Here is a 69,241-nt window from a genome sequence, read left to right as displayed (position 1 = left end):
ATCGGGACTACCAGCGTGATTTTTCATTATGTTCCTTTCAATGTTACAATACATATATATACATGTCGAACCATCCAATACCATGGACCGAAAACCATCGCACCCAAAACCATGTGTGAAAATCATGCACAAAACCATAGGTAGGTCCACCCACCTAATATAGGGTCCAAAAAAAATTTCCCCAAGCAGCTGCCCTAACCTCATAGAGGGGGCCTAACTCAACACCCCTATGACCCCCCCGCTGTGCAGTCGATGCAACGAAGGGGGCGCTCTGCCCCCCCCCCCCCCCCCTCTAACCCCTCGGTTAACTAGGATAGCTAGTTGTGGAAAGAATATAGCCCCCCCCCCCCCCGGACCCCCCTGCAGTGAATATTTTACAGGCAGCGTTGCCACCCCATTACGAACTGGGGTCTAATGCGGTGATACCTTTGAATACAGAAGATAATCAGGCTCCACACCCAACAATTCTAATTGGAGAATCCCTATATTTTTAAACTCAAATTTTATATCTTCAAAACTCAGTTTAGCTATAGTTTTTTTATACCTTCTAAATCAGGAAACTTGGATCATGGTTGAGGTATATATATTTTGATAATAAATTCATGGCATAGAATTGTTTCCACTATAGGTTTTAATCCCGTACACAAATTATGTGCATACGAATTCTAAGAACAGAAAATAAACAATGTGAGAGCATAACACATAAAACAAATATACACTGAGATTTCCCCTTGGATCCCAAAACTGGGACTACCAACTTGATTTTTCATTATGTTCCTATCAATGTTACAATACATATATATACATGCTGAAGCATCCAATACCATGGACCGAAAACCATCGCACCCAAAACCATGTGCGAAAACCATGCACAAAACCATAGGTAGGTCCGCCCACCTAATATAGGGTCCAAAAGTTTTTTCCTTGGGGAGCTGCCCCGGACCCCATAGAGGAGGGCTAACTGCCCCCCTCAAACACCCGTGTGACCCCCTCGCTGCGTAGCCGGCGCAACGAAGGGGGCACTCCACACCCCCCCCCTCTAACCCCTTGGTTAACTAGGATAGCTGGTCGTGGAAAGAATATAACACAACCCAACAACCACATTCATCCATACAAAGGAGTTCCCTCCTTCCAACATCAAAATGTTGATGTGGACTAATGTTTAGTGTCAAACTAAGAGAGGTTTCCAAAATCTAAAGACTAATTAGCCTTTACTTGATTCGAGATAAAAATATTCTCTAGTATGTTTGCTTAGTGGCCACTAAATAAATGATCTTTATGTTCCAAATATCTAAATTCTAAATGCAATTTGAAAAGATAACAATATAATGTAGCCATATACTATGTGTCGAGATAATATTTAAGAAAAAGAGAAGAATATGTGAAGTTAGTAATTATTTTCAACCACTAAAACATGAAATGGTTCACACAATATTAATGATGAAATCTTGTAAATACAACTATTGAAATTGGGAGACCCTAAATTACAATAAAAGTTTTAATTTCACATCTACAAGTTAACAATCATTTGAAACTACAACATCAATAAATAATTGCCTTTGCATGGGAATAATATTTATGAAAGAAAAGTATTCTTACACTCAATCCAACATAAGCAAGTGCAGAATAGTTTCACACCAAAACATACGCTAGAGTAAGTCTCCAACAATAGCCAACTTGGCTTCTTAATTAAAATTGAAATTAGTTTTTCCAATTAAAAACCCTTTTCTGTGGTATCCATGTTTTTTTTTACAAAATGAGAAGAGAAAACTAGTTAGTTTGATTCCCCTTCTTACATATTTGGATCTCCTCCTTGGTTGTTCATTTCATTAACTTGGGAGGTAGATGTTTCTCATTTTTCTTTTATATAATTCACAAAAATAAAAAAATCGATGCTTCAAAAAAATTATAATGGCATGAATTTGGGTAAAATTATGGTACTTAAAACAAGCCTTGTATGTTGCAACTCTTCTTCTTTAAACTTCTCAAGCTTGGGTAACAGAGCTATAATTAATGTATTATCTTTGGTGGGGCCCTCAAAAAACCTAAAAAGGCTAGCTTCATCAACATCGAGGAGAGAATGGATGTTTCTTTTTTTCCATATATGATCTTCCAACTCTTTCAATACTTTATCTTGTAGAAATAAATTGTATTTAGGACCTTTATTGATTTACATTCTTGCATATTAAACCTATACAATATTCCCTCAACATATTTCCTCTTATTTAACCAAAGTTTCGTGTTTTCCTAATCTCTTTTAATTTCCATCCCGAAAATGAAATTTCTAACATCAAGATCCTTCAAGTCAAATATGAGAGGACAACTAAATTTTCTCTTCCTTGATGATTTCCACATTGTTTCCAATCAAGAACATATCATCCACATATAAGGCCACATAAATAAAGTGATCACCTACTAATTTGAAATACACATAGTCATAAGATTTACTCCTTGTAAAACTAAGTCCCAATTTATAAATATCAATTTTTTTATGCCACATCCTTGGAGAACGCTTTAACCCATACATGGATTTTTTTCATCTTGCAAATTGACCCTTTCTTACCTTCCACTATGAAACACTTTGGGTATTTCATGTCGATTTCTTCATTTATATCCCCATGTAGGAATGTTGTAAATTCACATCCATCTATTCTACTTCAATATCAAAAGCGACAACACCAGATAAAAGAAATCTAATAAAATTTAACTTAGCAATAAGAGAAAAAATTTCACCAAAGTCAATTCCTTCTGCCTAGCAATGAATTTTTGTTTCTAACTGAACTTTGTATTTCTCCATTTTACCTTCTACATTCAAATTAATATTAAACACCCATTTGCTTCCAATGGAATTTCTTCCATATGGAAAATCAATAAATTGATACAAATATCTTCATTAAAAATCTTAAAATTAAAAGAAATCAACTGGATTACCACAATATTGAAGGAATCTAGATACTCCATCACCAAATCTCCAATATTCATCCTTAAGTTATACAAATTCTTCCATAGGAACAATTTTATACTAGATACTTAAATGGATACAAAGCCCCAAATTGTTCCATAATGCCTTCATTGTAGCTTCTCCTGAAATTTTAGTAATACTAATATGAGAGACACAATTGTATTATGATCTTTCCCTTTTGATCCAAATTGGATCAATCTTTTGTCAACATCGTCGTTAATGCAATACATGGATCCAAAACAATCCACTGATATTTTCGACCAAAAGATCTTCCATTTTGAGATTCCACAACTCAAAATATTTTCCATTAAATTTATCAATCTCTATTTTCAATTTGTTGACCATTCTTTTCCAAAACAAGAATCACCATATCAAATATCCCAATACAGCTAGATTTATCATAGACCCAAGATAATTGAACCCCTTGGCCATAAAGGCATCCCCTTGAAGCCAATAACCTGGATGTGATACAAAATGTAAGTTTTAAACCTTTTACAATACTAGAATGCATACACATATTCTTAATTACCATAAAATTAAAATAATGTCAATCGCATTTTACACAAAGATTTACCTAGGAATCCTAGAGGGAAAAACAAACAAATTGTTTAGAGTTGCACCTCTAATTTTCATCATTAATCAATGTCATAATTTACAATACAATATATATAATATCTTTGCATCCAAAACACCTAATCCATTAACATGAATTAAATTAAAACCATAATTACTTGACCAAAGTTATAAAAGCATGGCCTAAACCACTAGGTTCCACAAACCACTGAAATAAAAAATCATGTGCCAAAAAAAATGAAAAAGAATACCCTTTTTTTTCCTAGAGATTCACCCCCTGCGACACAACCCTCCTCCCCCTCTGCTGTGCTTGATGTCTACAAATCACTCTTTGGGCTAGTTGTATAAAGAATATAACTCATACGCAAAAAAATGAAGGGCATATAGCTTTTTGAGTTACCAGTGTGCTTCATATACCTTTGCTTGATTTCAAGAATTGGCTTCCTAAACATTGAACTAAATTAATAATTCTATGTATGTTGAAATTTTCCAATCTTTGTGGTTTTTGCCTCTGTGATATATTCATTGGGGTGATGATTCGAAAATATACATATTGATTTATATAATGGCATGACTATTCTAACTTTTATCATTTTTCTTTTGTTTATAGGTGACAATTTAAATTTTATGATAAATACATTATGCAAGTGGTGCTCGTTGTTCCCTTGAACTTTTTCTCTTTGGATTTGGGGATCTCCAATATGACTCTTTCCTTCAAATATTTTGACCTTAATTTTTTTTCATTTTCCTACTGTCTCACAATAGAATCCTAATCACAAACCCCACAATATATGAATCACGTCTATTGGTTTGGCATGTATTCAAGAAACACTATTGGGGTTGCTCCCCCCTTGAGATGTCATTTCTCTAACATAGATATTAACAAGATTCTTCTTTGATTTCATGAGCAGCTCCCCCTAAGGCTAAGTTAACTTCAATTATTTATTGAAGTCACTGGTTGTTCTTTCTTCTTTTTCCAGAATTTAGTAGTTTTCATTTCCTTCTGACTTAGTATATGGTATGCTTTGAGTGGCCTCCTTATTTTGTCTAGACTTCTTTAGGGTACAAGGGATCTTGCAGTCTTTGGCCATGTTGCCAAGGTTGCCACATAAATAGCATTTTGTTTGACCAAGAACTAGAGGAAAGTGCTTGTGTCTTATTGTACCATTCTTGTTCTTCTTTACATAGTATTTACAGTTAATAACTTTGTGTCCAAAACCATTGCACAAATAATAGTAGCCATAGAAATTATTTATGTACCTAGTTGTTGATGATCTCTTTGTAGGGAAACGTCTTTGATTGTGTGCTTGTGGTAGATTCATTTTTTGTTGCATCTTCTATTGATAATCCTTGGTTTTATTTCTCCTATAGTCGAATACTATATGCCAAATTTTATCACAATGAGAGAACATGACATTATTCCTCCTTTGAATTCTTGCAGGCTTCTTAACCTCATCTCTAGGAGTAGATTGTATTTTATTCAACTCATTATTTTGCTGATGATTTTGATTGCATTTATTTATTCCCTTACTAATCATGTTGTTGGTACCTTATTCTATGGGCCTTTTTGGAGCTGCTTTATTTTCTTCCATGATTGTATTTGAGTTACTTCTCTTTTCAAACTTATTCTTCATGGTGACAACCTCCTCCTCTAGCTTTTTATACAATTTTATCTTTTCATCTAACTCACTTCTAGCTTAAACAATCTCAACATCTATTCTTTCACACTTGTGGTCTCTCTCCTTAAGTCAGTTGCTAATCACCTCTTTAATTTTTCTAGTTTCTTCCAACTTTGTCCTCAGGCTATCAATTTCTTCCTTGTACTCATTCTCTCTTTCATCACAAACCTGCAACAATTTCTTTTGGACTATGTTTTCATTTGCAATTCCTTCAAATTGCAACCACGACTTAGTCAAGATTAGCTCGGTTTTCATCTATCTTTTCCTCATACAAATAAGGTACATTTACACTATTATAACATGTCTCATTAAACTGAATTCTTTCTCTCTGAGACATCTTTTTCTTTTCTTTTTCCACACTATTACTACTAGTATCTCCTTCATGCATGAGTTGCAATCTATCCCATATTTATTTTGCAGATTTTAGATCTATCATCGTCTCAAGATCCAGATTGTGAAGATTGTTATAAATTGCACATTTTTCTTGAGCATTCCATTAGTTGTTCTTGCGTAAAGGGGGAATCTTTACTATATATTTCACAAACTAACTTCCATACATCAATTCCATAAGCTATCATTTCTGCTTTTACCTTCTCTCTCCATTCTTGAAAGTTTGCAGTATTGAGCACATGTACACTTTAATAGTCCATGATTCAACCAGGTTTACCTTCCAGTTGTTAAGCTGATACAAAAGGATCCAACTCTGATACCAATTATTGTAAACTGGGGGGGGGGGGGGGGGAGGGGTGAATCAGTTTAGTCAAGTTTCCAATAGTCAAAGGGTAGTTGAGTAATCAATAAAAAATTGATAATCAAATGAGTAGTCAAAGTGATTGATAATTGAGCATAACACATAGTCGACTAAGGCTAGTGGTTGAAGGGAGAATCAACTACAATTGACAGTTAGTTGGAAAATATTTAGGAACCCTGAGATTCCTTGGATCTTAATAAATGATCTTCAACAACTTGTATTGAATCGAGAACTTTCGAATTAGGGTTTTATGTGCCTATAAAAAGAGCATGATGTAAGATTGATTAGATGATGAGTTATTCATGATCAATAAAGGTGAGGTGATGTATGAGTGCATTGGTCTTAGGTATGTAGCAAGGTGGATGTTCATTGAAAATTGGTTGTAATATTCATTTGAGAATATAAGAGTAATGAAGCTCAAATGTTGGCTCATTTTCCTTGTTAAAGGTTTCTAGGGTAAAATCTTTGTGTATTATGTGAATCTTCATGATGTACCATTATTTATTTTCTGATCTTTAAGTTCTTTCATGTGCATGTAAAGGTTTATGTTAATTGAGTTTCTAGCCTGACTATATGTCTAGTTGATTTTGTATTTGGGTTTTTGGTATTTGAAGTGTTTATCAATTGCCTTAAGCCCAACAAATATAACTAATTAGGTTAGCCCTAAGGGTTAACAGAAGTGGTCATGAGATATGCATGAGACCACTTATTTCTTCCCTAATGTTGAGGGTGTCATGAGTTCAAGTCTCTTGACTATGTAAGGATTAGGCTCCTTAATCAAGACTGACAATTTACCTTGTTTACCATCCATAGATTAAGCTAAATAACTTGTATAATTTGCACACTTATAAAAACCTACAATTGGTAGATTTTTAATCCTTCTAAAAACTAGGGTTAATATAAAGATGTCCCAATATATGTGAAAAATTTTCCTCAACTTTTTTGTTTGATGAGATATAGAGTTTGATTGGATAGTAACTTAAAGAGGAGTAGTTTTTGGTATTGAGTGGAGGTGAGAAAATTTAAGGGAAAACCCGAAGTACTAGATAAACTTGCCAGGAATGCAAGCATTTTTAGGACTTAAGCTTATAGGTAAATTGGTATTACCACCCTTCTCTAGATGCTTCATGAGCTTGAATGATGTAGATCTCAAGTCCTCTAGAAGTCATACTTTAAAGTCAATTCCCTCTTTTCATGCTAATTGGAATGAAATATTTTCATCCATTCCCTCTTTTCATGCTAATTTGAATGAAATATTTTTGCTCATTCCCAATTTTGGTACTAATTGGAATGAAAATCTGAATGACAATGTATAATGACATTTCTATGAAATAGTTTTTGAATAATAACATTGCGATTTTATGTAAGTGTGTTGTGGTGGTCAATTTAGACACTTCAAGACTTTGGATGATGTAAAGTCCAAGACCTCTAGAGTTCATGATTTAAAATTTATGACCTCTTCGCTTATTGATTGGTAACAAAAACAAAAAAACAAATATAAGCATTAACGTATAATCACATTGTCTATAAAATAGTTTTTATCATAACATTAAAATTTTATAGTTTTTATCATAACATTAGAATTTTATATAGGATGAGGTGATCAATTGTGAATTGCAACCTATAATCACATTCTCCATAAAAGTAACTTTTGATTATAACATTACAACTTTTATATGAGATAGAATAACTTTTGATTATAAAATTACAAATTTATGGGATAGAATAAGTGATAATTTAAAGTTTAAATTTTCTAAAATTTGTAATTTAAATGTCATTGCTATCACATTCTCCATAAAATAATATTTAATCGTATATTATGTTATCGTAACAGTGTGACTTCATGTGAAGGTGATCATGACTTCATATCTCCATAAATTAATTTTTGATCATAACATTGTGACTTTATATGGAGGTGTTCATGACTTCATATCGACTATGGAGGTGATCATGATTTCATATAATTTATTATATTCATTACAACTTTGCATAGAAATGGGGCAATAAATTTAGATATTCATGAGTTGAGATGATCCAAAGTTAATTCGTTATTAAAATTTCATTGCCTCTTATGGTCTTACATAGTAATTTCGTTGACTTTTATGTGGTAGGTAGGTTTGTCATTTATAATATAATGTGTGAAAGAAGTGGAATGGTTATTTATGCTTCAGGAGTGGTTAAATTCGCAAGGGGGTGATGATATATATTTGGGCAAGTCTGTTATAAGACTTTTTTTGTATGCATATGACCTTACTCTGATTGCTAAATCAAATCTTGGTTTGCAAGAGCACTTACTATCCCTTGAGAATTTTTGTAGAAGTGTGAGGATGCAAGTCAGTATCAGAAAAACGAAAGTAATGTTTTTCTCTAAAAAAATAAAACATGGCCAACATAAGTTCTATTTTGAAGGCAACATTCTAGAAGAAGTTTCACATTACAAATACCTCTGAATTGACTTCAACAAAAATATAAGTTGGGATGGTTGTAGAAAGAAAAGAACTTTGGGGGGTTGGAAAGAATTTTATGCTTTTCAAAATAGGTGTAGAGAGACAAAGTTATGGGACTGGAAAACCACTCAAACTCTTTTTGGGCTTATAGTGATTCCAGTGATTCTCTATGGTTGTGAACTATGGGCTAGGAGTACATCTGACATGTAGTGGAAACAAATTGAGAAAATTCAGAAGCGTTTGATTACAAACAAATTCAATATTAAAAGTACAGTTCCTTATGCTATATTGTTAAGTGAAACAGGGGATGATCCTATTGAAGCAATTTCTATGGTGCGAATCAGAAGGTATTTAAAAAAATTTGAACAAATGGAAGAGGGTAGATGGCCTAGGGTTGTCTTTAATGACATATTGTGCAATAGAAAAAAGACTTGGATGTAGCAAAATAACAAATGGTTTAGTAAATGAGGTATTTGCTTGAACACGTGTCCCATAAACAACAAAGAGATAAAATCTTTTGTTATGGATAAGTTCCACAAGCGTACTTGGGATAAGGAGTTAGGAAGAAATAAAAAGTATTATATTGAAGTGTTTAATCCCACTCATAGTAAAAGCATTTCATTTTAGAATGTGAAGCCTGCAAATACAACAGGGAAAGTTATGTAGATATATTGGCAGCTATCTCTTGGGATAATCGATTTAGCGAGGGATTTGTCGAGAAGCTAGGAGTATTTATTGTGAGGCTTTACAGAAAAAGGGTTGAATACATCAAGAAGATGAAGAAACAATCTGTCCCATAGGCTATCATTAACCTTGTGAATGTTAAAAAAAAAGTATTTCTTTCTTTCTTTGTTTCTTGCAACCCCACCCATTTCATTTCAAGGCACCTAAGATGAAAATCACTTCCCAATTAGGGTTGGCATTTGACATATTTGACATTTTAGATATGATAAGAAAATGTTGAATTCTATGAGGGTTGGAATTTGGAAACCAATTTCTCAATGACATGTTGGTCATTACTTTTAAGCATAGATTTACATGATTTTGAATTATATGGTGGTCAATTATTACCAAATTGCCCAGTGACAAGGATTGATTCATGTAGCATTGCCACAATGTCTTTAGTGTCCAATGGAATGGTACCCCATGAAGTATTGAAACTTTGTGGTAGGAATTGAATGGAAATGTACCCTTTGGACACACTTAAAAAATTTGGTGGGCATTAATTGGAATGGAACCCGACGATGTAATGAAAAATTGTGGTTGGCGTTGAATGGAAATGTGCCCATTAGACCCATTGAAAATTTTTGGTAAACAAAAGAAAAACAAAAATGTAGATTATGAAAGGCGAACATAAGAAATAGATATAGAAATTAACGAATCTCTAGTCACATCTGTTTATCATCGTCACCGCTTAGTTCCTATTTCTTGGATTATGATTGAGAAACATTACAGCAGGGTTTTCCTTGACCATATTGAAATTTATTGGGAGGATACTCATATGTTTCAAAGATTAGATTTATGGGGTATTCTATTTAGATGTCCCATTTTTCACCATACGAGTCATCTGATGGCACACTGTCTGTGACGTTTGGGTGGTAGGTGCTTGGTGTATCAACGCAAATATCACGAGCATCCGGATTCCTTGGGTGGCGGGGTTGCTGAGTCTGTTGTTGGCCTGGCTCTTGGTGATATTTTAGGTAATATACATAATATATCAAGTACACCACCGTTCTCTCTCCCCTGCACTCAATCTGGCTTTTTGTCTCGAAAACTCGTAAATCCCGTGCCTATTGAGGTTCCCTCATCCCCTACTTCGAAGGGTACTGGGATGCCCCCCTCCTGATGTCACATGGTGATATATCCCCATCACATATTATGTATATTCCTAAATATTCTACACAACCTGTATTTCATACTTCTCCAGATACCAGGACCCGACCCATATCACCACGTTCCCCTATAACTTCCCCTACCAACTCTGTGGATAGTGACCTGGAATGTTTACTTCAACTTAAGACCTTAGACCTTCACTCTCTTACCATACATAAACCCTCTAGTTCCACATATCCACTTATCAGTCCTACTTCTGCGGGTAATATCGTTGTACGTCCCAAAAAGGGTCGGGATAGTCACCATTTTAGGGGTCGTGCTAAGGCTATCCCTTTTAGTCCTTCTGAATCTAAGGGCTTGGTAGATGTTCCCATTGCTTCATCCTTTCCCACATGGGCCCTAAGAGAAAATGCGGCCTCCTCAGGTCTTTCATGAACTTCATTTTACCTATGAACGTTCAGGGACTCAGGGCTGCTCCGAAATTTTTGGCTCTCAAAGAGTTATTTCTTTCTTCTCGCCCATATATTATTCTTATTCAGGAGACTATGCACTTTGCACAACATGAAATTACTTACTTCAGGAAAATTCTCCCTAATTGGTAAATGGTTGCTACAAATGTTGTTGGTCAGTCGGGTGGACTGGCAACCTTATGAGACCCCAGGTGGGTTCATATGAGGGCTTTCTCATGCTTTGTGGGTATATTACTTGCCAGTTGTATTAGAGGCTTCCCAGGACACATTCATATTCTTAACATATATGCTCCATACAAAGACCGTCTCATATTCTGGAAAGGATTGGTTGCATATGAGATTTTAGATCTACAGTCTCTCATTATGGCTGGTGATATGAATTGCACGATTGGGATGGACAAGATATGGGGAGGCTCCAAAAAAACCGATGCTATGGCTGATAGGTTTAAAGATATTATCACGGACCACAACTATGTTGATATTTGTCCACCAAAGATTCGTCCTACTTGGGATAGTGGGCGGGCGAGAAATGGTTATGTGGCTAAATCCTAGATAGGTTCCTTATTCATGAAGATCTGGCGGAGAGACTTGGGTTTGTACAATCGGGTATCATTAGTAATTTTATATCGGATCATAGACCCATTAATATTTTGTGGCGATGGGGGGATCTCCATGTTGGTGATCCATTTAAATTTAATCGAATTTGGTTGCAGGACCCTCATTTCGATGCTCTTGCACGGAACTGTTGGAGGAAGGAACAGACACATGATCTTTCTCCTATGACAAATATTGTAAGAAAGCTCAGGGATTTAAAGGTGGTGGCTTAAAAATGGGATAGACGGAAGAAGGCCCAAATGAAGATTGAGTTAAACGATATTTCAGTGGCTCTCGATAAACTGCGACAATTGCTCATCTCCCAAATCCCCCGACGTCCATAAAGATGGACATACACTCATTAGAAATGAAGAGAAATAATATTTTGAAGCTTCGGGAGGGTTCATGGAGGTTGAAAAGTAGGGCCATTTGGATTCAAGAAGGCAATATAAACACCAAATTCTTTCAAAGATTCGCCAACCACAGAAGAAATATTAACAACATATGGAAGATTAAGGATTCTTTTGGAAACAGATGTCTCACTCAAGAAGAGATTTATAGGGCGACTATCCTGCATTTTGAATCGGCATACGGGAAGAGGGTGGTGGAAAATGTTGAGGACCAGATCTGGGGGGTGGACGTGTATCCAAATATGTTTGATGCTAATGCAAATGAGGAGTTGTTCAAGGAAGTCACTGGGGAGGAGATTATGGGGATCCTTAAATCATTCAAGAAGGACAAATGTTCGGGTCCTGATGGATGGACTGTTGAATTATTTACACATTTATACAACATATTCTAGGGGGATATATTGGCCATGGTCGAAGAATCAAGAATATGCAGGTTTATACACCCTGGTCCCTCATATAAATTCGACTTATATAGCTCTCATCCCAAAGGGGTCTTCCACTGGGACCTTTTCGGATTATAGACCGATCTCACTATGTAATCTTATTTATAAGATTATATCAAAGACTATTGCTGGCAGGATGAAGCTCATTCTATCCAAACACATATCACCTGAGAAATTTGGTTTTCTACAAAATAGACAAATCCAGGATGTCGTCGCCATTGCACAAGAATGCTTGCATACCATACATATAAGAAAACTAAATGTTGTTGTCATGAAGGTTGATCTCCAAAAGGCATATGATTGTCTTGACTGGGGATACTTGAGAATGGTTTTATACAAAATAGGATTACAGGCTAGAAATACGGAGTGGATTATGGCTTGTATTACTAATGTGTGATTTGTTGTTATAATCAATGGACTTCCCACCAAATTCTTTGCGGTGGGCCGTGGGCTCAGACAGGGTTGCTCCCTATCTCTGTTACTTTTCATATTGGCTATGGATGGTCTAAGTGTTCATATTAAGAATGTTGTGGAGACTGGTAATTTCGCTCCTTTGGTTATGGGTCGCAACATTAAGATTTCTCACAACTTTTTCGTGGATGATGTTTTGATTATGGGCATGATAAATAGGATCGCATGGAGGGATTTATCATATATATTTTCCAGATTCAGAAATGCTTCAAGGCTCTTTATGAATATACAGAAATCAATCATACTATATGGTAACTACGCACACGAGGATATTGAGTTCATAAAGGACATATTTGGTATTGACGCTGATTATTTGGAGGGAGGCTTGAAATATTTGGGATATCACATAAAACCCAACAAATACAGACTTATTGACTGGATGTAGCTGGTGGATCAGTGTTATAAAAGGATTTTGTGTTGGGAGAACATATTCCTTTCATTGGGGGGCCACATTACTCTTACTCAATATGTGATTACACAGTTAAGTGTGTACTGGGCACACTTGTATTATATTTTGGTTGCAATCATAAAGAAACTAAATAGTATCATGGCACATTATATCTGGACGGGTGGTATTACCAAGCAAAAATACCACTTGACAAAACTTGCCACAATCACCACTCAAAAACGGATGGGAGGGTGGGGTATCCTGGATTTGAGATGATTTGGAGGGGCACTGTTACAAAAATCTCTATGGCGGGGCATCTTTGATGATGGCATATGGAGTAATATTATAAAACACAAATATCTAAAGGATCATGATTTCGTTGTTTGGATGCGTCGGGATCTCATAGGGACTCCTTCGGGGTCGGCTATTTGGCACAACTTTAAGAAAATCAGTCAATGCTTCCTTCAGAACTTATGCTGGGATTTTGGTTCAGGTCACCGAACTCTGATTGGACAAGACTACATACTGGGTTTTAATAATGATTTCCCTATCTCGGAGGCGCTTATACAGAGCTTTCACAATATGGGTATATTCTATTGGAACCAGGCCATCTCTGCATGGAATGGTCAATATCCTATATGACGAATGACAGATGAGATGGGTTTGGAAAACATGCTCGCTGGAGAGTGGGATCGGATAAGATCCGAGTTGCGATGGGTGGGAATCAGAAGGGAGATTAGAGGTGATAGAATTACCTGGCAGGGTAAGATGAAGACTGGTTGTGTTGTTGTGGCGGATATATACAACACCCTATGTCTACAAGGGTCACACAAAAATGAGGTATGTGAATTTTACAAATTTTGGAAAACAAAAATCCCCATTAAAATCATTGTATTTGTAGGTTGTATGGAAAAATAAGGCTTAACTTGGGAAAATCTACATAAGAGAAATTGGCAAGGGTTAGCTATATGTGTCTTGTGCAGGGTAGCGGTGGAAAATAATGTACATTTATTCCTCACTTGTTTGGTTTCTATGAAGATCTGGTGCTATATTGTGCAATGTATTGATTTCCCACTAAAAAACTTCTCAGAAATCCTGGAATGCTTAGGTTGGTGGAGCATACAAAATAGTATATGGTGGACAATTCCATTAATTTATTTTTGGGAAATATGGAGATGGCGCAACAGGGTATTATTTGAAAATTTCAGAGAACATTCCTCATAGGTCGTGGATCGTATCCTTAAGTGGTATCATTTTTCTAAGAATAACAAAAAGGATACTACGGACACTAATATTAAGAAGCTTCTTCCTGGGGATATATATATTTGACTGCTTTTTTTGATGTGGTGGCACAAAGGGATGTTTGTGGATGTGTTTCTGGCTCGGGATATCGGAGGAGAAGGAATACTGGGTACATTGGAATGTTGGTCAGGGTACAAATATGAAGGCTGAAATTATTGCTATATGGGGATTACTATATTTTGCTACATATCTGGACATCCCCAATATTCACATATTTGGTGACTCAATGGCTATCAATGAAAACATTTTTGGGAAAAGAAATATCACACAACTTCGTCTACAGGGATGGCTCAATCATATTGGCACTTTATGTGGCTCTCTTAGTGGCTACTTGATTCAACACATTCGAAGGGAGTACAACCAAAATGTTGATAAGCTATCAAAGATGAGACTAATGGATACTATGGACGGGTTGCATATAAAGTTAACACTAGGCAACAATATTTTGGATATGGGCATTTTTCTTATGTCTGGCCTTATGTATATGATGGATATTTTATCTTGTTTTATGTTTTCGTATTTTTTGTATGTTTGGGTCAACACTACTGTATTGGATCACTGTATGAAAAACTGATGAACTAATGTTTGTTTTAACTATAGGATCAATAATACATTTCAAATACTATATTCTTGTTTGAAGATGATGAGATAGAATTGAATGTCATATGTCATGTGGACATATCCTTATGTTTGAAGATGATGAGATAGAGTTGAATGTCATATGTCATGTGGACAGATCTATAAGGGGGAGATGCACATATGTATTATGGTCTTGGACATATGTACTATTTTATACATACTAATATAAATGCAATGTTTTTTTTTTGTTGAACACGTTAACATAAGCGCGTCGAGTTCATCTTTATAATGTGCATTCTTTCTTGCAGTTTCGTGTACTAAGTTGCATCGTTGTTATTATTCTGCTTATCAGTCCATCCATTCTCTATATTATATCAATAACAATGACATCTCTAACTATAGGTCCTCATTCTGATTTGACTACGATATATTCATAAACCTTTTCCAGTCATCTCTACAGACGCCTTCGTGACCATGGATTAAGAGTTTTTCTGGACAAGCCCGAATTGGAGGAGGATCAGAGTATTTTTTCTCAATTAGACCATGCAATTCGAGTAGCTTCCAAGAATTATGCACAATCCAATTGCTGCCTAGATGAACTCGCCCTAGTGAAACAGTCAGGGGCTACCATCCTTCCCATTTTTCTCAACGTGAAACCTTGTGTGGTCTGGCATACTAGTGAGGACAGATAGTTCGCTGAAGCACTGCACAAGCACTAAGAGAAAACGCACTTTCGATCCTCAAACTAGGGAAAGGAAAAGACGTTACGACTAGGACACTATCCAAAAATGGAGAAATGCTCTTTCTAATGTGGCAGATATAAGTGGCTTTGATCTAAAAGATTTTAATGGGTGAGCATCTCTTTCTTTCTTTTTCCAGAAGAAAAAAACGTTATCTTAGATAAAAATCAAACTTGAATTGAAAAAGAAGGAGTTTCAGCTCACAGGTGAGTACTGCACCTGCAGACTGCACTCAAACAAAGAGAACTTTCTCCGTACACTCTACATTCATCAAATGAGTAATTACATCATTAAGTACATTACTAGAACTCAGGAAGTTGCAACCAAACTCCTAAACTCTAGGAAAAAATCCTAAACTAAGGAGATACGTTACAATTTGTGTAACCATTTCTCCATTAATACAAAATAATATTAATTATTTTCAACTCCCCCCCTTAATGGAGAAAGGATTATCCTGAACTCCTAACATCCCTCTAAACAATTCAAACTTTACATGCCCAAGAGGCTTATTAAAAATATCAGCCATGTTATCACAAGTTTTACAATATTCAACACATATCTCTTTTGACTATAGTTTCTCTCGAACAAAATGAGACTGAGTATTAATATGCTTGGTATTTTTATGAAAGACTGAATTGTATGCAAGCTTGATGGTACTCTGGTTGTCAGTTTTGATAATTGTTGATTCTTTCTACTCTTCTCCTGCATCCTTGAGAAGTCTTCTCAACCAGATAGCTTCACATGTGGCTTCACACAATGCTTGGTACTCAGCTTCACATGAAGATAGAGCTACAGTGCTCTGCCTTTTGTTGCTCCATGCTATGACCCCGGATCCAATGCTGAATATGTAACCTGTGATAGATCTTCGATCATCCAAGTTACCTGCCTAATCGGAATTTGAAAAACCTGCTAGAATAACATCAAAAGTGTCAGTGTACAAAATTCCATAATTACTAGTACCACTAAGATACCTCAACACACTTTTTGCTGCGACCCAGTGACTTTCGAGTGGTTTTGACATGAACTGGCTCAACACACTAACAGAGTATGCCAAATCTGGTCTAGTTGTAGTCAGATATATCAAACTGCCAACTAGCTGTCTGTACATGGTGGCATCCACCTCTTTAGTACTGTCATCACTGCTCAACTTTAAGTTCCGTTGTAATGGTGTTGCTGATGATCTGCACTGCTCCATTCTGAACCTTTCCAACAAGCTTCTGGCATACTTCCCTTGAGTAAAAAATTTTTGTCCAGAATCTTTCCATACCTCCAATCCCAAGCAATAATGAAGGTTTCTGAGATCTTTCATCTCAAACACTTGTGACATCTGCTGTTTGATTTCTTTGATCAGATTGTTAGCATTCCCTGTTATGATCATATCATCTACATACAAAGAAATCAAAATAATTTTCCTTTGTTTATTAAACTTGGTATACAGATTTGGATCATTCAATCTCCTATGAAAGCCATGTTGTACAAAAAATGAGTTAATTTTCTCATACCACGACCTGGGTGCCTGTTTTAAACCATAAAGTGCCTTTTTCAATTTACACACAAGATGTTCCTGCCCCTTTTTCACAAAACCTTCAAGTTGTACTAAATAAATTTCTTCCTTCAAGTCACCATTCAGAAATGCAGACTTAACATCTAGCTGGTATAGCTACCATTTATGTTTTGTTGCTAAGGAAATTAGCATTCTAATGGTGTTTAATTTGGCTACAGGAGCAAAGGTGTCATTGAAATATATTCCCTTTTGCTGTGAGTAACCCTTTGCTACCAGTCTAGCTTTAAGTTTCTCTATACTCCCATCTGCATTTATTTTTGGTTTATACAGCCATTTGCATCCTATGGGGGTTTTACCTTCAGGCAATTCAACCAAATCCCAAGTATGGTTTCTGTTTATTGATTCTATTTCCTCATACATTGCAGCCCTCCATGCATCAGATTTACTTGCTTCCTCATAATTTGTAGGTTCTACAATGTTTAAAATCTTTGACATTAATGCATAGTCTTTCAATTTAGAAGGTAATCGAGTCTTCCTACTTGATCTCCCTGGTAGGGGACTTACCTCAAATCTGTCTATTTCAGCCTTTTCTGGGCTTGCATCATTGATTACATTACCTGTTACTTCTTCTTGTTTTTGCTCTTCATCTTCTGATCCATGTGGATGTTGGTGGCCACCCACCTATCCCATTTGGACCCCCACAACTCTCTCTTCCAGCGTTTTCAGTTTCCTAAATTGTAGCACAATTTACTATTTTTAGTAGTTTTTTGGGTCCTGAACTTCCGGAGCCGTTTTGAGGCCCTAAACGACGTTTTTTTGGGAATCTGGGACAACATGGACCCATGTTGCCTCCCAAAGTGGTAGTACTCGGATAGATATTTCTAACGGGCTATTGTACGCGTCAAACGGAGATCGTATGCCAAAGTTACGACCCCGGGAAATTGATGTACCAATTTACCCAAACGGGGCCCACAATTTGGCGTTTCATCTTCTAGGGTTAGATTTTGGAATGTTAAGGGTTTTACATTGTTTCTCAATAATAAATAGGCCTTCGAGCCTCATTGTAACACAATTTTTGGAGAACAGTTTAGAGGCATGTAGCTGCCACATCTCTTCTCAAAGATAAGCTACCATCACCCTAGCTGGTTTATTCCCATTGCTGTTTGTAAGCGCATTTCAGTATTTTACAGTAATGAAATGAAGTATTATTTCCGCTGCATCTCAGTATTTATGGTTATCTCATCTCTGTATTTATGGTTATCTCTGTAATCTATTGCGTTCCTGTCTAAATCCGGATCAGTGGTATCAGAGCGGTTTGCTTTTTCTCTGTTTTTCTTTGCATGTCCCCAATGAGGTCGGGATATAAGGAGTTAGGGCTTGAACTGGTCGAATATTTACAAGACCAGTCTCGCAAATCCCGACGGCCTCCCATGGCAGATGAGAAGAAAGACGAGGGGGCAGGAGATCCTATCAAAATCTTGCTTGAAGAAGCGCTCGAGCGGCAAAGGAACGCGATGATGGATAGCTTTGCGCAGATCCTTCAACGGCTACCCAGAGGCGACGCATCGGCTTCCAACAGCAACTCTGGAAACGCCACACCATTTAAGGTACAAGTTAATTTTGAAATCCCCATCTTCGAGGGTCAAATAGACGCAGATGTCGTAGATAAATGGTTAAATCTGCTAGATGGGTATTTTTTTGTTCATGAATTTTCAAAGCGGGAAAAGATTGTTTTCGCCCTTCTCAAAGCAGCCCCCCACGTCAAGGACTGGTGGGAAACCTACTGCGAGCAGAAGGATGAAAGTACAGGCTCACTATTTTCAGCCGCACCCACTTGGAATGACTTCCGAGATGCCATCAAGGAGCAATACTACCCTGTCGAAAGCTATGAGGACAAATACATCAAATGGACCACACTGCGGCAGGGACGAGACCAAGATGTGCCGGAGTTCACAAACATTTTTCATACCCTTCGCACACAGTTGGGTATCAAAGATTCTGAGCTGCATCTGGTACTCAAATACCGCAGCTGCCTACACAAATAAATCCAGGAAGAGATGGGGTTCTTGAACATCTCCTCACTCGGCACAGCATATCGATACGCTGTCAAAATCGAGCAAAAGTTCAAACAAAAGAAGCGAGACTTTGGATCTGCAAATCCGAAGCCCAAAGGACAAAACCAAGGCGGGGTGACCGAAGACAACCCGTCGAAGCCGCAAAAAAAGAACAACACCATTAAGCCGAAGAAGGACACAGGGAAGTGGTGTGAGTTCCACAAGAGTCCCACTCATAACACAAGTGAGTGTCGGACCAAGCAATCACTGATGGCTGAATTGAAGGCTTCCGAATCAGATGCATGTTCCGACCCTGAGCTAGAACCCGACAAGGGGAATGGAAAAGGGAAGCAGATCATTGATGCGGATCCCAGCACCACTGTTGCCACCACCAAGATCCAGAAAGATGAGCCCGAAAATCCAGAGGAAGGGGAGCATCTTTTCCAATCACAGATGTGGGTGAAGGGTTCGCCGCTACAATTCATTGTCGACAGTGGCAGCCAAAAGAACCTTGTTTCAGCAGAGGTCGTGAAGCGGTTGGGCCTACCGACTACACCACTCCCACAGCCGTACAGTATCGGGTGGCTTCATGAAGGACGAGATCTCAAAGTTCGCCAGCAGTGCCGCCTTCCCTACAGCATCAAGCCCTTCACAGACGAGGTATTGTGTGATGTTACACCTCTAGATGTTTGTGATGTATTATTAGGCCAACCATACTTGTGGAGGCGACATACTGTGTATGAGTCCAAGCCTTGTGTTGTCATTATTTCTTTGAATAATTCATTATACAGGATACCAGAGGTAGCCCCACCTACCGCCACATCTTTGATCACTACCAAGAAAGGCAGCAAGCTCATATCACAAACCAGGAAATTCATCTGTCTGGTCCACTCCCAAAGTAAGGGGAAGATTGTTGCTACATCCATGACCCCTGCAAAAGGTTTCTCTACGCAGCAGCAGCAACAAAGGGATACAGTCATGACAAGATGCAGGAATAACTTCTCCTCACCCACAGGGGTACCACACAAGCTTCAAGTGGGCGACAAAGTCTGGTTGCATATGCAGAGAGAACACCTTACCAGAACCCATCAGAAACTCAGACCACTCCGACATGGTCCTTACATCAGTACCAAGGTTACAGGAAAATATGATTTGAAGCACAACATTCCTCCATTCCTTCGCTTGCATCGAGTGTTCAATGTGGACCGTCGTCAACCATGCTTCCCACCATTTCTAGACACATCAGAGATTGCAGAACAACTCACCAGAGAACCAGCTCAGCAGAAGCTTCCTCATCTCAGGGAGGAACTCAACGCAATGGGGACCATTGCTTCCTAAGGGGGGAGGAATGATCCAGGTGGATGTTGGTGGCCACCCACCTATCCCATTTGGACCCCCACAACTGTCTCTTTCAGCTTTTTCAGTTTCCTAAATTGTAGCATAGTTTACTATTTTTAGCAGTTTTTCGGGTCCTGAACTTCCGGAGCCGTTTTGAGGCCCTAAACGACGTTGTTTTGGGAATCTGGAGCAACATGGGTCCATGGACCCATGTTGTCTCCCAAAGTGGTAGTACTCGGATAGATCTTTCTAACGGACTATCGTACGCGTCAAACGGAGATCGTATGCCAAAGTTACGACCCCGGGAAATTGATGTACCAATTTACCCAAACGGGGCCCACAATTTGGCGTTTCATCTTCTAGGGTTAGATTTCATAATGTTAAGGGTTTTACATTGTTTCTCGATAATAAATAGGCCTTCGAGCCTCATTGTAACACAGTTTTTGGAGAACAGTTAAGATGCATGTAGTCGCCACATCTCTTCTCAGAGATAAGCTACCATCGCCCTAGCTAGTTTATTCCCATTTATGTTTGTAAGCGCATTTCAGTATTTTACAGTAATGAAATGAAGTATTATTTCCGTTGCATCTCAGTATTTATGGTTATCTCATCTCTGTATTTATGGTTATCTCTGTAATCTATTGCGTTCCTGTCTAAATCCGGATCATCTTCCTCACTTTTTTCTTCCGTTAGCAATGGAGTGTGCCAATCACTGTTAGAGTAATCCTTTCCTTCTTCAACCTGTTCATGAAATATGACATCTCTGCTTGCAAAAACCTTGTGAGTCATAGGATTAAATAACTTATATGCCTTGAACTTAGTGCCATATCCAACAAATATACATTTCAGGGCTTTAGGATCTAACTTCTTCCTATCTACCTTACGTATATGAGCATACCCTTTTGACCCAAATATTCTTAAGTGACTCACTGCTGGTTTGAATCCAAACAACGCTTCAAAAGGGGTTTTGAAGCCTAGACATCTAGTAGGACTCATATTCTTTAAATATACATCAGTGTTAATAGCTTCTGCCCAAAGACCATTTGATAGACCCTTACCTTGAAGCATGCTCCTTGCGCACTCCACAAGAGTTCTGTTCTTCTGTTCTACCACTCCATTCTGTTATGGAGTGTGGGGCACTGTAAACTGTTGCACAATCCCATGATGCTTACATAGAAATTCATGAACTCTCCCAACCTGTATTCTCCCCCTTGACCTGAGCGGAGAATTTTTATTCTTTTTCTTGTCTCGTTTTCTACCATGGATTTAAACTCTTTAAAATACTGAAAGGCTTGACTCTTTTTACTCAGAAAGTATATCCATGAAAATCTAGTGAAATCATCTATAAATAAGAGAAAGTAATATGCTCTTCATAATGACCTAGTTTGCATAGGTCTGCAGATGTCTGTATGCACCAGTTCTAAAATGTCTCTTCCCTTTCTATTAACATGCAAAGGGAACTCTTCTCTATGCATTTTCCCTAATGCACATCCATCACAATCCAGCGTAACATTATGGAAAATGGTGAGTCCATCAACCATACATTTTCTTTGAAGTAGGATGAGGTCTTGCAGATTAAGATGGCCGAATCTCTGATGCCAGAGATCTTCGGCTGTCGATCCAGCGACCATTGCTTGTTGTGGCATACTCTTCACATCTAGTCTGTACAGGGTCCCCATGCGCACTCCTGTTGCAACTGTTTCCATCTGGCTATCCTTAATGACACAGTTAGTCTTAAAGAATTGAACTTGCATGTCCTGATCAGTAATCATTGAGACAGAGACCAAATTTTTCTTAATTCCTGGAACATATAATACATTTTTAAGGTGTCTAATGTCACTGCTAGGTAACTTTACAGGAATGTCACCATATCCTTTGATCTCATATCCACTATAATCTCCTAAATAGATTTTTGACCCACATGAAGTTTCTTCAAGAAACTCAAACCAGTCCTTCTTACCAGCCATATGTGAGGATGCGCCAGAGTCGACATACCATATGTCGTCCTCATCTCCCTTTGAAGCTGAAAGGGCACAATCAACTGTAAATAGTCGAAGTTCGTGGCTATGGTCCTCTTCTTCCTCAACAAAGTAACCCTTATGTTTTCTCTGTTTGTTTCTTCCTTCATCTGCCTGCCTCTTATAACAATCTTTAATCTGATGACCAAGTTTTCCACAGTAAAAACATTTCTTGCTAGGAAAATTATTAGCAGACATACCTTTAAACGGTCTCTTCTGAAATGTGTTGGCTCCTTTCTGCTATTGCTGCTGCGGTTGCTGATGCTGCTTCCCTCTATACTATCTCCTTTTTGCCATCAGAGCAAGGTCATTGCTCTGTGATTTCAAATTTTGTCGTAGTTGGGATGGTTTAGCTAGTGCTGCACATAACCCAACTTGGAAAAAAAGAATTAGGTTCATGACAGGTCACTCACCCAATTTTGGGTTATGGAGAGCTCACTCAAATCTCTATCATCACTCAAATCTCTATCAAATTTTAAGAAAATTATACTTTATACAAAATAAAAATAAAAACTCTACTCTAAAACAATATATAACTATTAAACTATTCCTTAATTTTTTATATTTTATTTTAAATTTAGAAAAAATAGTTGAAAATTATAATTTCCAACTAAAATTAATTTTGACATGGAATTTTATTTTTATATATTTTAAAAGTTTTAATTTATTTTAAGATAATTTATATTATGAAAATTATAAAAAAAAACAATGTTGGAAAAAACATAAACACATTAACAATTAATTATTAAAATTTTTAATTTAACAATAAATTAAATTTTTTATTTAAAATTTTGATTTTTTTAAATAAAAAATAAATTCAAAACTTGAATGACATAATTATATTAATTTAACAATAAATTATTAAAAATTTAGCATGGCCACATCACATAATTTTTAAAGAACGAATTGCATATAATAATTTTAAATATCTTATCACATAATACCACAACATTAGTTTTCTCTCCCTTATCTATTGAGTAACTTTGGAATATCTTATCCCATAGTACCACAACATAAGTTTTCTCTACCTTACCTATTCAGTAACATTCTAAAAATTGTTGGGTGGATTTGTTACCTATGTTAGGGAAAACATGTTTGTTATCAATAAATGCACTGTTAAGTAAGTTTTCTCTACCTTAGCCATTGAGTAGATTTCTAATAAGTGGTGGGTGGATTTGCTCTCTATGTGACTAAAACATGAGTTTTCTCTACCGTAGCCATTGAGTAGGCTTCTAATAAGTGGTGGGAGGATTTTTTCTCTATGTGACTAAAACATGTTTGTATAATTAAATCTTGAATTCTTATTTCTAAACCCCTTAAATCATGTGTTAAAGTAAATGTTTCAAATTCATCTTAAAAAGGTGTATGCTCCCTTAGAATGTTCACTAATTTATTTTTTATCATTATTTTATTTCTATTTATAAAATTATCTCAGTATTCAATTATACCATTACCATGGTCATGTTTAACAACAATGCCTCCTCCACTTTATTCCCCCTTTATTTTATTCATAAATCATTATGTTAAAGATAACTTCATTAGTGATTTGTACAAATTCCTTCTTGCCCATGGATTGAGAGTCTTTCTCGACAAGCCAAAACTAGAGGGACATAACATTTCTTCTTAAATACAAACCACTATTCATGTAGCCTCTATACACAATTTGAGAGGGCGTTATTCAAGCAACCTCACCTCTATCCACATTGGCATTTTTCTATGAATTATGCACAATCTAGTTAGTGCCTTGATGAACTCATCCTCACGGAAACGTTGGGGTCCACAATTCTTCCTAAATTGTATAGCCTTCTATGGCCCACCATACTATTAAAGATATAGAATATATTGGAGCTCTACATAGGGATTCAAGAAAAGAAACTAGTGAAGGGAAATGATAATATAACTCTGATGCTCTTCATAATTGGAAAAAAAATCTTTCTGATATAGCATATATAAGAAGGGTCACATTCAAATCCTTGAATGGGTGGGGATCTTCTACTTTCTTTGTGATTCCATGTTAGTTTTCAATTGGTTGGATTGATATAACATGCATGATACTTATCTTGATGTTTTTCAGCAAAAGTGGTGACTTAGTAAATCACACAGATTTGCTAAAAACTTTCAAGAATTTAATTCATTCAATCTAACTCTATATTCAACAAATCTTATAGTTGTTTTTGACAACATGTAGCTTTCTCTTGAAGTGCTTTACTGGATGAGATTCATAATCTCTTGATCCAAGGTTTCGGTATTCCATATTAATGATTTCCTTTACTATAAAGGTTTAGAAATTAATTAGTTATTGTTGTACATATTACTCATCAATTTTTCTAGTGGGATTTATTACTAAAAATTCGTTTTGCCCGTCTTGAGGCATAAGGCTATCCACCTAGATTTCTCTATTAGAGCTTGTGTGTAGTGTTTAAAATGCCCAAGTTGAGTCTAAGGCCTTGTTTGCATATGGTTTCTTAAACATTCCAAATAGGGTGTCATTGTTACATGTCCACGAGTACATTCTTTGGATTTTCTAACATTCATAAAATTGCTGATTGTATTCCATATTGGTTTGATTTTACTATTACAATTCTATAAATTGTACCCTATCTAGGGATTTTTCTAAAAATAAAACTACTTCATAATTTATGTGCTCACTCTCAGCTTTGTCTTCTTTGAAATTATCATCCAAGTTAATTTTACTTGCTTTTTGTATTAATTTTATGTAATCATTTACTCTACATAATAAAATAAACAAGCGTAATATGCAGTGTTGTTGCTTGGTGTTAATTTTTCCGTACAATTGATACAAGTACTTTATTTTTGAACTATGGTAATTACTTGTGTATATGTATTATAGTTCTTTTATCTTCATCAAGCAATCACGCTTAGAACTTCAACTAATAACCATGAAAATAAAGTAGATACCATAATGTGTGTAAGAGAAAGATGTGTGAGTGATAAGTGTGTATATAAAATGAAAAATTTCAAGTGTATTTTATACCCAAGATACCAAGAGACACATGATCTAGGTGGATCACTAAAGGCTCAAGTTTCGAAGTCCTTGAATATCAATACCCCTGACAACCGTGTTTAAGTGTTCGTTGTTATGATTCTAGTGACGCAAACGGCACTCAAATCCGAGTTTGTATGACCAATTTATCACAATTTGAAGTTGAAAAGACAAGCAAGAGAAAGGGGGGCTATGACATGCCACATGGGACCTGCAATTTACATGCGAACCAACTATTTTCCTAACAATCACTGACATATGGCAACCATTCATTGACTCCTTTGATCTAACAAAAGACAAAGAAACAATCTTATATATATATATATATATATATATATATATATATATATATATATATATATAGATAGATAGATAGATAGATAGATAGATAGATAGATAGATATACACACGCACACACACAAAACAAACACACACACACACACACACACATATAAACCCCCAAATATATACCAAAAACCATATATATATATATAACAAAATTATAATGAACCATATAAATATGGTCACGGATCTGATAGGAGATTTGTTATATATTAACAATGGCATGTTATAACTATGGGTAATATATATGGTTATTTAATACCACATATATAAAAAACAAATTGTAACGTATTGTTAACAATGGATGTTATATATCGGTCACAAAAGTTATGTTAATGGACCAAATTGTTTTATGTAATTAAACATGTGTTGGATGGGGTCGACGGCTTTTGAACCCCTGATCGACCCATCCACCCACGACTTAAACTTAGTCTTCAAGCCAACCACCCAGTGAGCGGGGCTTTGTTTATTTTGCCAAATGTTTGTTATATAATCTATGTCATTTGCAATGGACGAGGAGGAGCACAAAATATGAAAGGTTGTGGAATGTTGACAAAACAACAAAACTTGGGGTCGAGGGAACCCTACATGCAGAACCTTGATGGTGAGGTTTTAGAGGCGGATTATTCAGTGGGAGTATTCTATGAATATTACATTTTGATGCTGTGAGGAATCTACAAGATTCCTTAAGGGACCAAAATTGACATTGTCGGAATGTGGCCAACTTTATACTCGTTTTAACCAGAATTTGCAATGATCACAATGGTGCAGTCAATTTTTGCATCTAAGCAACGAATTCTAGGGTTCATGGCAGAAACTCACTTTCTTCATTAATTATTGTGCACGAAGATCGAGACAAAAGTGCATCTTTCAGAAGTAGGTCATGTTTACAATTGGAGGTCTAAGGAGGACAAGACAAACCTTTTGGTTTTATGATTGTTTTGTTTTGGGTAGTTGAATTTCAAGTCACCCCAAGGATTAGAGGTATAATGATGTATTTTTCCATGTCCTTTCATTTATTTTTTATAAGATGAATGAAGCGACCTCCCCACTATTGAAGAAGGGCCCAAAGACGTAGTCCACACTAGATGAAATCCATTATCAAAATTTTGTGTGCATTGTCTTTATGATCTCCTTTATGTTTCTTCTTCTTTAAGTATTTGCACATATGGTTTTTACATGCTCTTTCATGCAATTTTGTTAACATCAACCGAAGAAAATATCTTGGGTAAGGTCAGTAAATCAAAGACTTCGGATCAAGTTTGGTATCAAAGCGGTCTTCTTGCTGATGTAAATTGCAAAAGTGAATGATAACCAAAGATTGGACGTGCAACACAAGGAGGGAAAATGGAGAAAGAAAAAGATATCTATAGGGATTTGTATCAGATGGCAGACATGGTAGATATATTTCTTGTATATTATGAGAAGAAATCGAAAATAAGAACTTAGATAAAGAAGAGGAGAATGCTTCAGTAAATGAAGAAGAACCTCCATCTCCATCTTCAAGTGAATGTTCTTCTTCCTCATCTTATTTTCATCATTAGAGTATTCAAGCAGAGAATGTTGGACCGAGAAGAATTCTACAAGAAGCAGAAGAGGAGAAGCAAGGATTGCAACTTCAGCTACGAGCCACAGAAGAGGCCTTGAAAAAGTTGAAGTACAGAGAGAGCTTGGTGAAGCCATCATCACCCACTCCAGAATTAGAAACTGAGGTAAAGGGTGTCAATGATTCTTATATTTCTTTTTCACATTATAATTATGATTTTTGTGCATTTAAAAAGCACACTACAGGTATTCGTTTGAAGCTAATGAAGAAGATGATATATTAAGGCAATGGATTAAGAGTTAATGGCCAAGTCATTATGAATCCCATCCAAGTGGTGGAATTACCCTGATATGAAGGATTGGGATATGTCAGAAAAAAGAAACAAGTGAGTCTTCAAGCAACAAGTTTGGGTCAGTGCAAGATGCTTAGAGCACATCACAACATTTCAGTGATAGTGAGCATTCCAAAGGAAGAGCTAAAGCAAGTTCTCCTCGCGAGAATTGAACTAGAGACAATCATTATGGAAAGGTTACGTCGACGTGGAAGGAGACACAACATAAGGACCCATATCCACATCAGGGGGAAAAGAAGGTCAAGAAAGTTTGGAGGAAGAAGAACCATTGTAGACATTGCAAGGCTATGCCCAAAGAAGGACAGGGAGCATAAGAAAGCACTTGTGCAGGATCCAACCAATGAAGCAGTTCAACAAGGAAGTCAACTACAGGAAGAAAATCCATTAACCTAGTTAGGTAAGGAAGGGGTAACTTTTCTAGGAAGTTCCGCATGGCCACCATTATAGATCACATGTTGATTTTTAATGTTTGTAAAAGTGATGAAGTGTATAACATCACTTATGAGTGTGAGTGCAACATGGTGATATTTTGGATTTTTAATTAGATAACAAAGGGTATGGTTTCTGATGTAAAATTAACCATGAGTGTGTTATAAATTTTGGCAAGTATGGTCCTCTTTGGAATCTTGCAATTTGGACATGTATTGGCAGCTACAAGTTTGCATATGGATAGAAGATTCGATTTCATCACTTTTGGCTCTAAAGTACACATGTGAAGGAGAAAAGAGTGTGAACTTCTAGAGACATTCGTTATGCAGATCGAGATCGCAGTACTGTTTATACTTTTAAAGGATCAAATTTCCCTCAGTGGGGAGGAATGATCCAATTGGATTCTTAAAGGCTCAAGTTTCAAAGTCCTTGAATATCAACAACATTGGCACCAAATTAAAGTGTCTGTTGCTATGATTCCTTTGGCGCAAATGACACTCAAATATGAGTCTGTATGACCAAATGATCAGAGTTTGAAGTTGACAGGACAAGCATGAAAAGGGTGGCCTACAATGTGCCACATGGGATGCAAGGCTTAAATGGAAACCAATTATTGTCCTACCAGTCACTAACATATGGAAACAAATCATTGAATCCTTTTGTCCTACAAAAGACAAAGAAACAAATATATATATATATATATATATATATATAGTTAATGTATTACCCCTGTGAGGCATATAAAACAAAATTATAACTAACCATATAAATATGGTCATGGATCTGATTGGAGGTTCATTATATATTAACAATGGCATGTTATAACCATGGGTAATGTATATGGTTATTTAATACCATATATATAAAACAAATTGTAATGTATTGTTAACAACATATGTTATATATTGGTCACAATGGTTATGCCAATGAACCAAATTGTTTTATGTATTAAAACATGTGTTGGATGGGGTTGATGGTTTTGAACCCCCAACTGACCCAACTTCCCATGACCTAAACTTAGTTTTCCAACCAACCACCTAATGGGCGGGGCTTTGTTTATTCCGCCAAAATTTTGTTATATAAGCCATGTCATTGCAATTGATGGGGAGGAGTGCGAAACGTAGAAGGTTGTGGAATGTTGACAGAACAACATAACCTAGAGCGGGGGAAATCTGCATGAAGAACCTTGACGACGAGGTTCCAAAGGTAAAATATTCTTGGGGAATATTCCATTTTGATGCTGTGAGGAATCTAAAAGATTCCCTTAGGGGCCAGAAGCAACATTGTCAGAATGTGGCCAGATTTATACTCATTTTAATCAAAATTTCACGAGGATCACAATGGTGTAGTTAGTTTTTGCATATGAGTAGTGGATTCAGGGGTCATGGGAGAAACTCACTTTATTCATTAATTATTGGGCATGAAGTTTGAGACAACAATGCATCTTTAAGAAGTAAGCCATATTTACAATTAGAAGTATCAAGATGATGAGACAAAACTTCTGGTGATGTGATTTTTATGACAATGTAGACTGGTCACATGCTAAATCAAATGTGGTTTCATATCACTTTCAAGATTGGTGTTATGTTACATGGTCGAAGATATTTAATTATGTAATAATTTACAGAGTTATTTACTAATTATATGGTTGAGAAATATTTAGTGAAAATTTGGTAAAACAATTTTTGGTTAAATTATGACTTTTTGTTGTTTAAAATGAGTTTTCCACTGTATATATAAATTCAAATCTAAACCTTAAAAAGTTCTGGGTTATGGAGAGCTCACTCAAATCCTTATAAAATTTTGGACAAATTAAAATAATAAATAAATAAATATCTTGGCTCTAAACTAACATATGACTAGTAAACTATTTCTTAATTTTATTATATTTTGAATTTTATTTTAAACTTTAAAAAATTCGTTGAAAATTATAATTTCCAATTATTAATATGGAATTTTATTTTCATATATTTTAAAAGTTTTAATTTATTCTAAGATAATTATTTTATGAAAATACAAAATTAATTAAGATAAATAGCTTGTATAATGTGCACACCTATAACAACTTACAATTGGTATATTTTTAAGCTTTCTCTAAATTGGGTTAATATAAAGATGTCCCAATATATGTTGAAACCTTGTGTCAACTTTTTTGTTGTTGTTGAGATATAGATTTTGATTGGATAGTAACTTAAACAGGAGTAATTTTTGGTATTGAGTGGAGGTGAACAAATTTAAGGGAAACCCTTAATTACTAGATAAACTTGTCAGAAATGCAGGCATTTTTAGGACTTGAGCTTATAGGTAAATTGATATTACCACCTTTCTATAGATGCTTCATGAACTTGAATGATGTAAATCTCAAGTGCTCTGGAAGTCACACTTTAAAGCCTATTCCCTTTTTTCATGCTAATTGGAATGAAATATTTTCATCGATTCCCTCTTTCATGCTAATTAGAATGAAAATGTGAATGACAATGTATAATCACTTTCTCTATGAAATAGTTTTTGAATAATAACATTGCGACTTTATGTAAGGTTGTTGTGGATGGGTGTGGTGGTCAATTTAGATACTTCAAAATTTTGGATGATCTAAAGTCTAAGACCTCTAGAATCCGTGATTTAAAATTCATGACCTCTTCCCATGTTAATTGGTAAAAAAAAAATATAAACGACAACATATAATCACATTTTCTATAAAATAATTTTTATTATAACATTAAAATTATATAGTTTTTATCATAACATCAAAATTTATATAGAATGAGATCATCAATTATGAATTACCACATATAATCACATTCTCCATAAAATAATATGTAATCGTATATTATTTTATTAGTGACTCATGTGAAGGTGATCATAACTTCATATCTCCATAAAATAATATTTAATGGTATATTATTTTATTAGTGACTTCGTGTGAAGGTGATCATACCTTCATATCTCCATAAAATAATATTTAATGGTATATTATTTTATTAGTGACTTCATGTGAAGGTGATCATACCTTCATATCTCCATAAAATAATATTTAATGGTATATTATTTTATTAGTGACTTTGTGTGAAGGTGATCATACCTTCATATCTCCATAAAATAATACTTAATGGTATATTATTTTATTAGTGACTTCGTGTGAAGGTGATCATACCTTTATATCTCCATAAAATAATATTTAATGGTATATTATTTTATTAGTGACTTCGTGTGAAGGTGATCATACTTTCATATCTCCATAAAATAATATTTAATGGTATATTATTTTATTAGTAACTTCATGTCAAGGTTATCATAACTTTATATCTCCATAAAATAATATTTAATCGTATATTATTTTACTAGTAACTTCATGCGAAGGTAACTTCATATCTCCCTAAAATAAAATTTGATCATAACATTGTGATTTTATATAATTTTATATGAGGTGATCATATCATCTATTATATTCCTTACGACTTTATATACAAATGGGTTGGTCAATTTAGATATCTCATAAGTTGAGATGATCTAAAGTTAATTCGTTATTAAAATTTCATTTCCTCTTATTGCCTTACATAGTAATTTCGTCCACTTTTATGGTGGGAGGTAGGTTTGTTATTTATAATATAATTTCGTTGACTTTTATGGTATGAGGTAGGTTTGTCCTTTATAATATAATTTCGTTGATTTTTATGGTGTGAGGTAGGTTTGTCATTTATAATATAATCTGTGAACGAAGTGGAATGTGTTTAGCGTCCAATGGAATGGTACCCTTGAAGTATTGAAAAATTGTGGTTGGCTTTGAATGAAAATGTACCCCTTAGACGCAATGAGAAAATTTAGTGTGCGTTGAATGGAATGGCACCAGCCGGTGATGTAATGAAAAATTGAAAATTGTAGAGGAGAATAAAAGAAATATATATAGAAATTAACGAATTTCCAGACATCTTTATTTGGACCATGGATTTTATGTTAGATAACCCATGGATTTTGGCTTCCATTTTGAATTTAGTATATCCCATATCCATCACATCTGTGTCGAGCACATCTGTTTGCCTATTGCCGAACCCTCACCTCAAGCGCTAACATAACCGCGTTGATTTAATCTTTATAAGGCGCATTCTTGCTTGCAGTTTCCTGCGCTAAGTTGCATCGTTGTTATTATTCTGCCTATCAGTCCATCCATTATCTATATTATACCAATAACAATGGCATCTCTAACAACAGGTCCCCTTTCCGATTTGGCTGCTTCTTCCTCCTCCACTGCCTCCTGGTGTGCCTCGACTTCTTATTCCGACTACGATGTGTTCATAAACCATCGTGGGCCGGATGTTAAGAACACTTTCGCCAGTCATCTCTACAGACGGCTTCGTGACCATGGATTAAGAGTGTTTCTGGACAAGCCCGAATTGGAGGAGGGTCAGAGTATTTTTTCTCAAATAGACCATGCTATTCGAGTAGCCTCTGTCCACATTGCTATATTTTCCAAGAATTATGCACAATCCAGTTGGTGCCTCGATGAACTCGTCCTGATGAAAGAGTCAGGGGCTACCATCCTTCCCGTTTTTCTCAACGTGAAACCTTCTGTGGTCCGGCACACTGGTGAGGACGGAGAGTTCGCTGAAGCACTGCAAAAGCACCGAGAGAAAACAACATTCAACCCTCGAACCGGGGAACGGAAAAGACGTTACGACTCGGATACTATCCAAAAATGGAGAAAAGCTCTTTCTGATGCGGCGGATATAAGCGGCTTTGATCTGAAAGCTTTTAATGGGTGAGCATCTTTTCTTTCTTTTTTCAGAAGAAGTAAAGCTATCCTTTTATTAATAAAAACAGGAGAGTAAAAACAAAAGAGTGTACATAATTTATGAGATGATTTGTAGATTTTTATCAATTTTCCTATATCTGTTATCTGCTACATAAATGTCTAAATTATTCCTATAATCATTTTTTTTTATCACTTACATAACCAGCATCATTATATCTTTACAAAAACACATTTGACAAACAACAACAAAAAAATACTACAGCAGAATTCGCCCAAAAGATCAACTGTCCCATTTCCGCTCCTAAAAATGATTGAAGTATCCAGCATCGGTCAATACACCCGTTCATAAGCATCGGACTCCGAGCATCGGTCAATACACCCTGTTCATAAGCGGTTCCTCTTTTTGAGATCCTTTGCGATTCTGATTCTGATAAAAAGAGCTTATCAGTTGCCGGATTCTCCTCATCTCCTTGTTTTTTACTTGTCCGCGTTAGTTTTCAATTATGTCGGAATGATATTAGATGCAATATGATACTCAGACATTTCTCACTGCTTATTTTTCTCTCAATTACAATTATTCAGGGACGAGGGCGAACTCTTGGATAAAGTGTTGCAAAAAGTTTTGAAAACGGTTCCAAGAACACCATTGGATGTTGCTAAATATCCAACTGGTCTGGGCGAAAAGTTGCAGGAGTTTGAAAAAGCAGTGCTATCGCAACATGAGGAGGAGCGGCTGAAAACGGAAATTGTTGGAATAGTTGGTGTGGGCGGGGTAGGCAAAACGACACTGGCCAAACAAATTTTCAACTGCATGGGATCTTGTTACAATAAATCCTCCTTTATATTTGATGTTAGAGAAAAGGCAGCTAGAATGTCTCTAAACTCTGTGCAGAGCCAGCTTATTAAGGACTTGAAAGGTATGGATATCAAAATTGACAGTACTGCCCAGGGTATAGGGATACTTAAAAGGCATCTCTCATCTTGTCACGCTCTTATCGTTCTAGACGATGTAGATAGTGCCGATCAGCTGGATGTGATATTGCCAATTAAGCATATCCTTAGTCCCCAAAGCTTGATTTTGGTTACCTCCAGGGACAAGCATGTCCTCAAAAGCTCAGGAATGTTAGGGTCGTCAATTTATAATTTAGGGGGGCTGAATACACGACACTCCAAAGAACTCTTCTGCTCATATGCCTTTTATCACTCACTCCCTCCACCAGAATTTGAAAATCTGGTAGATCTGTTTGTAAAGGCGTGTGATGGCTTGCCATTATCATTAAAGGTATTCGGAGCGCTTGTTTGCGGAAGAAATGACAGAAGGTACTGGGAGGAGCTATTGGATCAACTTCACAAGACATTACCTGTGGAAATACATCAAAGGCTTAGAATCAGTTATGACAAACTCCATGAGGAGGAACAACGATTATTCTTAGATATTGCTTGTTATTTCATAGGAGAAGACAGAGATTTGGCTATAAAATTATGGGGTGTGGTGGGACTTCAAAATCTAGAAGACAAGTGTCTACTGGAGGTGGATCATGGAAATAAGATAAAAATAATAAAAATGCATGATCACATAAGAGATCTAGGAAGAAATATTGCGCAGGACGTATCCATGCCCCTCCGTCTATGGTCTTACACGACAAACACCATTGATGATTGGTTGGAGCAATCGTCATCTGTAAGTGCTTGAATCAGTTAAAAGCTTTGTCTTTGGCTTTAAAACGAACTTGAATCTGTTAAAACTTTTGTCTTTGGCTTTAAAACGAACTTTTAGTTTTCTTGAAATTGAAGATAAACATAGATCTGTGTGATTTTTACTTTTGATCAATTAACAGGTAACAACTGAAGTTCACGGAATCAAGACGATTAATCGAGCACATCGTTTTTCCGATTCGCTCATCACGAGGAGTTCAGAAATGTCATGGTATAGAAGATGGTGTGATGAGGTATTCGGGAACTGTTTGAGGCATCTATTCAATAATTTTGGTCGTGGTGGTATTCTGAATTTGCAGCTTGTTACAACTGAAGCTGGTTATTTAGAAAACATAATGAGGAGGGCACGGTCACCAAATCTCATATGGCTCCGATGGTATAAGTGTCCATATTCTTGTCTGCCTTCCTGGATCCCGATGGAGAATTTGAAAGTTTTAGAAATAGCCGGGGGCCAATTGGAGATATTGTGGAAACGTCAATCTCAGGTATGTTTATTGATCTTTCTTAATTTCATTACAAATTCCATCTGTAAGCGAAAATTGTCAATTACATCTTTTTGATCGCTCAAATCTGAACATTGCAGGCGCCTCTGAAGTTGCGTGAGTTAAATATCATCGCTCCTCTTTCGGCCTTTCCCAAGTCCATAGGGCAGCTGAAGCATCTGGAAAAGATTATCATCTGTTGTCCACATTTCCACGGCATCCTACTGGAAAGTTTGCCTGAAGAATTTTGTTACCTTCGCTCCTTGAAATACTTGGAGTTAAAAGGGTGTGAGAAAATGATGTCGCTGCCTGATTCCTTCGGAAAGCTTACAACTCTCGAGCACATCGATTTGACAAATGCTTCCAGCTTGCAAAAGCTTCCGGATAGTTTTGGGCATTTAAGTCGACTCAAACATCTATCGTTCTGCAATTGCTCCAATTTGACCATTTCCAATAGAGCACTTGGAAACATTACCACTCTGGAATTCTTGGATCTTTCATCATGTAAGAAGGTGAAAGAATTGCCATCCCAAGTTGCACGACAACGACACTTGGGAGAATTATTACTGGAGGGAACAGACTTAAAAGAATTGCCCGGAGGTATGGGCGAACTCTGCAACTTGAGAGTTATGACAATAGGAGGAGATTTGTTCACAGAGAATTTGTTGGAAGAGCTGCCACCTTGCCTCGGTTATCTTAAGAGCTTGAATGATTTGTCAGTGACCGGTTCACGGAAACTGACACGCCTGCCAGAATCATTTGGACCGTCGAGTCCGTTGAAAAAGTTGAAATTATGGAAATGTGGGATAGAATACTTGCCACAAGATTTCGCTATGATGAAGTCTCTGGAGATTTTAAGTGTAGATAAATGTCCGTTGCTGGAACTTCCATTCAGAAGGGTTGAAGGAGGAACAGGGGAAAGACAGTTGGATAAATTGTCATCCACCGATGACAATTGCATGTTTGGCCTTCGGGAGCTATGGATGTCAGGGACAAAAATATTGGAGGCAGGCTTTCCGGTGGGCATTTGCCCTAATCTTCAAACTCTGACTTTACAGTCTTGTTCAGAATTGAGGCAAATAAGCTGTTTTACTGGTTTGGGAAAGCTTGAGTTTCTCGAAATGATCCAATGTGATAAAGTGAAAGACCTGCCGAGTTTTGAACCCTTGGTATCTTTAAAGCAGTTGTGGGTTGTAGGCTGTGACGAGATAAAGAGCATAGAAGGCCTGGGGAAGCTCACAAAGCTCAGAGAACTACGTGTTCGTAAATGTCATGAGATACACGAGCTTTTTGGTGTGGTACACATAATGTCATTGAAGAAGCTGTATATTGCAGGGTGTCCCAAATTAAAGTGGGTTAATGGAGTGTTGGAGCAGTTGCAGCTCCGACTCAAGCAAGGATTTAATGTTGAAAACAAAGATGGCAAAGATAACTAATTTGACCATGATTTATTGGTAGGGGATTTCCCTGAAACATTTTTACATGGAATCCATTTGAAAGAAGCAACTTTTAATTGCCAAGTCCAATACTGATTATATTTCATGCAGATTGTTATGGATTGTATTGTAATATTATTTTGATATAATGTGTTATAATTTATCAAATATAATTGTATTGTAATAATTTATGTTATAATTGTATTGTAATATTATTTTGATATAATGTGTTATAATTTATCAAATATCTTTATTAATTATATTTATAAATATAATTAATTGTATTGAAAGATATTTTTACTTATGGGGTCTGGGAAATGTGTTATGATATGTAATTATTACGGAAAGGTAGTTTCACTTTGGACAATCTCTTTGCTTATAAAAAACAGTATATAATATCATTAAAATCTTGAAAACAGGTTGTAAGTAAGTTCAGTATAACATTCTATAATCATTTGATATTTCTGCAGACCTCTGTCACTGTGAATTGACCAGATTATATCTTTATTTGCAGGACAGTGCATTAAGAAAGGACCGCTAGACTCTTAAGAGATGAGGAACTACTGAAGAGTAAACCAGCCAGTATATATGAACACTAATAATGATTTTATTCCTTTAAATAATTCGATTCATCTCTGTATTAGTGTTCAATTTTGTATGAAATAATAGTTTTCCTGTTTAAGAAGAGATCGTTGGCCATTGTATTATCACCCAAATCTTATTTGAATGTGTAAAAAGGAACCAAAACATAAAATAGTTAAAAACACTTCTTTCTGAATGTGAAATAGTATTTGGATGGTTTATATTTTCCTTAATATCAATTCAATCTGAACATTGTATTTTAATCCTTTTAAGAAGCAGGTTGAATTTATAGTCAAAACGGCCAATGGCAGAGATTGAAGGTTACACTCTGAGTGCATATTCAATGCACTGCAAAAATGATAATTGGCTTTGTGCTGTGGCAGGGTTGGGCAATTTCAAAACAGACGAAAAGTATGTTGTGAGCTGCACTGCAAAAATGGTAAATCTTACTAAAAACAATTCTATTGATTTTGGGTTGTAATAGAGTTAGAATTTCAAAACAGACTCATTAGTCAAATCACTAATTTAATGGTTTTCGCAATTTAAATCTTTACACTTTGCAAAAAAAATCCCGTGGGCTGTCGTATCACTGCTGACGCGCACCAGAAGACGCCGACGAAAATTTCCACGACAGTGTAGATTGGTCATGTGTGAAGGAAATGGGGTTCAATATCACAGATGTAGCATAATGTTAAATAAGTGGAGGTTTGACCAAAAAAATCCGTATCCTCTATCTTTTATGACAGTGTAGACTGGTCACGTGCTAAAGAAAATGTGGTTTCATATCACTTTCCAGTTTGGTGTTATGTTAAATAGTATTAATTTTTGTAGTTATTTATTAATTATAAAATTTAAAATTGTTTAGCTAAAATTTGGTAAGATAATTTTTAGTTAAATTATAATTTTTTGTTATTTAAAATGAGTTTTTTTTATGGTATATAAATTTAAATTTTAAAATGTTTTGGATTATAGAATGCTGACTTGAATTTTTATTAAATTTGGACAAATTATATTAATATAATAATTAAAAAAAGAAATTATTCTAAAACAACATATAACTAATTCTCCAATGGGGTGAGAACTTCGAAGCACATGGCAATCGAGTCCCATGAATGACAACATATGGCTTGCCGGCGGAGGATTGGCCTCCTGATCCCCTCATCTCAATCGACACAACGAGAGGTGTACTGGAAGAGTTTATTGCAATCGTGCGAGACTTCGTTTCGTCTCAGAGAACATGGGTGGTGTAAGGTTAACGAGCGGGATGGCAAGGAAGGTTGGCATTTGCATTTGTGTCTTGGTTTGGTGTTGGGATCCTGGGTGGTATCATGCGCGTAAGCATAAGCGACAACAGAGGACCTCCAGCGCGGGAGGGTGGTATTCAATATTCCTCTTTGACTTTGGTATGGTGAATTCAGTAGAGTATTTTTCCCAAGATATCCCGGGCTTTACTGTGCCTGCATTGTGTGGACGTTGGTAAACGAGGGAAATTGTTATTTCGGTTTTCTATGGTTTTTAACATGTTTGAGTGGCTGGGTTGAGAGAGGAGCCCGAAGGTGGTATCGCAGGAGGTATAGTTGAGAGTGGCAGTGTCTCTTGGTGGAATTCTCCATTTCTGAAGCCTGGCCTAGAATTTGGCGGGACTGGTGGTTTGGTGGGCAGCGGTGACACCAGAGTCGTCCTCTTGGAATACACAGGGTCGTCGACATCTTGGTGTGGTCTGTGCGAAGCTTCTTGGGTAGCGTCGGCCTGGGGCATGTTCTCCCCGGATTTTCCTTCTCCTGCTACTCAACCTCGTGCCGGGGTTCCCATCAGGTGGCAAGGCAATGGCTAGGGTGCAGTGGGTGGCCTTCTAAGGCATTCTAAGAGTGTTGGGAGTCCTGGCTCTCGAGGGTGGTGGTCGGGGCAAAGTCCAGCGGGATGAAATTTGAAATTTGTTGGTGTCGGCCCTCCTGACTTGAGCCACATGAAATAATCCACATGACGTGGGCGCTCCTCCCTGTCAGCCATGCCAGGGTTTGTGGGCTCGGATGAATTGGCAATAGTGTTGGTTGGTGCACGCCGCGGTGGCAAGACAGTGGGTCGCTCTTGTCACGCTGACATGGAACTACGTAGTGGTTGTGGTGGAGGTAAGCGGGGCTCCAGTGGTGGCGGTGGTGTTCGGGCACAACAAACTCAGCGTCAGGGTGGCAAATGAGGAGGAGGAACAACTAACCGTGGATCTGGGCGACATGCAGCTCCCGGCTCGCAAGAACTTCAACACCGTTGTTTGGAAAATTGTCGGGAAATCATTCAAACTCTAATGGATCGGGTGGACGCAGCGGAACAGGATAGTTGGGAGGAGCATGTTGAGTTGATGGCCACGTTGGATAGGATGCACTACTTTCAGTGCTAGGTTAGAGAGCAAGTGGTGGTGGTCTAGCGAGGCCAAAACCACCTTGTAGAAAAAGTGGAAAAGCTGGAGACTTGGCTGGCGCACTTCGAAGGGCACGTCTAGTGCAACTTCCATCCCCCGCCTCCTCCAGGAACAACCCCGGACAACCCAACTTCCATTACGTCGGATGACTAGTATGCTTTTAGGTGTTTTTTATGTATTGTCTATTTTTTGGTGCCTCTGGCCCTCTCGTTTGTGCACGTTTTCCTTAGCCTTCTTTCTGTATTTTTGTCACTTGTTGCAAACATTGGTCAATAAACCCGGTCTAGGTGAGATCACCTGCTTTTTGCTCTGTTTGTTGTACATCTTTTTCTCAATATAAATAGAATATTGATTTACAAAAAAACAACATATAATTAGAAAACTATTGTTTAATTTTATTATATTTTGAATTTTATTTTAAATTTTAAAAAAATAGTTGAAAATTATAAGTTTTAATCAAAATTAATTTTGACATAGAATTTTATTTTTATATATTTAAAAGTTTTATTTTATTTTTATATATTTTAAAAGTTTTAATTTATTTTAAGATAATTCATTGAAAAAAAAATTATTGAAAAAAACATAGACACATTTAAAAAAATTAATGTAACTTTATTTTTTTAATCCATTCAAATTTAAATCATTAATAATTCTTCCCCACCCTTTAAATTTGAAGATGAAAAGAGCACCTACTCTTTGAATTTGAAAATGAAAAGAGCAAAGCTGCATTTTTAATTATTGAATTTTTTAATTTAATACTAATTAAATTTTTTTATTTTTTAAATAAAAAATAAATTCAAAACTTTTTTTTTCCAAAGAAAAAATCGAATTTTTTATTACCAGGATAAAAAGTTACATAGTATATGCCGAAGCATTCATTTTGGTCTATAATTTGCAAATCATAGAGCTCACTGGATGAATATTCAGTCCAGTTAACAACAAGTAGAGAGAATCACTGAGCAAAAACACGACCTCCTCATATGAGGATTTCAGGCCAGTGCCTGTTAGATATGAGAGCAACGTTTAGAAAAGAAGGGGCAAAAAAATTAAAAGCAAAATTTCAAGAGAAAACGACCACAGCAAGAACAGAGGAGCCAAACTTGGAGGATCAAGTCTTCCTCCCCTTTTTCTTCTCCACCTTTCGCCATTCTCCTTGGGTTATGGGAACAATTTGAAGTGGATTTTCTTCGCCGGGTCGAGGATTTTCTTTGTCTGAATCTGAGGTATCTGATGAATGCTGCCTTTTGGTTCCACTAGTTTCCATTTTATTTGAATTTTTTCCAGATTGTGATTCCATGGTCTCTTGTATAGAAGTCTGTTGTGTTTCTGTTGGGATACTTTCGTTTTGACCAGGTTCTTCCTCTTCATCCTCTTCCTCCTCTTCCGAATCTGAATGGTTGAATTTCCATCCTTTTTGTTGACTGCCGGTTCTCTTCTTTCTTCGGCTGTTCTTTTTATATTCCGGACAAGCATTTTGGAGATGTCCAGTTTGTCGACATATTCTGCATCTGAAAGCTGTATTTTCATAGTCTAAAGACTGCATCCAGCTGCGATCTTTGTGTTTTAGTTTTATACTTCCCGGTAATCCTTTACTGAGATCTACTTCCACGCATATGCGTGCAAAAGTAAAAATTCTTTCTTCTATTCTTTGTGTATCCATTTTGATATATCTGCCTATGGCGTTGCCTATGCTTGCCAGTACCTTTTCATCCCAAAAATGGATAGGGAGATTATGAAGACGAACCCATACTGGCATCTTAGACACAACAAAAGTGTTTGCATCAAAATCTGGGAACCATGGAGTGATGAAAAGACCCGAAGATCCCCAGAACCAAGGTCCTTCCTGGATCACGAAATCTCTGACTTCTGGGGATTGAAATTTGACTATAAAGAACCCTTTTGAGCAGAGATGGATCTCACAATCCAAGGACCATTTGGTGAGAATCCAATGAAACAGATCAAAAGGTTTGGGCCAAAAGCCGTTAAAACGACAGATGATGGCTTGTTTTTCATAGCTGTTACATACCTTCTCTGCTTCTATTGTTTCAATTGTTAGTTCAGGAGTGTGTTATAGTTGCTCCACAATGTATGGGCTTGGTTCTAATGCAGCTTATTTTGGATCTGTTGGAGAAGCTTTTCCTCCTTGTAAAATATGCTTATAAGATATTTCGTCACTTCTGTGTTGCTGGAGTGGATCTGGGATGTGGTTTGATTTAGATCCGCTGCCTCCCACTGTTGATTTGCCAGATTTTGTTCCTCCTAGTAGTCTCAAATTGAGAATGATTGTAGATCTTAGCTTAATATTGTAATCTTTTATGGATCGGAAGTCCTGAAGAGATCTGGCCCCTATTAATAGGTGTTGTTTGCCAACTGGGTAACCGATTTGATTGGAAATGTTGTATTTCAGATCTCTTACACTGTCTGTAGCTGAAACCCATATCAGTGTTGAGTTCCCCTTGGGCGTTCTAACGAAAATTTGGAAGTGGTCACTTAATTCCAAGTTTGCCCCATTCGCCGGATCCGACTCGATTAGAGCTGTATCAGGTCTGTGGAGCCAGACCTGGTCACAACGCCATTTTCCTTTCCACCAGAGTGCCGGCTTTGGGAAATTTTCGTGCTTCCCGGCTGTCCCTTTGGATCCCGTTGAGAGCTGCTTCCTGGTCATCGAAGGCCTTATGCAGCCGATCTCTGCCTTGAGCATCTGAGCTAGGCTGCGGAACGGACAATCCTTGAGGATCCAGGCCGTATCAGACCAGTGAGAAGAAAGATCCACGGTAAGAAATGCAGATCTGATTCCAGATCCAAGATCTAGCGCTACCTGTAGCCCAAGATATGTTCTCCCAACCGCGTAGAGACTTTGATCTCGTCCTCGGTACTTCCCCTCCTCCGCTTTCAGGAATTCGGTATCAGTGATTGCCTTGGAGGAATCATTAGTGCTATTTTGCGATCTTCTTTCATGGCAGTTCTTGGGTGCCTGAACCCTCATCTTCCCCATGATGAAATCATCTAGTTCCCGGCGAAACGATTCGAACCAGGGCCTGCTGTATTTGCCGAGGGAGTCATCGATGAAGGGTTTCCTTTCTGCGGTCTGCTGCATTATTGGTTCGCGAGAGATCAAAACCGTCGAGAGCCGCAAAGACCTTTTTTTCTCTCCTTCTTTTTTCAAATCTTATCGTGTTAAAGAAACCCATCAAATAAATTCAAAACTTGAATGACATAATTATATTGATTTTACAATAACTTATTAAAAAAATTAATTTTTATACAAGCACAACCATATCACACAAATTTAAAAAAAATAATTGCATGTAGTAATTTGGAATATCTTATAACATACTATCACAACATAAGTTTTCTCTCCCTTATTCATTGAGTAATTTTGGAATATCTTATCACATAGTACCACATCATAAGTTTTCTCTGCCTTACCCATTGAGTAATATTCTAAAAAGTGGTGGGTGAAGTTATTACTTATGTTAGGGAAAACATGTTTGTTATCAATAAATGTACTATTAAGTAAGTTTCCTCTACATTAGTCATTGAGTAAGTTTCTAATAAGTGGTGGGTGGATTTGTTCTCTATGTGACTAAAACATGTGTGTATCATTAAATCTTGAATTCTTATTCCTAAACCTCTTAAATCATGTGTTAAAGTAAATGTTTCAAGTTCATCTTAAAAAGGTGTATGCTTCATTAGAATGCTCACTAATTTAATTTTTATCATTCTTTTATTTCAATTTATAGAATTGTCTCATTATTCAATTATACAAATACCATGGTCATGTTTAACAACAATGCCTCCTCCACTTTATTCCCACTATATTTTATTCATAAATCATTATGTTAAAAATAACTTCACTAGTGATTTGTGCAAATGCCTTCTTGCCCATGGATTGATAGTTTTTCTCGACAAGCCAAATCTAGAGGGACATAACATTTCTTCTTAAATATAAAACACTATTCATGTAGCCTCTATACATAATCTGAGAGGGCGTTATTCAAGCAACCTCTATCCACATTGCCATTTTTCTATGAATTATGCAAAATTTGGTATGGAAAAATGAGGGGCCACAATTCTTCCTAAATTGTATAGCCTTCTATAGCCCACCATATTATTAAAGATGTATAATATGTTGAAGCTCTAGATAGGGATTCAAGAAAAGAAACTAGTGAAGGGAAATGTCAATATAACTCTCATGCTCTTCATAGTTGGAAAAACATTCTTTCTAATATAACCTATATAAGAAGGGTCACATTCAAATCCTTGAATGGGTGAGGATCTTTTACTTTCTCCCTGATTCCATGTTAGTTTTCAATTGGTTGGATTGATATAATATGCACGATACTTATGTTGATGTTTCTCATTGCAAAAGTGGTGACTTAGTAAAGCACAAAGATTTGCTAAAAACTTTCAAGAGTTTAATTCATTCAATCTACCTCCATATTCAACAAATCTTAATATGGTCATTTGTGACAACATGTAGCTTTCTCTTGAAGTGCTTTATTGGATGAGATAATCTCTTGATTCAAGGTATCGATATTCCATATTAATGATTTCCTTTACTATAAAGGTTTAGAAACTAATCAGTCATAGTTATACATATTATTCATCGATTTTTGCACATGCAGAGTCTGCAAAGATATTTTTCAAAAGAGTAACATGACTCTACAACTCAACTAAGTGAGTATGACCTTCCTATCACCAATGAATCATACATACATCAATCTCCCAACCAAGTGGGGATACACGATTTTGACTCATCCACCCAACCAAGTGGGGATATACCAAATTTTTATACAAGACTGAAATAGACATTATTACATCATCCTTCCCATGCAAAGTGGGGTTACAAATTACATCATATGACTCATGGGTCTTTAAAAGAAATACATGACATTTTTAACAAAGACCAACGACCTAAACAAGACCATGATAGTCATTAGCAACTATCATACACCATATGATCTGCACCATAAGCATCTCTCATTAACATCAACAACCTGTAACCTACAATACCATTCTTTTGACCAACCAACAATAGGTAGCAAGATGTATCATTTAGCCACATAAGAATTATCACCAAAGACTTCTAACCATAATGCCAACAATGCATTATTCGAAGCATATGCTCCCCCTGAACCTGTGCCATCTATTCACTGTCAAATCTGATCATGCATATATCAGCAAGAAGTATCAAGGCATCATCATCATCAAGTTAGGATGAAAAGCACTTCTAAACAACATATTATGAGTACCAACACATTTCCACACATCATCAGCAGATTGTAACCATTATCAAACATAACAAATAATGGACTGAATCATATCAGACCCTTTTTCCTGAGTCTGTCCCAATACTTTTCCTCAAACCAACGTATATGCGACTATGCAGCTTCGAACTCGCATGTACACGTGAATTGTCTTCATGAAACTTGTGTATGAGATTTAAAACACTGAGGTTCCATACTTTTAGCTTCCTCTGAGCCTGCCATGTCTGTATACTCTGCTACGCCACATCTTTCTGATTGTACTTCCTTTTTTCTTCCATATCTTTGATTGTGATGATGTTTTCTCCTTTTGGTATGGTGCCCAAAGTCTTCTCCTGCATTCCTTTGCTATATGTCCAAGTTTGTTACATGCATAACATCATACATGTTTCATATTCTTTCTGTAGCAATCAACAACTTTGTGACCAAACATATTGCAAGTAAAACAATACCCCTTAAAGTATCTAGAACGTGATGATATTTCTGTGTGATGGTCTTGAACCATTCTACTTCTGCATCTCGCTGCAACATGTCCATAATTATGACATACATAACATTTATTCATTGGAGGAAATAACCGTCTATCACTTCCATATTTAGGAGAAAACGATTTTCTTTGAAGACTATCTTTCCTTGGTTGTTGATGGGTTCAACCTCTCATCTCCTTGTTGAGAATTTTAGATTTTGCATTAGAGTTCCTTGTCTCACCTTGTGAGATAGATTCATCTTCAACATATTCATAAAAACCAAGACTAGTTTTGATAGCAGGAGACCTTTGGCTACTAAGAATATCATCCAAAATCTTAGTACTGTCTTGAAATCGTAACAGTTTATCTTTTTCTTCTAATTTACCTTTCAAGATATTTACCTCAACCTGATGTTGTTCTTCCTTTTCCAGATATTGCTTCTTCAAGATTGCTTCAGACTTTCTTCCTTCTTCCACTTGCTGCCTTAGTTTGAGAATCTCATTTTCTTGTTCTTTATTTTTCGCCTGCAGCATTTGACGTACTATGAAGGCACACTCCAACTGAGCTTTTAAGCTGATAACGTCTTCTATGAGGGCACTCTCCCTTTTGTTAAATATATCTTGTTGATCTATGATTTTATTTGATGCTTCATTTTCTTGTTCATCTTCAATCTAGGGTGATTCAGAATCTGAATACTTGTTTCCACTTACCGGCAGGCTTTCACTGTTCCTTTGAGTTGTCTTCTTCTTCTGACGTGTTTTCTTTCCCATTGTTCTACGGATATCCTTTAAGCGATAAAGCTTCTAGCAAAGGACTTGCTCTGATCCCAATTATTGGAAATAGTACTGAGAGGGGTGGGGTGAATCAGTATTAGCAAATCACTAACATTTTCATTTCCATACTTAGATTCATATAAGGTTAAGGGAACCCGCGTGTACACGCAACTGTGTTTAATGCAACTAGCATATATCCAGTAAACTTATGATTTAGTTAATCCATTATATGTTGATCTTTAATCAGTGCATCAGAACTTCATTAACCATATGAACAGTAAACAGGTGCAGTAAAACAGAACAGATCATCACACATAAGAAGCACACATGAACACCATGATATAAGGTGGAAACCTAATGCGGGACAAAAACCACCTGCTGCTGTTTTCTTTAAGATAAGAAAAACCTGTTTACAATCTTGTACTGGCACAGACGCATACTAGTACGCAGGCACCCACCTGCAGAAGGCTACAACCTTCTCTCTTTCTCCAGCTACTACTGGAATGGAGCTACAACCCCCTAGCTCTTGTACTAGCCGATTCGTTTACTAGTACGTAGGCGCCGACCTACTGAAGGCTACAACCTTATTTATTCATCACAACACCATAATATGAAGGCCACGTTTCATCCAATTTTCATACTGGACCCATCAACAACATTGAAGCACAAAATCAATCACCATTGCAATACAACCATCAACTACACTTGCATCATTCATTTCTAAATCACCGAACACTGAATCACTGAAACCCTGTTAACAAAACATAGTCACCAAAACACAAAGTAGAACACAGAACTTTGCAGCAACAACCAGATCCAACTGCAACTTCAAATATCATATCTCACAATGTATATGCTACTATGATGAACCAAAACAGCGTGTATACGCACTTTTACCAAAGACAAACCGCGTACAGATCTGCAAATATTTACTCATAACTTTGTAGCTATTCCAAACATCAGTCATACCTAGATTATAACATTTATACAATAAAACATGTGTCAATAATTCAAATCTAGTCTATCTATGATCAAACCACATAATGATAATACATTCCAAGCCTTATGATCCCGATCCATCATCCATCATCAACTACATAGGTGCATCATTGATTCAGATCAAGAAAAGCATCACAAACCCATATCCATCATATTAGATCTCACACTTCATCAGATATTCAATCCTTGCACACTTCCATTGGCCTAATGATCTTCTTCTCCTTATATAGGTTTAGACCTCACTCAATACCATGGTCCAAAACCACGTAGGACCAATACCTTGGACCCAATACCTGGGGTCAATACCTTAGACCAAATACCATGGACCAATACCAAAATACCATGGACCAAATACCACGGACCAAAACTTAGTTTTCCGACATGTACGTGCCTTTCCTTCTGTGAAAGTGCGTGTGTACGTTATACGCGCCCTTGTATATAGTGAACCTGCGTGTATACACTACTTGGTATATAGTGAACCTGCATATATATGGTAAGGGGACTTCGTATATAGTGAACCTGCGTGTGTACACGACTTGGTATATAGTGAACCTACGTATATACGCGACTTGGTATATAGTGAACCTGCGTATACCTTTCTTTCTTCATTCTTTGAGTCTGAACTGTGATCTATCATTTGAGTGAGTTGCCATCAAGGACAACACTTGAGTCATACCTATATCATAATGCCAACATCTTCCAGCCAACCACCCAATGGGTGGGGCTTTGTTTATTCGCCAAATGTTTGTTATATAAGCCATGTCATTTTCAATGGACGGGGAGGAACACAAAACGTGAAAGTTTGTGGAACGTTGACAGAACAAAAAAACTTGGAGCTGAGGGAAACCTATGTGCGAAACCTTGATGATGAGGTTCTAAAGGCAGAATATTTTGTGGGATTATTCCATTTTGATGTTGTGAGGAATCTAAAATATTCCTTAAGGGACCAAAATTGACATTGTCGAAATGTGACAAACTTTATACTCATTTTAACCAGAATTTTCAATGATTGCAATGGTGCAGTCAATTTTTGCTTTAGTGCACCTTTTAGAAGTAGGTCATGTTTACAATTGGAGGTCTAAGGAGGACAAGATAAACATTTTTGTTATGATTGTTGTGTTTTGGGTAGTCGAATTTCGAGTCACTCCCGAGGATTGGAGGTATAATGATGTATTTTTCCATGTCCTTTCCTTTATTTTTGCTAATATGAATGAAGCGACCTCCCCACTATTGAAGAAGGGCCCAAAGACATAGTCCACACTAGATTAAATCCATTATCAAACTTTTGTGTGCATTGTCTTTATGATCTCCTTTATGTTGCTTCTTCTTTAAGTATTTGCACATATGGTTTTTACATGCTCTTTCATGCAATTTTGTTAACATCAACTGAAGAAAATATATTGGGTAAGGTCGGTAAATCAGAGACTCTGGATCAAGTTTGGTATCAGAGTGGTCTTCTTGTTGATGTGAATTGCGAGTGTGAATGATAACCAAAGATTGAACGTGAAACACGAGGAGGGAAAATGGAGAAAGACAAAGATATCTACAAGGATTTCTACCAGATTGTAGACATGGTAGATATATTTCTTGTAGATTATGAGAAGAAATCAAAAAGAAGAAATTAGATAAAGAAAAGGATAATGCTTCAGTGAATGAAGGAGAACCTCCATCTCCATCTTCAAGTGAATGTTCTTCTTCCTCATCTTCTTTTCATCATTAGAGTATTCAAGCAGAGAATGTTGGACCGAGAAGAATTCTATAAGAAGCAGAAGACGAGAAGCAAGGATTGCAACTTCAGCTACGAGACATGGAAGAGGCCTTGGAAAAGTTGAAGTGTAGAGAAGGCTTAGTGAAGCCATCATCACCCACTCCAGAAGTGGAAACTGAGGTAAAGGGTGCCAGTGATTCTTCTGTTTCTTTTTCACATTATAATGATGATTTTGGTGCATTTGAAAAGCACACTATAGGTATTCGTTCGAAGCTAATGAAGAAGATGATATTTTAGGCAATTGATTAAGAGTTAATGGCCAAGGCATTATGAATCCCATACAAGTGGTGGAATTACCCTGATATGAAGGATTGGGCTATGTCATAAAAAAAAAAGAAACAAGAGAGTCTTCAAGCGACAAGTTTGGGTGAGCGCAGGATGCTGAGAGCACATCACAACATTTCAGTGATAGTGAGAATTCCAAAGGAAGAGCTAAAGCAAGTTCTCCTCGCTAGACTTGAACCAAAGACAATCGTTATGGGAAGGTTACATCGATGTGGAAGGAGACACGACATAAGGATCCATATCCACATCAGGGGAAAAAGAAGGTCAAGAAAATCTAGAGGAAGAAGAACCATTGTAGCCATTACAACGCTATGGCCAAACACTACAACAAAACCAGCGATTAGCGTCCCTTTTTACTTATTTTTTTGCATCTAGAGCCCATTTTTGGTGCTATTTGCATCCATTTATCAAATATGGTGCAAAACTTGACACAAAATTTGCATCAAGTTTTGCACCAAATCTTACACCAAGTTTAGCACCAGGTATTGCAATAGGTTTTGCACCACGTTTTGCACCAAATTTTATGCCAAGTTTTGTGTCATCCTTTACACCAGGTTTTGTTCCAGGTTTTGCATCAAGTTTGGCACCTAATTTTGTTTGACATACTTTTGCATCCTCATTTGCATCCACTTTTTGCACCTACAATTGCATCAAATTTTGCATCGACTTTTGCATCCTTTTTTGCATCCTTTTTTAAATCATTTTTTGCATCCATTTTTTCATCCATTTGTGCATCCCTTTTGCGCCAAGTTTTACATCGAGTTTTGTGTCTATTTTTGCATAAAATTTTGCATCTACTTTTGTTGCATCCACTTTTCCCTCTTGTTTGGCATCCATATATACATCCTCTTTTGCATCTATTATTGTACCCACTATTGCATCTAATATTTTTGTGCCACAATTAGCGCCTAGTTTGGCACCTCCTTTTGCACCCACTTTTGATTATAATTTTGCATCCACGTTTGCATCCTCATTTGCGTCTAGGTTTTCATCAACTACTACATCTATTTTTGCATCCCTTTTTGTATCCAATTTTGGACCGGGATTTGCATCGGGTTTTGTGTCTCGTTTTGCATCTACTTTTGCATCGACTTCTATTGCATCCACTTTTGCACACAATTTTGCATCCACTGTTGCACCCATTTTAAATTTCACTTTTTGCATCCCTTTTTACATCTTCATTTGCATCATACTTTGATTCTTTTTTTGCATCTATCATTACATCCACTTTTGTTATGCCACAATTTGCACCATGTTTTGCACTCACTGTTGTATCCACATTTGCTTCCAATTTTGCAACCATGTTCACATCCTCTTTTGCATCAAATATTGCATCTATTTTTGCATCCACTTTTATGTCAGGTTTATGCATTGGGTTTTGCATCTCGTTTTGTATCTACTTTTGCATATACTTACATTATATCCATTTTTTGCATCCAATTTTGTTTTGCCTGTTGCATCAATGTTTGCTTCCACTTTTACATCCATTTTTGCATTTTATTTTGCATATTTTTTGTCTATTGTTACATCCACTTTTGTTGCACCATATCTTGCGCCTACCATTGCAACCACATTTGCTTCCACGTTTGCATCCCCTATTGCATCCACTTTTGTTTCATCCATTTTTGCATATACTTTTGTTTCCGTTGTTGCATCCGCATTTGTTTCACCACAATTTGTGCCAAGTTTTACACCTACCATTGGACCCATGTTTGCTTCCACTTTTGCTTTCATGTTTGCATCCAAGTTTGCATTGACAACTGCATCTACTTTTGCATCCACTTTTGTGTCAGGTTTTTCATGTTGTTGTGCATCTACTTATGTTGTATCCACTTTTCATCCAATTTTACTTCTATTGTTGCCCCCATTTCTATGTTCGCTTTTGCATCCCTTTTCCAACACTCATCATATTTTCTGCATTGATGATATTCCTTATGGCATTGAAAATTATGAACAATTGATGACAATGTCAATAATATTGACAATGATGAAAATGAAGATGATGGCGATGACATGAATTGTGATTATGATGATAAAGATGATAGTGGTTACAATAACAATGATGATGATGGAAATGATTATGATGATGACGATGCTAATGACGTTGGCGAATCTTCCCAATTTTAGATGTTGTCATTGTCATAATCATAAGCATTATCTTTGGTGTCATGATCATCATTTTCATCTAGGTCATCATCAAAAACAATAATGGCATGAATGATGATGATGCATGATTACAACAATGTCGATATAAATTACATTAATGATGATGATGGGGATGATAAAAATGACAATGACGATGATAATGGTGGTGATGATGATCATCATCGATCATCTGTCAAAAATAGAGTTGTTATTTCTCTTACGTATATCAATGTGTCCTAAACAACCCTTTTCTAGCACTGATCACATTTTTTGGGTTGATGATATTTCTTACAACATCTACAATTATGAACAATTGCAAACAATGTCCGTAATGATGATGATGATGGCATGAATGGTGATTATCATGATGATAATGTAATGATGGAAATAACAATGACAAGGATGATGGTGATGATGATGACAATGATTATGATAATGAGAATGACCTTACAATCTTATGGATTCGTGAACAATTACTAGTTTCAATACCATCTTCTGGATACGTATTGCTATCATACTTTTAAAATTTTCTGTCTCTCTTGAGGTATCTTACTATAATGGTGTTGTCAACACTAGAAAGATATCTTGTTGTAATGGTGGTTCTAATGTTAGCACTAGCAAAGTTTTTGTTAAATTTTGGTTAAAAAAAACCGATTTATGCAATTATTTTGACAATCTATGTAAAAAAGTAAATAACATCCAATTATTTTGACTGTAGTCCCATTGATTATCATGAATTCACCAGTGTGAAGACCATCTTCTACATACATATTATTATTAAACTTTTTGCATTATATCCCTCTTATATCTTGTGGTAATGGCAATATTAGCACTAGAAAAATATCTTGTTGTAATGGTGATGTTAGTATTAGCACTAAAAAAATCACTAAATTTTGGTAAAAAAGGTTTATCATTTATTTATTTTTAATTTGGGAAATTTTTGTTTTTATATTTTTTGTTTTTAATTCTATTTTTATGAAGTAATATTTTTTTTGGTTGAATTTTGGTAGTAACTAGTTTTTGGTATAATCATATGTATTAACCATGTTCTTTATGCTACAAGTATAATTGTTGGGACAAAATTGCTCTTTCAAATAAGTTGCAAAAAGCATATAAATGGAAGAATAGCGATGACAACTATTTTCATTGTCCAATTGTTCAGTATATCATGTATGAAAATATTCAACATTTTTATAAACAATGGATTAGAGGTGAGTCTGTAATTGTACATAATGTTTGGATGATACATAAAAACAAAGTTTGTTTCATTGATGTGGTTAGGATCTACTTTGGATACGAAACCCTAGGTTTGGAAGTATGCAAATAATGAATTTGGTTTACCTTTGATAACAAATGAAATTTTATTTCTTTTTCCTCGTAAAACCAAGGAAGATATGGCAATAATTCTCGTTAGAAAACTACTTCTTGTTGAAGGTTTATAATTGGTTGCAAAAGTTCAACAACTGGGTATAGAAGTTTTTAGTTGCTATTAAGGAAACAATGTGATTATAGGTTTTAGCAGACATAGATCATTCTTGGTATTTGATTCACTTTGACGATGGCCTCTTCTGACTAATATATGAGATTGTGAATTTGTTGATATTTTTCAGATTACCAAGTAGATATAGTTGTTTATAGGAATTTTGTAAAACCTGAAGTATTGACAAATGGTTTTTCACTGTTAAGCAAATTTAAGTCAAATTGGATTGCAGAACTTAAGGAGAAAGCAAAAAAAATTGTTAGTAGTTGTGAATTGATATAGTCATTAAATAATTCCCAACCATTTTCTTTGTGCTACAAGTCTAATTTTCAAGACAAAATTAATAATTTTGTTCAGTTACAAAGAGCATATAAGTAGAATAATATCAACCGTACTGGAAACTATTTGTAGTGTCCATTAACTATTCAGTATATCATGCGTGAAAATATTTAACATTTTAAAAAACAATGAAAATGACAAGTGAACTTGTAAATATACAGAATGCTTGGATGATACATCCAAGACAAAGTTGCATTCATCAATGTGTTCAAGATCTACCTTGGAATAGAAACCATATGTTTTGGAAGTGTGCAAAAAAATAATTTGATCTACCTTTAAAGATAGTCTAGTATGGTAACCTTTTATGACCAATGATTTTTTTTTTTCTCATCATCATCATATACATATATATATTAGAAACCAAGGAAGATATGATGATAATCATCATCAAAAATGACTATGATAGTGGTGGCGATGGTGAATATGATGACGATGACAATGGCAATGAGGATGATGATTAAATGATGATAACGATGACAACAATACAATGTGACCCTATGCCATTAGGGATTTCCCTATATGGGGAAAATATTACCTGCGTGTGGGAAAGTTATTATTGATCACAAAAATGAATAAACTCAGTAGAAAATTTGAATCACCTTCATTACCCATCCAAATATCCTTAATAATTCGAATTTTTATTGTAGTGTAGTTTAATATATTTGTGTTAATTAATTCCATAAATTCAACTTAACAAGTTATATTTGTGTGTTAAGCTATATTTGTCTATATTCACAATATGTGACAATTTATACACACATAAATTATTTTCATTTTGTCTCAGTCATAACTTCATAATATTTCTAACCATTTTCAACTAATAGATGAAACTAACCATAGTAACTCTTATCTAACTAACTGAGCTTGTTATTTCCAACCAACAAACCATATTAACTAACATACATTTTAATGACATTAATTGCATCAAGTAATGAGTATACCTATAAGAATATTCAAAACACCAATTTAGATTATGAGTTCTAAACATGGTAATTAAATGACTATTACAACCAAATAACAATGAATCATTTCAAAATGGGACATAATAATTGTCCTTATTTAAACATGAATGACATACCCTGTAAATTATCTAGAAGTCTTCATTTATGTTATCATCTGCATCTATGTCTTCCAATGCTTCCTTGTCAATGTTCATATGTTCTTGCAAGAAATTAATATTACTCTTCCTAAACCATTCTGCTAAAGTCATATTGTGATCATCCTCATCTTCACCTTCGTCATATTCTGTATCAATAAAAGTTGTTTCGTCATCAAAAATATCAGTGTTACCAGATCTATTAATTTGATCTTCATATTGTATATCATCAATATTGCCTTCTTCTATAAGATCATTTGCCTTTGGAAATTGTTGGTTGTCATGGTGAATTGCCTCATCTAATTTATCATTTTGTGAAAATACACCTCTAGCCCTGCTTCTCCATACTGCTAAAGGAATGTTGTCACCATCATCTAGTTCACAGTCCTCTGGTTGAACATCATCATCTTGAACATCATCATTGATGCCAATTTGTTCTATGTTCCCCGATTCTTGAACTATATTTGGTTGGTCATCATTACTTTTCTCTGTATTGATTGAGGCATCTTCGAATATATGCCTTAATCTTGGATCATAATGAATGACAAATATCCATTTTGGATCCAAAATATCTTCATAGAAAAAAACCTGCATGTGAAGAAGATAAATATATTAGATCTCCAGTGGTATCAAATTTTATTATCAATGAGAAGGTATATATCCACAATAAAAAATGGATTACAAAATTACATACAACCATTATTTCTTATATTTCTTATATTTTTTTTAGTGAAAAATACCTGCTCACAATGAATTGGTAGAACATAGGGCTCCTTATCCAGTGGTAGGTATTTTGATGAATCTATAGAAAACAATCCACTATGGATATCATGTCTCCGTGTCCTGTCAAATGCTTCATACCATTTACATTTAAAAATAATACATTTGAAAGAGCAGTAATCTAACTCAATAATTTCTTGTATTTTTCCAACGTATTGAAGATTCCCTTCAATAACATTTTTATCTTTTGAACTTGCTCGACTTGATTGCTTGAAATCAACCATGACCCCACAATCGAAGGATCGTCTTTTTGCATCTACTCTTTCTACACGATAATGATGACCGTATGCCCACATTGCAGGATACTTCCTCACCTGTGACAAGCCATTTACTTGAGTGAAATTAAATATGATTGTGCATAGTTAAATAGTTAACAATGTGATTAATGTATTCAAGCAACATTTTGTAATAATTCAAAATTTACCTTTTTTTCACATCCTCTGCACATGTTGATCTCATCTTCTATTATGTTTGCATCTATTCCTTCCTCATCTATTTGGTTTTGAATTTGTTTAGAAACCCATTCTATTGTGCATTCTTTTCCCCATTGACCGGAAATATTAGTGGGAAGTGGGGTATTCCTTGGGTTTGATATCTTAAATTGTTTCCTTGCTTCTAACACTTCTTTCCTTTTTATATCATACATATCAATCCATTTATTCATGAATTCCATTTGGTAGAGGACAAATTTGTTGAGCACAACACTTTCATCAACACCTATTAAAAATCAACATGTATAATTAAAACTTAAAATATTATTCTTTCAATTCGGGAAGCTCAAAATGATATAGTAAATGATTCTAAAATAACTATAATAATGAATATTTTACATACCAATTACTTCTTGAACACCATTAGTTTGAGGCTTTTCTCCATCTATAATATCAGATGCACGTTCTTGATCCCAAAATTGTGCACCATCTTCAAAATCTTTACCAAGGAATTCACATAGGAAGAAAAATGCTTCATTTAGTACATACCCTTCAGCCATGCAACCCTCTGGATGTGCCTTCTGTCGGACATATCTTTTTAGGGTTTTCATGTATCTCTCAAAGAAAAACATCCATCTTGTTGAAATGATACCTGCCATTTCAATGTCATCAACTAGATGTATAAGTAAATGGACCTGTAGGTCCATGAAACTTGTAGGGAGCTCCTTTTCAAATACACATACAATTTCTGTGATTTCTTTCTTCCATCTTGGCACTTCAGACTCATGGATCTCTTTAGAGGTCACCCACCTAATTAGATATTGTCATTAAGTTAGTATGAATTTTTAGTGACATTTAGAATGAGATATAATATATCATTGTATCATATAGAGGAACATTTCATACCATGTAAAACCTTGTAAATATCAAGCGACCACATACCTCGTAAAGGCTGATAATCGACATATGGCATTCCTTAAGTCAGTTGTAAGGCATGAATCCCCTCTTATTGCTAGTGGCATGATATGCTATCAAACCAAATTATTATAGTTCATTAGTATTGATTTATCATAATATATCAAAATAAGTTTTAGTAAGTAAATGATAAGAATAACAATTAATTGATGTTAATACCTTCATAAATTGTGATAATCATGTGTTTTGAATCCTGTGATATGTCCCTCTACTGTAAAAGCTTTATTCAATGATGATCCATATCCAGTGGGTGTTCTTATTGAACGAATCACATTTTTTAGTTGATCTAACTCTTTCCTTTTTAGTATCCATGGAGCTTCTGCATATGATTCATTTTCCTTACTTGGCCACAAATGTCTTCTATCAAATTTGGTACGTGAAAGAGCAATATCCCTCCTTGATGACAAAGTGTCTTTATCTTTGCTAGATATATGTTGAAAAATAGAATCAGGGACATTTTTGAAAACATGCATAGGATCTATTAAATGAGATATTAATAGATCCTTCCAGTAAGGGAGATCATAAAATATGGATTTCCTTTTCATTCCTTTTGGCATTTCAACCATAACTTGTTCTGGTTCCTCAATTGAATGATCATGACAAAAAAAATGGTTCCAAGCTTTTGATTCAGCATCTCCATACATTTTAAGCCAATCAGCTGGACCCATAACCTTGGGAGGAGGTTTATTTTCAATTTTTCCATCAAATTGATTCTTTAGGCGGCTTCTGAACTTATGGTCAGGTGGTAGAAAAACCCTGTTGTTTGCATATATAACTTTGTGTAGATCTTTAGAATATCGCCCTTCAAATTGTTCTGCACATCTTGGACATGCAAAAATCCCTTTTGTTTGTAGCCCTATAATCAATAACTAGCTTACATAAGAAAAAAATAATAATGTAATACTTATATACAACTTGAATTGAAAATAAATTATGATGTACTACGAATATGCAAATTATTTGATCTCTTACCAGAACAAACACCAAGTCCTGGGAAATCATGAATTGTCCAACATAGTATGCCATAAAACATGAAGGACCTATTTGATGGAGGACGTGATATGTCATACATTCTTATGCCTTTCCATAACAATTGCATCTCATCAATAAAAGGTGCAATGTAAACATCCATTTTTTTCACTTGATGTTTTCCTGGAATGATGAGAGTTAGCATAAGGTGTTCCTTTCTAACACTCATCCATGGGGGAATATTGTATACTATCAGTCCAACTGGCCAAACACTATAATTTGAGCTTAGGAAAGAGAAAGGGCACACTCCATCCATTGCAAGTCCTAACCTAATACTGCGAGGTTCATCCTTGAATTTTCTTGGCCATTTTTCCTCTATATGTTTCATTGCTTTGGAGTCCATAGGAATTCGCATGAATCCATCTTTACTCCTATTCTTTGCATGCCAATCCATCAATTGTGCAAGAGATTTACAACGAAACATCCGTTGTAGTCTAGGAATAATTGGCATGTGTCGTAAAACCTTATTTGGAACTGTAGAACCTTGTACATCCGTACGATATCTTTTCTCTTTGCAAACAGGGCATTCTTCATTGTCTTTATATTCATCTCTATATAAGATGCAATCATTTTTACATGCATGAATTTGCTTATATTCAATCCCCAACTTGACTAACAATTGACGCGCTTCTCTACAAGTTGATGGCAACACATTATCTTTAGGGAATATTTTATCCTTTAGAGCCCTGCAAGTTTTTTTTTCAAACCTACACGTTAAAAATGTCATTTATAACGTTGTTTATATACCATAATGTAAAATCCACCTCAAATTAAATTAAATGAAGTTAGTACTTATATTCTAATTGAGGACACAAATTGACAGTGCAAAACTAGAAAAATAATTCAAATAATTACTTTAGTAAGGTAGTGAAGCTCTTGTCTGACCAACCAAATAATGACTTGATTTCCAATAATATTAATGTGCATGAAAGCTTGGATGTTCTACTTGCACCCGATTTGAACACCACTGTCTTTGCTGCTTGCTTAATTGATGCATTGATGTTGATATCATCATAATTATGTTGGCGGTAGTTTCCCTCTATATCAGCATCATCATTATTATGCATAGGATCATCACCCTCATCATTGTTTCCATCCCCAAAGAAACTTGTGAGCATTTCGTTCAATCCTTCTTCATGCATTACATTTCCATCGACATCTCTACTCTGAGTAGTGGATGGCATGTCATCAATGTATGCTAATTTCATCAATTCCTCAAATTTTTCACGTGGTAGTGCTCTCTTCAATGCTTCTCTTCTTCTCCTAGTATGGTTTAAAGGATGAATTGGATCATCTCGTTGAATTCTTAATGGTCTAGTTGGATCTTGATCATTAATAGGTGTATCATCAACATCGTTTACCTATAATTAAATCAACCATTATTTAATGTTAGATAGCAATTACTGTATAGAACATGGATCCATTTCAAAGATATACGCAATAAATTACTCAACAAAACAACATTATACATGTATACAATAAATTAAAAATATTATTTTTGAACACATTATTTTAAAAACAAGCCACATTAATTTCATATTCTTAGATTTTCTACCTTAGGAACATCCAAAAACAACAATTGTCTCAAATTATTCATCTATGCATGTAGTATCATCATGACCAACCTCTTGTTCATTGTGTTGATTTTCTATTTCATTTACAAACTCCATTGTCATATCCTCTTCCACCCATTTCTTTTTGCGTGATTTAATTGTACGGCGTAGGCCACGTCCATATGCAGGTACTTGTATTGGTCTATCAAAATGATTAAACTCCTCATTTGTTCTGATTCCATTGCCAACCTAAAATAATTGATACATGCATTATTTTTTCCAAGGCTAGAGATTAGACTATATGATGTACTTATATCATCCATTAATTTATAACTGAACTTATTTATAGCACCCACAAAGTATAACACTTGTATCAAAGTATTCATTCCATGTATTATCATCATGACTAACCTCTTGTTCATTGCCACCAATTTCTATTGTATTTGTAGAGTCAATTGTCATATCTTCTTCCACCCACTTTCTCATTGATGTGCTTTAACAGTATGGTGTCCACCCTTGTGTACATATTTTGGTTGTTTTACAGTAAAAGGGTTCAACTTTGTATTTGTTGAAAACACATTTTCCACCTAAAAGAATCAACTTCATGCATTATTTTTTTTCAAGTTTGAATAATAAACTATATAAATTACTAGGTTTAGGAAAACAAGGATCAGGAACTAAATTTCATTTTATTATATTTCATAAATTAATGTAATATTCAAGTACCTGATGCCCTAAATCATGTTGTGTGTCTTCATTGGAAATAAATTCATTTGTTTCCATGGCCTCTCCTAGCACCTGCAATACACAACAATGATAACAATTTTTATTAAAGTCATCTATGGAATTGTTATAGTCTTATTTCTTATTCCATTGTTTCAACCATTCTATTTTTCATGTTAGCTATTTGCATTTTCAATTATGAAATTCTCCACCATTGTTGTGACACTCTTATGATAATGATTGAACCCGAGTTGAAGTCTTAACTTTTCATGCAGATCTACACTTCTGATTATTAGGGTCATATCTATTGAATTTTGGATATATACTAGTTTTTAACATGGATATCAAGTTGCCTATCTAGTTTGAATGTACATTAGGAACATAGCCTTGTTTGAATCCTATGGAGATTTCAATATTTAGCGAACATTAAATGTTGAACATATTATACTACCATGTCATACATGTGAAGCATATTTAATATATGTTAGATGATATATTTAATAGGATGTCTTATATACGTATTAACAACTGAATCGGAATTGGGAGGATGAAATAAGAAAGAAAAGAATAGACAAAAACAATATATATATATATATTGTTTATTAGGCCGATAGGCCTTCCTTTGAAAGGGACTTTCGTCGTCCCTTTGCTTCTCAGACTGACACTTGGCAGGGCATAGAGTCGGCATAAACCCTCTAACCACCCACACCTTTGTCGGCAGAGTTCTGAAAGCGAGGACTCAACCCTCTCGAAAACCCAGTTATGCGGTCCCTGTTGCGGTGCACAGCTTGAAACCCCTGTTCTGCGATGCACGATCAACAAATTCGTGCTTTGGAAACCCTGTTCTAAGGATTGAGCTGGCTTTACAACAATAATGGTTCCTCCTCAGCTGCGGCAACGCAGTTCCATGGAGGAAATGCTGGAGGCAATCAAGGGCCGCGAGGATAGATCCCGTGACAACGGTATCCCTCCTGTACTGCCAATGCGGCCGACTTTGAAAGCCAGGCCTCCTTCTGCAGTCAGAACAAGAAAAAAAACCCAGACATGGTTTAATCAGAGCAATGATCAAGTCCCTAGGGACGTTCAAGCTGAGATTCCACCGGTTGATGTTCAAGGTATCTGTATGAACAAGACGAGTGAAAATATGACAAATGTTGATCAGTTTGAAGGGGATCCCTTGGCCGATGGTAGCGATAACGGAGTTGCCGAGGTTAATGCTGAGCGCAATAAGGGTTCAAAAGTGACAAGCAAACCCCTTTTCGCCCTGATGCCCAACATTGATTCCAATATGGCTGGGGGTGCTTTAAAGGATAAACAGGGCTTTAAGAGAAGGAGTAATCAAAGTCCAGTTGAATCACCTTACAAGAAGACGGCGGGAACATTCAAAGATCGTTCGGGCGACAACGATGATTCGGAAGCTGGTTCCTATCCTGCATCAGTGGAGGATGACGGGAAGTGGACGGATGACAGCGTTTCTGGCATGAAAAAGGTAAGATTGTTCAATACTATAGTTTATTTCTTCCAATGACGACGATGCCAATGTTAATTTTGTTAGCGAGACAGATGCTCCATCGCCTTGGGCCCGTCATCCATTGCCATCGCCATTGCCGTGTTCCTTTGATCCATCGCTGCTGCACAGGCCACCAACCCAACTCCAACCCCAACCCCAACCTCAACCCCAGTCAGCGAGTCCTTATCATCCAGTCTTTCCTACGGGCGGTTTTCAGATTCAAAAGCCCTATGATAAATCCTTTCCTGAGCCTTGTTCGTTTGTTAGCCCTGGTGGCGGTGATGGTGGAGGGGCATCTTCCGATTCCCCTTTCAATGAGAATGACCATTTGGGTATCTCCCGGGTGCTCGAGGCTCCTTGGATGACACTGAGTTCGCTGAGGCCGCCACTGGGGGCAGGAGGTGAGAGCGGAGGACAACCACCAACTTGGTCTCATGATCCTCAGCCCGAGCCCCAATCGCAGCCTCGGCTAGTGTTCAATGGCAGTAAGGGGGTAGCGAATCATCATCATCATGGGCCCACATTCACTGGTGATGTTTTGCACCAGCAGAAACATTGGCCGCAGTCATATGGGAACGGGGCTGACCTTTTCCAACACCTGCAAGGGCTTTCTGAAGAAAACGGTTTTTTGCTGGGCAGTTTTGGTGCACATCATAAGCTTAATAGTACAGGAGGCAATGCTACTATGAATGAAATTGTAAGCCAAAAGTGTGTTGGGAGTGCAAACCTAAATGTTGGGGATTTTGCTCTGAATAGGAACCAAAAGTGCGTTGGGGGAAGCTCAAATGCTTGCTATCTTCCTGTGAATGAAAACCAAAATTCATCTTGTCAAACTGGATCAGTGCCCTGTCAATCATGGTCAGCTGTAGCTGAAGAGCCATTCAGCAGAGATGGAAACTTGATGTTTGGCTCAGTGGTATGCCAGTCTGAACGTGATCGCAGTGAAAGGATGTTAGAGTTGCAATCAAGAAATATTTTCCTTAACAATGCCGAGCTTCCATGCAACCTACATGGTAAAGGTGTTGTGCGGTTACTTTGTAGGCCTTCCTCAAGTAAACAAGTCTCAGGAAATAAAACAGTTCCAGAGGAAGGACTGCCTTGGAAAGGACATCCATCAAATCGATTAGTTGATGAGCCCAGAGTTTCGAGAGGAGCATCCACTCCATCTTCTGAGCAAGTGATTATAAAGGATAAAAGAGGTTTGGATCAAGAAAGTAGAAATGTTGTGTGCAACCAAAAATCTACTTCTCGCATTGCAAATACATTTGATACAGATGACAGGAAAAAGGGACCAGAAATTAAATCCTATGTGCAAATCGAAAGGAACAGTAACCAAAGTATTGCCCGGCGCATCAGACATGGCCAATCAGATATAATTGGAAAGGATGACATCAGAAATGGAACAACACAACGGGTGATCAAAGAAAGGCATGCCAGGGAAACGGGCAAACAGTCAGTGGAAGTTATTGCAAATGGAGAGGGCATGGGGAATCACTCTTTGAAATCTCAAGGAAGAGGTATATACAGGCATCGGGATGACTTTGAGAAATGCGGGGAAATTGAGCAAGAATGGGATATGAAAGAGTCACAAACCAAGGATCAAAAGCAATCTGGTGTTTCTGATTCATTCTCAACCATTACTGATCATTTATCTGCTTTGGAGGTGAATGAATTTGGTCACTGCAAATTTAATGACGACTTGAAAAAGCATATCCTTAGTAGGATATCTGATGATGCATCTTGCAGTCAACCAGTTACCTCTGAACTGGAAAATCCCCGTTCCTCTTTTGGGAGCAATTTGCATTCTGTTCCAGCATCACAAATGGAAAAATCTCAAAGACAATTCCACGGGGTTGCTCTTTCTGATGGAAACCAGAGGTCTAGGATTGAAAGAAGGCGGCAAGGAAAACACTTCTCAAATTTAACTGGATGTAGATATCAGGATTTTGATAAAGAAGATACTGGCAGGTTTGGTGGAGAAAACCAACCGTCCAGTGATCACGATTCGCGAGATAAATATTGCAATGAAAATAGGTCAATTGTCCCTCGATTCCACAAGGTAAGAAAACAGATTCTTGATGCTTGATTCTCGTGTGTGTCTTGTTTGGAATCTGGATATAGATATCCTCTAAGAAACGCTTCCTTTCTTATTTGATGACACTGCAATAGGAATGGCATATAAACCTCCAATTTCACTTTTCTATTTTTTTCTGTCTCAAGTCTTTAAAGTTCTGTGAATATGTTGACAGTAATTTACCCTTATGATGTTGTTGCTTATTGTTATTTCTCATCAGCGGCAGAGCTTTGTTTCCATCACTGAAGTAGAGCGATTTTTAATGTTCTGTTCTTTGTCTTTTAGACGTCACAAGCTTTCCATATATAATTTCATTACCTTTTATTCCCTTTAGGTGGTTGATTTGATTATCAAGTGATGTGTGCTCATGGGCAGAAATGCACAGGGCATCAGAGGCCACACAAAATGTAGGCACAATTATGCATGTGCTGTGCACTTTTCATTACATGTGAATAAAATCTATATGCACACTACAAAGCGTATAACATTTTGGGAAGATGAGTCTATAGTGCATGCGTAACAAGTCATCTTGAAGTTGTTAGAATTAAAGCTAAAGGCGAAAAGCATAAAGCTAGGTGCAAGTTCTCATCATTTTCTCCTTGCTTAGAGGGAACTGTTCCCAGCTTCTGCTAACCAAAGGGGTACTCAATTTCCATGAAGTACATAATAGTCTCTTGACTCTGTGTAGTTGGGGTCTTGACATGGACCCATATCTTCTGATTTTTGGGTCTGAAAATCTTTTGAACGTGGACTGCTTGAATCAAGTGTGGAACAGTCTGTCATGCTGGAGTTCAAAGTAGAAAACTGCTGACAGTTCTCCTTGCCAAAATATCCGAATTTGCTCTCGTGTATCATTTCCTATAGAAGGCAGCTTGAGTTGGTGATGTTCGACTCTGTGTGGATCCAAGTTGGAGTTGCTTTAATAGCTAACAAAATTTGCACCATGAAATTTTTCACAATATAATTTCATAGTAAAAAAAGAAATATAATGATTTATTTATTTAGAGTGTCAGTAAACCCACAAGTTTCTATGTCCATAAAATTGCACAAAAGGATCACACTCATAATGCAGGTAATCCAATGCTCCACTAATAACCTGATTAACCTGTGCATCTGATACATCTTCTACAATGTACTGGGAATCCCTGATAAGTGTACAAACATTTTCCTTTGTGTCGATGCTCCTAGGAAATCTAGCAGTTGCATCTCTCAGAAGTCATAGTATTGTCATATGCGGGGGCCTATCAGGCTTCAACATAAAATGGTCTTGAGCCTTTAAGGTAGGTTTGCAACCAAATTTCCTTGTGGAGCAACAACTGCATTACTCCCATCTACAGTAGTGTAAGAGACAGCCCTGTCAGGAACAGAGTATCGAAGAACTTCTTCTCTACAGAAATAGGCTTTCATATTAGCAGAACTTGGGGTGATAGTGATTGAACTTTTTTGAGCTCTAAAGTCCTGAAATATTTCCTTTTCATATATACTTGTTGGCATTGATGGTGGTGGTGGGGTAGGAAGAAGAACAATCTGTTGAAGAGTTTCATTCCAATTTTTCATCCAATTTGCAAATGCTTCCACCAATTTTAAAAGCACATTTTGAGAAATGTCCCATGCTTCTAGAGAACTCAGGACTTCCATGGACTCATCCCTTGGGGAGCTAGATATGATCATACCACTGGACCAATCCATGACCAGCTCCTGGTAGATTTATCATAGACTGCAAGGAACTTCGAACCCTTGACTCCTAGAAGTTTTTTCATTGAAGCAAAATTTGCTACCATATCAACTCCCAAAGGATGCACAAGAGGGCTTCCAATACCATGCATGCACCTATACTTATAGATTCAAAATTTGAATCAAACCCAAAGAAATTTTCTTCCATGGGCCACTGGTCATACGTCTCCTCCATTACAAAACATGAGCATATGTGTCCTCTCCTAAGAACATATGTGTACTTGTTAAAGGTAATTGTAGGATGGGTATGCACATGGAAAATGTATACTTTAGTTTTTGGATTGATAGGCAAGAAAATGTCCATTGTTTCAAGCTATTGTTGTCCCCTAAGTCCCCTTCAATTCTTAAGATGAAATTTTGAGATCAGGCCTTGTCATTCACTGTAACTTCAAGATCACAACATGACTTAAGTCGCTGAATATGATTGACAACTTCTGGTAAAGTAGATTTATTTGATTCTTTATTTTTGTGTTTAATATGGAACCTATTAGTTCCTTTACCAAAACACCACATCCCCGCAATAGCTCTCAACATAGATATTTTATTACTTCCATTTTGGCTCATTATCAATGAGTAATCTCCTTTAGTGTTCCCTAATGACAATCCTTCAATAAGAGTCATAATGCACTATGGTGTTTGCATTGTTAAAAGTTTTTCGCAAACTTCAAAAGCATTAGCTCCATTACATTGATCAATATCCAAACAAGCTCCCTTTGGTTTTGAGTTTTCTACCAATAGGCTATTTCTTTGGTCCATAATATCACTGCACTTGCCTAAGAAATCCATGACAGGTATCTAGTGCATAATTATCGAGAAATCCCCTAACACGTGATTGGGAACAAAATAGGATTAATTTATTACTCAAAATTTTATTTTTGCCACTGAAATATATGGGAGCTACAACAACTGCGGGTAAAAGAATTACATCTTCGACCCTTAGAATCTCAACAGGAAATAAATACCTCCCATGTTGTCTTGTCCATACCCACTGTGTTTGCTTGGAAAGGAGCATGGGGTCTCTAAGATCAAAGGGACATTGCCATTTTAGATGTCGAGAATAAGATAAAGGATGATTCTTACTGTCTCCAAAGATGAACTGAAGTTTGCTAGATACAACATCATTATGAGTGATTAAGATTGCAGGGTAACATTCAAGATAAATATCACTTCCCACAAAATCCAATATTGGAGCTACTATGTCTGTCTCAACCCCTGGATTTGGTTCCATCATAATGTAGTTCGATGCATCAATTGCATCTCCAGATGGCAAGTTATTAAATCCTAGCTGCCCGATGCTCAACATACACTTTTAAAAACACAAAAAATTATGCTGCCAAACAATCCATCAGATCAAATATCAGAGGTGGACCCACCTAGTGGCTCTAAAGAAGAAATTTTAGCTGTGACTGTTGGCTTAAACAGAAAGAAAGATATGGTGCACCTTAGAAGAGCAGCAAAAGAATACTTGTAGATTCCAACAGTACCCATAACTGTATAGACATCAACTAAGCTAAGCAACTGAACCTAATTGTGTACCCCACTCCATAGTTAAAATCATTGATCGATAAAAGGTCAAGACAGTAAAAAGATTCCATAAAGTCATGGTTCAAATACAAGAATGGGAACATTTAACACAACTCTATGCTCTTCAGCTCAATGAGATGGGTAGGGTACTAGGTGTTGAATAGTTGATGCAGTGGGGTGCTTATAACATTAAACTCGAAGAATAGCTCAAGTAATTTAACTAGAAAAGACAAAATTATGAACTATATGGGTTGAAAGTTCCCATCACAAATGATCTACAACTAATAGAAAGGGGGCAAGAAACACAGACAAACATATAACCACAAAGAAAGTATGTTACCATGGATTATCAAGGTTTCACATTGAATAACTAGGCCAAAAGACTTCAGAATATGATGTGCACACTGTAAAGGAACCTCGCCATCACTCAAATCAAGAACTGAGTCAAACTCCCACAACTAAATAAAGATGATGCTACCAAGAAAGCATGCTCAGCAAGAGAAAATCTCATTTACTATGCTTTGAGGACAAAACATTCTTAAGAGGGTGGCAATGTAGTAGGAACAGTACTAATTATGCTAATGAAAGGTCAAAGGCCACACACCTCGTGACCAATCACTGTATATCTATACACAGTCAAGAGGCCCAATGTCGATATCATCCTTAATAAATTCATATCAATCAATCATTATCCAGTGTTTTAATTTACAATTGCAGATATACTCTATCAATCTTAGTAATAAACAAGGACTATTTATTCCAGTCTCATCCATGAGGTGGTTATGGGACCCCACATCAGTGCTTACAGCAACCTTAGTCACCTTAGGCAAAGACACAACTGTGTCATTTCAGCATCAAGATCCAAACATTAATTCAAGTCAGAATGGGAAGATATTACAGCATTAAGGTTTTCACATGGGTAGATTTCTAAGGAATCCTAATGCAGATAATAAACTCATATAAGTTTCATGTAATTTTAAATACCGCAACAATGATTTGACCAAAATAACCTTGTTGTCAAAACAAACCAATATACCACTTCAAAATAATCTTAAGTCTGTTATTAAGCACAAATAAAAACTTACAAATTCCTTTGGGAAATCTATTGGAGAGTGCTTGTTCCTCCCAACCAACATGCAGGCATCACCAACTCTCGAGCATAGACTTCTTCCTTCTAGGAACAACACCTTCTTAGTCCCTTAGTAATATTTTATAAATTTTTACTAGTAGATTTTTCTTTCCAAAGATACTTATAGATTTCTTTCTAATTTCTAATTTCTAATTGGTAAATTTTTACTAGTAGTCTGCTGTTGTTTGTATGTAATTATATAAAAATATGTTGATGTTAAAAAGAGAAATGTTTTTTTTTTAGAAAATAGAAATTTCTAATTGGTAAAAACTGATGTTGTTTGTATTATGTCATAAAAACAGCAGATTTTTAGCAATTAGAAATTAGATTTACCAAATTTTGAAATGTTTCTTTATCTAATTACAGAACATAAACAGCAGCAGATTTTTACATAATTACATAATAAAAACAGCAGCAGATTTTACAAGTCCCTCCTCTTGAAGGTAGAACTGGGTGAGCGATTTGCAAGTGACCTAGAAATCTTCTTCATCCTCTATCGCAAAACAGAGTATTTCTATGTTAGTTAGTTGAACTCACATGGAAAATCCAATCTGTGATATGTTTTATTTCTCTAAAATAAAACAAAATTAATCATAAGTTGCATTTCAGATTTGTTTTTGACTTGCATCTCAATCAGCGATATTAGGCTATATATCTCAATAAATTACTGTTTTCATTGTCACGTTCCAGGTACTCCTTTGAGGTCAAGCCCTGAATTCTGGATTTTATTGCTTTAAGTTCAAGCTTGAATGTGCTTTGGAGCTGTTCAACACACTCACTCAGTAGTTGTTGCTGAGGTAAGATTTTTCTAGCCTTCATCATGAGAAATATTGTTGAATCTATTTAGAAATGTCTGTCTTCTTTTACATTTTCAATCACTCTATTTATCTCATTTGCATTCATATCTGTAAGTGGAATCTTAATTTTTTTTCAACTTGTTCGAAAAGGGAGGATTGAATTCAAAATTATCACTTGTAGATATTGTTGTAGTGCTAGGTTCCTTTAGAAGAATCTTGTTCTTGCCACATGAAACTAAATACAGAAGTCAAATAAGATCTTCATCTTCCAAATTTAGTTGAGATTTAATTTCTACACAGCTCAGCTTCGTAGCTTCACTGAACAACAATAGCAGAGCTGCTTGGTATGTTGTTACTGCCAAATCTATCACCGATGGCTCTTGGCTCTACACAGTTCATATGGCTCACGATGTATAAGACTTTGTTCCTCTGCATTATGTATAACATTAACACACAGGTCGACTGACACGTTCCTCTACGTTAGTCTAGGGCATATAGTTGGCATAGTAAGAAAAGATATGTTGCTCCCTCAGAACTCACTGATACTTCTCACTGGCACTAGCTAGTAAGGTGCCTATGAAGAAGTGAAAGGAACAAATCTCTATGATACCAAAGATCATCTGACTTAGCTTCCACCAATTTTAAAAGCACATTTTGAGAAATGTCCCATGCTTCTAGAGAACTCTGGACTTCCATGGACTCATCCCTTGGGGAGCTAGATATGATCATACCACTGGACCAATCCATGACCA

General features: G+C 36.2%; 4 protein-coding genes across 4 annotated transcripts in view; all 4 read left to right on the top strand.

Annotated features, from left to right (window-relative positions):
* The first annotated feature begins 32,419 nt into the window (after positions 1-32,419).
* Positions 32,420-34,672, top strand: LOC149215012 (disease resistance protein RUN1-like). The gene is made up of 2 exons (XM_089389590.1): positions 32,420-32,985; positions 33,562-34,672. The coding sequence occupies exons 1-2, from the start codon at positions 32,420-32,422 to the stop codon at positions 34,670-34,672; spliced, it is 1,677 nt and encodes a 558-aa protein (XP_089245716.1).
* Positions 34,673-34,830: 158 nt separating this feature from the next.
* LOC149215011 (uncharacterized) lies at positions 34,831-36,622 on the top strand. Its single transcript, XM_089391030.1, has 2 exons — positions 34,831-35,180; positions 35,279-36,622. The coding sequence occupies exons 1-2, from the start codon at positions 34,899-34,901 to the stop codon at positions 36,611-36,613; spliced, it is 1,617 nt and encodes a 538-aa protein (XP_089247156.1). The 5' UTR covers positions 34,831-34,898; the 3' UTR covers positions 36,614-36,622.
* A 23,973-nt stretch (positions 36,623-60,595) lies between these two features.
* LOC149215010 (uncharacterized) lies at positions 60,596-63,706 on the top strand. Its single transcript, XM_089389589.1, has 3 exons — positions 60,596-61,192; positions 61,233-63,290; positions 63,640-63,706. The coding sequence occupies exons 1-3, from the start codon at positions 60,596-60,598 to the stop codon at positions 63,661-63,663; spliced, it is 2,679 nt and encodes an 892-aa protein (XP_089245715.1). The 3' UTR covers positions 63,664-63,706.
* A 4,687-nt stretch (positions 63,707-68,393) lies between these two features.
* LOC149215009 (uncharacterized) overlaps positions 68,394-69,241 on the top strand; it is a 10,829-nt gene continuing 9,981 nt past the window's right edge. Inside the window, exon 1 of the mRNA XM_089392486.1 lies at positions 68,394-68,489. The gene's annotated coding sequence lies outside the window, so the exon portion shown is untranslated. The remainder of the gene's footprint in view (positions 68,490-69,241) is intronic.

The sequence above is a fragment of the Pinus tabuliformis genome, chromosome 1_1 (genome assembly GCF_031772625.1).
Source record: "Pinus tabuliformis cultivar Carrire ecotype Pingquan chromosome 1_1, CPIR1, whole genome shotgun sequence".
Lineage (NCBI taxonomy): Eukaryota > Viridiplantae > Streptophyta > Pinopsida > Pinales > Pinaceae > Pinus > Pinus tabuliformis.
This window is presented reverse-complemented; position numbering and strand designations above follow the sequence as displayed.

Coding starts and splice junctions, on each gene's coding strand:
- LOC149215012 (XM_089389590.1), top strand. CDS start 32,420: ATGGCATCTCTAACAACAGGTCCCCTTTCCGATTTGGCTGCTTCTTCC. Junction 32,986..33,561: donor GATCTGAAAGCTTTTAATGG/GTGAGCATCTTT, acceptor ACAATTATTCAG/GGACGAGGGCGAACTCTTGG.
- LOC149215010 (XM_089389589.1), top strand. CDS start 60,596: ATGGTTCCTCCTCAGCTGCGGCAACGCAGTTCCATGGAGGAAATGCTG. Junction 61,193..61,232: donor GGAAGTGGACGGATGACAGC/GTTTCTGGCATG, acceptor TCAATACTATAG/TTTATTTCTTCCAATGACGA. Junction 63,291..63,639: donor TTGTCCCTCGATTCCACAAG/GTAAGAAAACAG, acceptor TATTCCCTTTAG/GTGGTTGATTTGATTATCAA.
- LOC149215011 (XM_089391030.1), top strand. CDS start 34,899: ATGTCATGGTATAGAAGATGGTGTGATGAGGTATTCGGGAACTGTTTG. Junction 35,181..35,278: donor TGTGGAAACGTCAATCTCAG/GTATGTTTATTG, acceptor TGAACATTGCAG/GCGCCTCTGAAGTTGCGTGA.